The sequence below is a fragment of the Electrona antarctica genome, assembly GCF_951216825.1.
Source record: "Electrona antarctica genome assembly, chromosome: 13".
In the NCBI taxonomy this organism is placed as follows: Eukaryota; Metazoa; Chordata; class Actinopteri; order Myctophiformes; family Myctophidae; genus Electrona; species Electrona antarctica.
In genome coordinates this window covers 9203984-9276072 of record NC_136794.1, presented here as the reverse complement: position 1 = coordinate 9276072, position 72089 = coordinate 9203984, and the positions used below count along the sequence as shown (strand labels likewise).

General features: G+C 43.7%; 2 protein-coding genes across 7 annotated transcripts in view; both read left to right on the top strand.

The window, feature by feature from the left end:
• The window catches only part of LOC306935861 (uncharacterized protein), a 24416-nt gene extending 9254 nt beyond the window's left edge, over positions 1 to 15162 (top strand). For 4 of the 6 annotated variants that reach the window (XM_079519152.1, XM_079519151.1, XM_079519148.1 and 1 more), the window contains 17 exons: positions 305 to 417; positions 1177 to 1501; positions 2504 to 2628; positions 4065 to 4205; positions 4301 to 4334; positions 6131 to 6358; positions 7049 to 7449; positions 7665 to 7792; positions 9087 to 9203; positions 9629 to 9745; positions 10460 to 10555; positions 10675 to 10895; positions 11038 to 11090; positions 11703 to 11746; positions 12718 to 12786; positions 13353 to 13503; positions 13629 to 15162. In XM_079519152.1, coding sequence (XP_079375278.1) covers positions 305 to 417; positions 1177 to 1501; positions 2504 to 2628; positions 4065 to 4205; positions 4301 to 4334; positions 6131 to 6358; positions 7049 to 7449; positions 7665 to 7792; positions 9087 to 9203; positions 9629 to 9745; positions 10460 to 10555; positions 10675 to 10895; positions 11038 to 11090; positions 11703 to 11746; positions 12718 to 12786; positions 13353 to 13503; positions 13629 to 13757 — 2492 coding nt within the window. In that variant the 3' untranslated portion in view covers positions 13758 to 15162. The remainder of the gene's footprint in view (positions 1 to 304; positions 418 to 1176; positions 1502 to 2503; positions 2629 to 4064; positions 4206 to 4300; positions 4335 to 6130; positions 6359 to 7048; positions 7450 to 7664; positions 7793 to 9086; positions 9204 to 9628; positions 9746 to 10459; positions 10556 to 10674; positions 10896 to 11037; positions 11091 to 11702; positions 11747 to 12717; positions 12787 to 13352; positions 13504 to 13628) is intronic. The other 2 variants (XM_079519150.1, XM_079519149.1) reach the window with 2 other exon arrangements.
• A 2738-nt stretch (positions 15163 to 17900) lies between these two features.
• Positions 17901 to 47003, top strand: impg2a (interphotoreceptor matrix proteoglycan 2a). The gene is made up of 22 exons (XM_079518703.1): positions 17901 to 18184; positions 18277 to 18528; positions 21492 to 21658; positions 21883 to 21908; positions 22593 to 22637; positions 23465 to 23517; positions 24906 to 25030; positions 25411 to 25566; positions 27266 to 27324; positions 27461 to 27481; positions 29681 to 29889; positions 31623 to 31669; positions 32871 to 33075; positions 33245 to 33867; positions 33993 to 34208; positions 34510 to 34729; positions 38294 to 38504; positions 41038 to 41226; positions 42873 to 43077; positions 43309 to 43388; positions 44423 to 44496; positions 44648 to 47003. Exons 1-21 carry the CDS (start codon positions 18106 to 18108, stop codon positions 44466 to 44468), a joined length of 3234 nt encoding a protein of 1077 aa, XP_079374829.1. The 5' UTR covers positions 17901 to 18105; the 3' UTR covers positions 44469 to 44496; positions 44648 to 47003.
• Positions 47004 to 72089: the final 25086 nt, after the last annotated feature.

Below are 72089 nucleotides of genomic sequence, written 5' to 3'. Positions count from 1 at the left end.
AAAGTCCTGGAGATGAAACCCCATCTCCACCATCCTTCTTATATGGTTCCTCCCTGCCCCTCATTCAAGGAGCTCTCCTACTTGGGAGAGGTATAGTGACCCTCCTGGCCTCACTCCCAGGGTAAATAAACAAAAGAAATGCTGCACTTTATAGTGCTGTAAAAACTAAATGCGCTGAATTTATTCTGCCCCCCCCCCCCATGGACACCATATGGCCTCATCTGAACTTTTGGGCATTTTGTTTTTCCACCACAGTGTTCGTTGTTTGTGCAGTAGATTAATGATGGTGTGTGTGCTTCTGCAGACTGTGGGCTGATGGTGAATTCGGGGCCAGTACAAGACCCAGTTGGACATGTGCCGGCCGCAGTACACAGCACCAAGTGGAAAGACCCTGGAGACGAGGAATTCCATGGCAAGGTGGGTTCTATGCATGGAAACGGGGGAAACAATGGTAGCTACAGTTCCGATTTAAAATGGTACAGTATTGCAATTTGACTTATCTATTTTTGTTGAGATGAGATGTTGAGATATATTGTGATTCTGTAAGCAGGGCGATATATGGGGATGAAAAGAAAATATTATTGTCATAGTATTACGACACACGACTACAGTATATGCATACATTCTAAGTAAAGCAAAGTTATCTTTTTAATGTAATCAGAACAGTGGTGGTGGTTATAATTTAGCTATTGAAAAATAGCAGATCTACAAGTTCATAGCGCGCCACTCGGTGGCGCGCTATGAACTTGTAGGTCTGCTATTTTTTGAAAAATCGTGAAAATATTTATTTCAGAAAACTTGGAGGATTTAGAATAATTATTTTAAATTTTGAGGTCAGGCCTAAATGGGTTAAACAAAACTGTAACGTCTAGCATTTGTCCATATTAGTAGTAACTAGGGCATTAAGCAACTAGTCGACTAGTTTACTAGTCGACTAGTAAATCCACTAATTTTTCTAGTTTTTTTTCTCGTTTTTTTTACATAATAGGTGGTTAAACAACTAGTCGACTAGTAAACTAGGCAACTAGTCAACTAGTAAAAATGACTAGAAGTGAATGCCCTAGTAGTAACGCTGCTTACTTTTGTCACCCCTAGTCTTACAACCCTGTCCAGCTTGTTCTCACGATGTGTCTTTTAAATCCCTCCCCGCTTCATCCTGCGGCGTCGTCTCAAAAGAAGAGGAAACGGGAGTCTCTGAAGCTCAACTGCAACGGCAGAAACACCCCCAGACGACGCAGCAGGGAGAGTGTGTTACGTCTCTCCTCCGGGGAGGCGAGCGGAGCCGAAGGACCGGCCAACAAACGTCTCTGTCCGGAAGACAGCGGGGGAGGCGACGGCGGCCAGTCTGAGACTCCGGAAAGCGGGTTCGTGCAGATCACCGTAGAAGAGGCAGCGGAGGAAGGCAGTCTACATTCAGTCGGCAGTCCTGGAGGAAGCCTCGGGTTTTGCCCCTCTCCCAGCCATGATGATGATGTGGTCAGAAGTGGTCACTCTGAACCTAGTGAGTGTGTATATAAATCTGTTGACATGTCACTTTAACCCATTTTGGGCGGGAACCCCTTTTGGTGTTAGCATTATGTCATGCTTTAGCTATTGAAAAATAGCAGATCTACAAGCTCGTAGCGCGCCACTGAGTGGCGCGCTACGAGCTTGTAGGTCTGCTATTTTTGAAAAATCGAAGAACCACTGACATAGAAACATAGCTTTTTCAGAAAACTGTCAGGATTTAGAAGACATTTTTAGAATCTGATCTCAGGTCAAAATGGGTTAATCATGCACGTGATTACATTATTGACATTTATATGCTGGTTATGTTTTTCCATCTGCACAAGAAGCATTTGTGCATTCTGTAGTGCTATTTATCCGTTTATTTTATTTTTTTATCATGCACTTTGAACTTTGTGTATTTGATTCAACTGTGCCTTCCTGTTATTGGACTTGTTCTGTGTTCTTTTCTTCTCTATTCACTCTTTCCCTATTCTGACCCTTCCTTGCAAATGTTGAGCTTGCACAAAAAAATATTTATTTTACACCCAGTAATCGTGTGACGTGACAAGGAAGTTTATTCTTATTCTGACATCACTTATAAACACAAATGGCAGCAACCACAACATTGTTCGTTATAGATACAAAAAAAACTCAGTGTTAATTTAACTCTGAGAGTGCATCAGTGGAACCAAATGGTCCCATAAAGGCATGCGTGTAATTCTAAAGTGAGCAAGAGTGTGTGGGCATGCAGTGCACAGGGTTCAGACTTGCTTCCTGCCTTCAGCTCCACCATGTGCCCGTCAAGGCTTACTGTCCTTGGCTCTCATTCGAAGTTCCCGTTAATCCTCAATCATGCAGTGACATATACGAGGATGTCTGTGTGCGAATGCATGCACACGCACGCGTGTGTGTGTGTGTGTGTGTCAGTATGTTATCTTGAGAAGGAGCAATATAGTGCTAGAGTGTGAGAGCCATGCAACAAACTTAAAGTGTGCTTTATTTATCCTTTTTTCAGTTGTGCTGTCCAGTGACGATGAGGAGGGCGGTGCAGACCCAGATATGGTCAGAGCCAAAGAGACTCGGACACAGCTCACACAGGAAGATATGTCAACACAGGAACTACACTCTGACATGGACGAGGTGGGAGGAAGATCAACTTGTGTGCTCCTTTTTCCACCTGTATTGTCCGTCCTAACACAGACAATGTGTAGTTCATAATTATTATGAGCTACACTTTGTCTGTGTTTGGATAAGGATCCTTTTAAATAGGTGAAACATCTAATTGTCACCAGAGTAGGGCTGTACAATATATTGTTATATCAATATTGTGATGAGTCTGGGATTTTGGATATCATGATCAATACTGTTATGTTGTGACAGTATTTTAATCAAAAGACATTCCTACTTTAAACATATAAAAAATAAGCAGATACAAGCTAAGAATGCATCACAGTGCAATGCGTTGTGATGTGTTGTGAGCTTGTTGGCTATATTTTTGGGGGTACATTTTAACCAAGCAAAAGCACACCTACAGGCGACAGGTGCGTAGGAGAGGGTAAAGTGCCCGACAATGAAAAAGAACAAACACCTGCACACTGTCTACAAATGCAGTGAAACAACTTTAATATCATTTCTACGTATAGAGCTTTTATGCTTGCTTATCCTTTGTTTCAATTTCCTAGTGGTTTTGATAACATTAGGCTACATTTTAACAAAATTATATCTTTGCAATATTGATATTTGGTTAAAAAATATTGTGATATTTGATTTGATCCATATCGCTGCTAAAACGGATCATATGTGTGTCAGCAGATTTGTCTACTCCACTAACCTGGCATTTAAAACCAAAGTTCAGTTTGGCATACTTGGCCTGACCCTGTTTCTTGTGCGGTGTGTGTGTGTGTGTATGTGTGTGTGTGCGAGAGAAGACAGACTATTCACCCACTGCACACAAAGTGGAAACCGAGCTACACTTCCTAACCATCTGTCCATTGTACCAAGACATCAGAGACACATACTTCCCACAGATTACAACCACACACGGAGATTTTGAAAACATGACCAATGACAAAAAAACTCCCATATCTGCTGGGCGAAGTACAACAATGTGCAAACACAGCAGCAAGATTTGTGAGTTGCTGTGATAGGAGAAGGATATCAAACGGAACACAACCACCCTAAAGACTAATCATTGTGTATATTCCTGCACTATACCTGCATCCAGTGATCTTGGTACATAGAAATTGATCTATTGAAGATTCTGACTTTCAAATGTACATAAGTTTTGTTTTGATTGTATTGCTGTATTGTTGTATTGTGCTTTCTGCTTTGGCAATGTAAACGTATGTTTATGTAAACGTATGTTTTCTCATGCCAATAAAGCCCATTGAATTGAAATTGTGTGTGTGTGTGTGTGTGTGTGTGTGTGTGTGTGTGTGTGTGTGTGTGTGTGTGTGTGTGTGTGTGTGTGTGTGTGTGTGTGTGTGTGTGTGTGTGTGTGTGTGTGTGTGTGTGTGTGTGTGTGTGTGTGTGTGTGTGTGTGTGTGTGTGTGTGTGTGTGTGTTTGTGTTTTGCAGGTCGTGCGTGTGGTGATCGAAGACCCTAATGTGGTGGTGCCAGTCCTCACAGAGCCCCACATGCCCAGTCCTTACTCCCTACTGCCCTTCTCTGCCTTCCACTGTGGAGGTTGTCGCGCGGAGGCTAATGGAGACATCATGGTAACCCCCAGACATGGCAGTCCTGTGCAGTTGTACTCAAAAGTGTCACCTGTGGTGGTGGTGGTGTGTAACACGTTGTTTTATCCCCTACACAGGCATCAGACCAAAGAATCCTCATACCTTTAAAAGGTAATGTTAATATTATTTCAATCAGAACTGACTAACTCGCACAAGTTCCCTCTAGTCTAGGAGATGTTTTTGAACGTGCCTAAGCTGTCAAGAGTATGCTTGATTTAGCAAGTGACCTGTCTGTAACCTTCAGTGTGGGGCTTTTTAAACTCTGACCCTAGATAACTCCTCAAGTCCTCAGCTCATTCTGTTGTAAAGCTCACTGTCTGCAAACCATCCCCTCACTGAAACGGTACCAACAGCTATGTCAACAAGGAAGTGCGTGTGCAATGCATGCGCTCGGATTAGACCCTCAGGGCCTTAGTTCACCTGTTCCATTTTGAGCCCCTGAAATCTTTCTTTAAGGAGCTTAGTGTGTGACATATGATGTACTGTGTAAATATGAAATGCATGGTTATCTGTGTATGGAACTAAGCTACATGTAATCCCCTACCTTGTAACATCTTGTACTAACATCTTGTACTGACTTTCACTGAATTCACATACCAGTACCTTTTGATTACTTTTTACAATGAGCGCATTAAAATAAGTGTTATGAGCTGAATATCCAAAGCAGGCCCACTTAGTTTTTTTTTTGTTTGTAACACATTTTTTTCAACCAGTGTTAATTGAGTAATCCTGGGCTCTACACTCCCTCTGCCAACCTGGGGAGAGCAACGGACTGACCTCATGCTTCCTTCTATGCATGAGGAGTCCAAACCGCTTCTTTTCACCTGACGGGGGGGAGTTTCCCCGGTTGGACGTGGTGTGTGGCAGGAACACGTTATTCCAACCAGTTCCTTTCCCCTCCAGGTGCCCCGGCTGGCCAGGGGGAGGCAGTTTAGAGGCCAGGATTACTGCATGTTTGTTTTAAAGATGCATACTTTTTCCTCCTTACGGGAACCCATTGAATGTCTTTATGCTAAACTTATAAAGGCTACAGTATACTTAAAAATGTGTCTCTGAGTACAAACCGCTTTGAGTACTGAATGTTGACCCCATTATATACGGTATACACAGTGCTGAAGAACTTTGATTTTGACGCTTGGATCTGATAGTGGAAATAAAACAAAAATAAATGGCAAGCACCTTGAGTTTCTGACCAATCACACACAATGTTCACATTGGTGTCTCTGTGGTGATGTTTGGCTACTTATAAATTCTTGGAGGCGCAGGAACTGCAAAATGAACTTCGACAAGGCAGTGCGTTTGTTCATTTTCTCCGCAATGATGTAATGCTGTTCTTATTAGCACGCCAACCGTCTTTTAGGCAAGACGTATGCTGTAGCTGTAAGCCTGTCCAAAAGTCCTACATTACTAGAAAAGAGAGGAAAAAAAACTCAACCAAATAAGCGTCAGGTTGCTGGATGACAGCAGTTGTACAATTGCAGTCCTCTGCTTGAAAGTACAGTAATCCTAGGCTTCATAATTAGATTTAATTTTTTTAATTGAAAATGCAAACATTTTGAAAATGTAATGATTGAGCTTCAGTTATGTCTGACAACTTGCGTTCATCTAGTGGTAAAAATGCGTGAATTGATTTGAGACCGTTTACAGTGCCATGTCATTATTCTGACGTCCCGTCGGTCGGACTGGCCCCATTATAACTAACCCTATCCCTAACCTCACGTTAACCTAACGGTCGGAATAATGGGATGCCGGAATTTTGAGTGGACCCCTGAAGTTGAGCTAGGCTTTAGACGACGGCGAGACTCTTCAGGTCACAGAGAGAAAAATCATTGTTTGCAGCCTGGGTAGTTAGCCTAGGCTAAATGTTAGCCTAGTTAGCCTAGGCTAAATGTGCCTATTGTCCACAGATGTGAGTGGTGAGGTCGAGGTAATGCTGACCCTGGAGCACGAGGAGCTACTGCAGTACAGTGTGTGGGAGATGCGGGATATGTTCTCCATGGGCCTGGCATATGAAGACGTTGAAGGGCTATCTCCTGCGGCTTTCCTCTTGCTGTATGTGTCAGACACTCTGGCCAGAACCATAGAGAGTGACATGCGAAAGCTGTCCGTAAAACCGCTGGAAACCTTTTCCGCCGGTAAGACTTGCCATAACGGTTACACAGATCAAACACTTTATTTTTTATACATTTTATTCAAAGAGTATGACATCATATACAAGTTTCACAGAAAGAAAATACAACTCTTTTTCTCCCACAACTCCTTTCCCAATCCTCCCAACCCACCCACCATCTTTCCCCACGAGACCAGACATACAAACAACATATATACAGGTATAAAACCAATAAGTTGAGTACATAACTAAGATACACACAACATATATACAGGTATAAAACCAATAAGTTGAGTACATAACTAAGATACACACAACATATATACAGGTATAAAACCAATAAGTTGAGTACATAACTAAGATACACACAACATATATACAGGTATAAAACCAATAAGTTGAGTACATAACTAAGATACACACAACATATATACAGGTATAAAACCAATAAGTTGAGTACATAACTAAGATACACACAACATATATACAGGTATAAAACCAATAGGTTGAGTACATAACTAAGATACAAAGAAAGGGATCACATGGTTATGTTCACAGAAATAATTAATAAACAGATCAAACACTTTTAATTTCACATTTTTGGACTGGTGAGACCTTTCTTTTTTTCTTTTTTTTTTCACCAGTGCAAATGCACTTTTAATGCACATCAGACCCCATTCTAACCAGTCTTCCGTGTGTATATTTTTCTCTTCAGGCAAAGCCAGTCCATTCCTCCTCATGTGCCTGAAAGATCCTCTGGTGAGTTTGAAGGGCACATACATGCGTTCCATCCTGGACATTTTGTGTCTCAACGGGCTGGCACAGCAAAAGGGCCTCACAGACTCTAGCATGGGTTATATAGACAAGTATGAGGACATCGTCACACCTTCCCTTTCGATGGAAGACAGTCTGGAGCTGGTCAGAAGAACAGGTCTAGATCCCCACTTGCTCTGCCTGATAGGAGCCGAGGACATGATGGAGCCTGATGAAGGCGGCATGTCCCTGGACTGGGACGATACCGGGCTAAATATGGAACCGGTGCCAGAACCAGACGCGGTGTCTCGGGACAAGCCAGACGTGGATGAGGAAATTGGACAGAAGGAACAGTCTGCTGAGGTGAGGGGGGTGTGCGTGGGTGTGCGTGGGTGTGCGTGTGTGTGCGTGTGTGTGTGTGTGTGTGTGTGTGTGTGTGTGTGTGTGTGTGTGTGTGTGTGTGTGTGTGTGTGTGTGTGTGTGTGTGTGTGTGAGACCATTCGTAAGAATGTGATCACAGTGTGAATGTTGCTTCAGAAGCATCACCATCTTTCCTGACACAAATTTCCTCCACCCAGGAGAGCAGTGCGGAGCCCACACCCATATACAGTGTGTGCCATCGGAGGACCCGAGGGTCCTACTCTGTGTCCCTCTCCAAACCTGACTCCGGCTGGACTAAATATAAACACCAGGGGCTGTCCCGCAGGCATGTAACCACAATGCTGTCGTCGTTACCCACATTCAGCTATTCACTATGAAAGATGTCTAGCCCAAAAGTATTTATTATGATTATGTAGGGCTTAGTAGGTGGTATAGGTGGTTGAAAACTTTAAATTACCTCTAATGAAAACATTTGACATTTATCGCAATGTCATAGAAGATCACTGGCTTTTTTTGGTGCAACCCCCCCCAACCAAACAAAACAAAGTTACCTGTCAACGTACACAACATGTATAGGGTAGCTGGTACCCTCACAAAATCCTGGCCTCTATACTGCCTCGTCTGATGGAGGGGAAAGGAACTGGTTGGAATAACGTGTTCCTTCCACACGCTACATCCTACTGGGGAAACTCCCCCCTGATAAGAAGAGGCCTGCTCACTCCTCACGCATTGAAGGAAGCTCAGTTCGGGGTTCTCCTCAGGTTGGCAGAGAGAGAGAGTAGTGCCCAGGATTACTGCTTAGGAAATTGGCACCGGGTGAAACATTGCATTACAAAATCGTGGGATTTGTAAAGCTTAATTATGACACATCTACAGTACCAGTTGCACTGAAAAAGAAAATATTATTTTATATTAAATTATAATTGATGACATTCTCCTTGTCACTGCTGGTGACATGGTAAAACTCACAGCGTGGGACAGCTATTACCACAGCTGGTAATACCTGGCTCAGACCAGGATGTTACAATATGAATATAATAGCTTATGAGTCAGAGGCAATAACACAAAAAAACAAAAAAAGACTTGCATGCTACTGTATGTAGCCCAGCCGCCCAGTAAGCCTTTGTATATGCAGGACATGTGAATCTAACCTGACTCCACCAGATGGGGCAGCAGAGAGTACACTGGGTTCCAGCTAGAGGTGGGATCAAGGCAGCACTGTGTATGCCTTGATCCCGCCTCTAGCTGCTGCTGATTGGCCAGGCCGTTTTGTGGCCGGGCATCAAGTCTGCCTGAGAGTTCCCAGATGGGAGCAGGAGGGGGGAACCCAGTGTACTCTCTGCTGCCCCATCTGGCGGAGTCAGGTTAATGTGAATCCGCTCATGCTTGAAATTCTGAAAATGTATCTACACCACAAATTAATTTATTCTTATAACTTCAGCCTTGTTGGGTCACAACTGACTTCATAATGTTTGTCTTTCCCCCTCAGTCTGTGAACCTTTTGTGTGGCCTTTTAACACTGCAGTGCTAATTCAATAGGCAGTGATTTTCATATATGGAGGAATGTCCCCTCCATTAATGGTAGTTGAGCTTGTTTCTCTTCCTTCGCTCCTCCTCAGGTTAATCCAGTTCCCTCCTCCGCCTTCAAAAGGAGGAATCACCGTGACGATGGAGGACCTGCAGTGTCTCGACAGTGGACAGTTCCTCAACGATGTCATCATCGATTTCTACCTCAAGTGAGTGGCGTCATTTCTCCGTAGACTGGAAGCGTGGCTTTCGTCAGGTTGTGGAACAAACGTCACAATTGATCTGAGCATATGGATACTGGGATCTGGGAACCCATCGTTAAAAAAAACGGAGGAATCTGGGTGCAAGAGACTGGATGTCGGCAGTTCACTCTCCTTGTGCGCTCCACTTCCGATCGCATGTGTCTTCGCTTACGTTCCAAACATTCCTAACTCTACACATTGTAGCGGGATTTGCCAACAGATTCAGCTGCGTAGCTCTGAATCCGTCTTGAGATATTAGGATACATTATTGGTAGTAAATTAGAATAATAGTAATGCATATATTGAACAGTTTTTTCCATCAGCAGGAAGTCTCATGTCAGTCAGGTTTTAGAAACCATTTCAAAGGTGGTGGATGTGTGTTTCTGAATCAGATACCTGATCCAGAATGCCTCTGCCGAGGTGGCCGAGCGCTCGCACATCTTCAGCAGTTTCTTCTACAAGCAGCTGACTCGCAGAGACAACGCCAGCGAGGACGGCACCAGTGCCTCGTGAGTAGTCGCCCATCTGTCTTGCCCACATTCGCTGATAAGAGAGAGGAGTGTATTTTGAAGGGGTTCTTATTAACCACACAAACCTCTTCCTGGCATAATGGGTGAATATTCAGCAAAAATAGCAGATCTACAAGCTCAAATCATGTTGCGACACGTGAACCGCTGTGAGCTTGTAGATCGGCTATATTCGCTATTTGACATACAACCAAGTCTATAGGGTTTAAAGACGCAATGACACACACGATGTTTGATTCTGCATATCACGTGATTGACAGCCTGTCAACTGTTGTGTCTGCTATTCAGGTATATAACAAGTGAAGCGCAAGAAATATATATATAGAAAATCAGACCCGTCTGAAGTGAGTACTGTACTGTACTGTACTGTACTGTACTGTACTGTACTGTACTGTACTGTACTGTACTGTACTGTACTGTACTGTACTGTACTGTACTGTACTGTACTGTACTGTACTGTACTGTACTGTACTGTACTGTACAAGCCCTCCTCCCTGTGTCTGTGTGTTAGGCTGTGCAACAGTGACACTTGGTGGTGAACAAAGGCTATATTTTCATGCTCGGGCGCAGGGACAGACCCAGGGACCCAGGGACACACACATAGCTGTCTATAGGAGTGGTTGCACCACTCAATTTTTTTTGTCATAATGTCTTTAGATGGTTAATGTTTTTGCTTTCCACCTGTCCTGCCCTCAGAAGTCAGAGACAGCGGCGTCACCAACGAGTGAAGACCTGGACACGACATGTCGACATCTTCAACAAGGACTTCCTGTTCGTGCCTGTCAATCAGGAGTGAGTGCCATGCGTGAACGCACGCCCATAGCACAGTACAGTACAGTACATTAACACAAACACACTCAGAACTGCACTTAAAACACTTAATTCACAGTCCTCTCTCATTCTTGATTCAGGTCTCATTGGTATTTGGTAGTTATTTGCTTCCCTGGTTTGGAGGCGCCGTGCTATGAAGTCCAGTTGAGCCCAGCCTCGCCTAAAGGAGTGCAGGACACCACGTCTGCCGAGCCCCACGCCGAAGAAGAGACCCACGAGTCTAAAAAGTCCAATGGTGCCACGGAGGCAGCACTGCACGGATCTCTCACAGATCTCACAGAAAACCAAGACACTCAGTCCGGTATGTCTTCAATGCTATCTGCCTTAACCAAACACATGTCTGCTCTGAGATCAATGCAGTTGTTTGTGTTTAGGATTATACATTTTTTGCACAATCAAGCAGCACTGTTGGGCTCATGGCGTGATTATTACTGTTTCCAAAGGTGTTCCTGAAGATCAAGAAGACGCTACCAAAGAGCCACCACCCGGCCCACTGGTAGGATCTCCTGGAATCTTTACTGTCTGTCCACAAATTGAATTATTATTATTCTCGTGGCCACTAGAGCGAGGCACATTTTGACCTGGCAGAGTTCTAGGTTTCTTTTCGATGTGGTACCAAAGAGGCCAGCCGTCTAGAACAGGGCTGGTGTATAATATATGTAATTAATTAGATTATATACACGGTGTATAATTCACCGCATTACCCGCTGCTGTTCATTGGAGCAATGCATCAACACGGCGGCCATATTGGCAGGGGCATGCTGTGGCTCCTAATGCATGTATGCCCCATGTATTGCCACTGAAGCGGGAGGCCTCTCTCCACTATTAAAATCATAACTCACTGAATTATCAACCAATTGTCAGGCAGTTTGGTTTATTGCAAATGTTAAAGACATGTAGTTATGTTTTGATACAGGACACTTGGTTAAATAAATAAAAATGTGGGTTTTCATACCAAAACAGCACATACACAGATATATACTGTAATGGTTATAAAAAACAGAGGAAAGTTTTAGTTTATTTTCTTTCTTTCTTTCTTTCTTTCTTTCTTTCTTTCTTTCTCTTCAATCTGAGGCACATCAATTATTTATTCCGATTTCATTTGTAGAACTGCACAGAGAAGACCTGCAAAAGAAAGAAAGTTTGCAAGAGGTGAGTGCAAGGTTCTGCATAAATCTACAGGGCTGGGTGCACTTTGCTCAGTATGTCTTCCCAATTTGACCGGTGAGAGTTTGAGTTTTGTGTAGCATGCCATGCTAATTAATATCAGCTGCGGACAGAATTTCAATGTGAGGCTTACTGCGGTTGGGTCTACCCCAAAGTTTTAACTGCAGCCTCGGAGCAGACGTGTAAACGTGATTCGTTTTTTGGGGGGTTGGTTCTCTGGTTTTGAATATTTGCCAGTGCTGTTGTTAAAGCTTATACTCTTTGGCATCATTCTCTGAATTATACGGTGTAAAATTCCATGTCCCTCTTCAGTAACCTGTAAAACATTCAGTAGGAAATAATGTAAATAATCTCTAGGTGAAGCTCTATAAGTGGTAAAAAAAGCAACATATACAGTCCAGATTTATTTCATCCATCCATCCATCTTCAACCGCTTATATGTAGTCGGGTCGCGGGGGCAACAGCTCCACCAGAGAGCTCCAGACTTCCCTCTCCAGAGCAACATTAGTAACTTCATTCTCTGGGATCGCAAGGCGGTCCCCGGCAGATATTGAAGATATAAACCCTCCAACTCATCCTTGGTCTGCCCTGGGGGCTTCTTCCAGCGAGGACATCCCTAGGGTGACGCTCGAGAGGCATCCTAACCAGATGCCTGAACCACCTAAGCCGTCTCCTTTCCAAGCGAACAAGTAGCGACTCTACTCAGAGAGTTCCAAATTACTCTGTGCAGTTTAAGTCCCCTGGTGTGGTTTTAATCCTCTCCGTTCAATTGACTCTGAGTTATTAATCCCATAGCCAAATGGTTTCAAAATCATCATGTCTACCGGAGGCATAGAATTATTATTTGTGAGGGCGTGAGATTGGGCGTGGTCCCTTCTCCACCGAGTTACTCCTCCAGTAAAACCGAGTGTCACACTGGACGTCTTGTGAAATAACTGTACTGCATGTCTCTCCAGACCCTGCATTCTCATTATGGACTCCCTTAAAATTTCCCACCATGAGCGAGTCTTCAAACTTGTGCGGGAGTAAGTATGAATATTCTACTAGTGTGTGTGTGTGTGCACATGTGCATGTATGCAAGCATCTATGGGTGTAGTATGTAGGTCTATATAGTGTAAAGATTTGTTGTTTGTCAATGTATTTGCCACTGTTGTCCTGCACTTTTTTGCCATGAAAAAAATATTGTGTAAGTGTTGTTGCTATTTTTGTAACTGGGGCGGCTGTGGCTCAGGAGGTAGAGCAGGTCGTCCAATGATCCATGGGTCGGCGGTTCGAATCCCGGCTCCTCCTGTCTACATGTCGAAGTGTCCTTGGGCAAGACACTGAACCCCAAATTGCTCCTGATGTGCTGGTTGGTACCTTGCATGGCTTCCACCGCAATCGGTGTATGAATGTGTGTGTGAATGGGTGAATGTAATGCTCAATCTATGTAAAGCGCCTTGGATAAAGGCGCTATATAAATGCACCATTTACCATTTACCATTTACCATTTAACTGTTTTTTACTGTTGAGACCGAAGACACATTTCCATACGTGGACAATAAATGAAACTAACTAACTAATAATCCATATGTGTGTGTGTGTGTGTCAGGTACCTGCAGACGGAATGGGAGGTCCGAAGGGGCTCCGTGAGGGACTTTGGTGCCGAGCAGATGAAGAGCTCACACTGCCGCGTCCCCCTGCAGGACAATACCAGCGACTGCGGCCTCTACCTGCTGCAGTATGTCGAGAGCTTTTTAAAGGTGAAGTACTTACTACAAAAAAATCTCCTAAGCTTTCTTTTCAGTTTTCTTGTGCTTGATCAAACATGTTGAATTCATGCTGCACATGTGCTCACGTCACTGTAAAAACACTCTTTTACCTTTAGGACCCTGTGGTTCACTTTGACCTTCCTCTATACCTCCAACGCTGGTTTTCACGGCAGCAGGTGCGACGGAAACGAGACGAGATCAGGGACTTGGTACTTCATCTTAACCGTCGACAGAACCTAACATAATCCTATCATGTTTGTGTAGAAATCACCAATATTACTGCTCATACTGAGCAATAGATATTCAAATGTGAATGGAAATTATTTCCTTTCCTTTGCATTTTTTGTTTTAGTTTTTTAAGCTGTATGACGCATTACCGTTCTTGAAATTAGAAGAGTTTGACTAGCTGTGGTTTGACTTGAGTCATATTTGACATCTTGAGTACCGGTATGTGAATATGAAGGGACATCTCACTGTCAAATATAATTTGACAATGCAAACGCAGTTTTGTTTTAAACATTGTTTTTAACAATATTGCCAAACAATTTGTCTGTCAACAGACGCATCCATATTACGTTTTTAAATGCTTGTGTGCCCCACTGCCTTTAAAGTTTAAACATAATGTAGTACTACAAACATGCCCATACAGTTTTACAGTATTTGATAGTATACAATTGTTGGTCTTAACGATGTCATGAAGTGGAATATATGATTTTCACACATAATATGCAATTAGTTTCTGTCAAACGAAAACACATGATTGCATCAGCAATCCCTCATGAATAATCACGAATCATCGCCAGCTGTTTATCATCATGGAGAGTTGGAGTTTGGCGGCACTCGGTTGTGGATATAATTCCAGATGACAGCGGGCGCATTACAAACTTTCAAGTTTTAACCCATTTTGGGCGGGAACACCTTTTGGTGTTTTAAACATTGTTATAATTTAGCTATTGCAAAATAGCAGATCTACAAGCTCATAGCGCGCCACCGAGTGGCGCGCTATGAACTTGTAGGTCTGCTATTTTTGAAAAAAATTGAAAATATTTATTTCAGAAAACTGGAGGATTTGGAAGATTTTTTTTAAATTTTGAGGTCGGGCCTAAATGGGTTAAACTTATAAACAGTACACCAAAATATGAGGTGAGAAACAGGCAATGCGGTAACAAATATCCTTCATCACGGCATCTCTCTCTATGCATCAACATGTGACTGGCCGAGACACAAAAAAGGTTGTTAAAAAGCCATTTCGTGACATCTTTAATACATTTTCCATTCACAGATTTTATTCAATGATACATCTCTGTATATTGTTCATAATGCGACTATTTTTTTACTAATACAACACAACTAGTATTTACAATGTATGTGGCTGCATATCGTCTAAAATGGCAAGCCACAGCCACCGTTTCCTATTCATGCTCAGTTTTATTAGTTTTTATTTGGGTATTTATTTGTTTCCAATGTTCAGATTTTTTTTATATCCAGTACATTACACAGACAAAATTCATTAAAACTTGTAGAGTGAATTACATTTATGTTGTTCTGGTCTTTTGACAATCATTCACCCCTGTTCATCCCTGAACAATGGTGGGTGGATACTACCGCTATATTATTTTGTTGTATATTTGTGTTACTGTGTCATAGCCCTGAAACATGACGCAACTGAAGCCAGTTTTACGCGATTGCTACATTTACAGAGAGTACACGTGTACATAAACATTCAGATTTCAAATATAAAGTACTCACCACGTGTGCCATGGGTGTTAGAGATTTGCTGGTACAGCGATTAGCATTGCTGCATTCTGCGTTGTTTAATTAAAAGGCCTTTTTATCCGAGCGCCCTGGTTACTTTTCTCAAACGGCGTCCGTTCGGAAAACTCACGGTTGCGCACCGGGAGCGCACTCGCCTATTAGTTTGTATTAGCAGTGCGGTCAGCGTGCCTATACCGAACACACCCAGTGTTTCAGAGTGCCACACTCACGTGATGAGTACATTATATTTGAAATCTGAATGTTTATATACACGTTTGCTTTGCAAATGTAGCGATCGCGTAAAACAGGCTCCAGCTGTGCCATGACGCTCGTGAAGTACGAGCATCATGTGAACCATGGCTAACTGTCCCAGCTCCTCATAAAATGCCAGACTTGCTGAATTCTGTAACGGGGCCACTGATTAAAAGATGGCACCATTTTGCCATATCGCAATCGGTCTCAGCACCTAGGCTCCAATGAGTCCCGGTCCCGGTAACCTTTGCTGCATGTCTCTCCCCGCCTCTCACCCCAATTCCTGTCTATTTACTGTATACCATCAATATAGGCATTAAAAGTGTAAAAATAAATATTCTTAGGCCACTGTAAAGATGCATTTTTAAAAGCCATAGACCCTAAGTTTGCTCTAAAGGATCATGATTTACAGTGCCGACTTTTGAATCCAACATAACAATATATTTAAATATTTCCATATTACAATATTCCCCATATCTACTTCTTTCCTAATGTAATCTGTTGAAGCAGGCAGGTATCGGTAGAATGATCAAGACCTTACAATTACCTTTGATAGTGAACACAGAATGGAGACAGGATGATAATTTACTGGGTTCTAATTTATTTACTTACCTTTTTGTATACAATGGTTACTCTTGACCGTTTCAATTTGTGAGGAAAATGACGTTGATCGATAAACTGCTCTGTTATATAGGAGGTTATGTATAAAAATCACACCCGTGTGAACTGAGTGGTGTAAGGTCTTATATAGACTGATCAACTGTGGTCTGACGTAATTAAATCACACCCGTGTGAACTGGGTGACCATAGCAACCATGCTAATTTTTTGGTACGAACAGACACGTAAACTAACAAAGCCAGTTGTAGGAGTGGTTTACACCACTCAAAAATCTGGTGGGGATGTTATCATGAGCTGTTACTTTGGAAGATTTCAGGGATTTGAGCTTTTTCAGTGCCTCCTCGCCAGACACTGCAGGTTGTGTGATTTTGTCCCAAGTCTGTTACTTTACCCGAGCTGCTGGAAATACCTCCATAATTATTGAGGGATGTTCTTGATCTCTGCTATCTTCATATTGAAGAAATCATTCGATGTATCATTCGTTTTAGCGTATGTATTTGCTGAACAAAGTTGCGTATAGTGTGTATTGAGGTTAAGTTGGTCAAGTGGATGCCGAACTGTAAATAATTGAGTAATTAACCCTTGATAAAGTTGCCCTGTGACTGTACACTAACGGCTAAGCTACACCAGGCTTTTCTCGCTCGTTTACCCTAAACGCGCGGCCCGCCCGCGCGCGTTTTGTGCACGAAAAGCCTGGTGTAGCGTGGCCGTTACTACCCATTCACAACTATAATCAGTTCAAGGAACCGGGAGCTGGGATTAATTAGGCACCTGGGTCAGTTAAGTCAGTGACTCGTGACAGTACACTGAAATCCTTAGTATTCAACAACAGGACAAGTCCTAAAGTGTGAGTCGGGGGGGTCAACTTTAGCCTAAGCCTCTGACTCTCACTGCTGTGAATATACAGTGTAAGAGGGGTTTACGCTGTAGTGCCTCAGATCATCTCCAAGCCACTACGACCTGACGGACAGATATAAACGTTTTGTTTGTCTGTATGTGTGTGTGGTCATGGTCAAGGCGAATAAGGGTGTGTGTGTGTGTGTGTGTGACTGTGTGTGTGTGTGTGTGTGCGCGCGCGTCCGTGCGTAGACATGGGCAACATTACCGCAAAGAAGCACTTTGATGTTGTAAAGTAGCTGTTTGTGATTTAAATATCACAGACATTGCATTACGGTTCTGGAAAACCGTCCAGAAATGTCTCTTGAGCTGTTTGTAAAGGGAAGCAGATGGATCAGATCGAGAGGCCTTATAAGTGAAACCAGATCAGCATACCTTCAAGGTGTTTTGTGAAGAAGACTGGTCCACAGAGACACACGCAGTGACGCATGTTCCTTTTTGTTCTGTGAATTATATATATTTTATTTTCAATCGATACAAGTGCAAGTGACTGCAGCCTGGCTGCGTCCTGCAGCAGCAGCCATGATGACCTCTAAAGACCGGGATTGAGTGACGTGACACTGTTGCTGCACCCTCGATTAGCAACTTGTCTGTGTGGATTAGTGCATCACCGTCGACTCACTGCAGGCGGCCTTTGCCCCGACTCCTGTCCACCTTTTCCACACACTAAGCACGCACCATCATCCCCTCCCTGCCCAGTGTCACACCAGAGTAACTTCTTGGCGATCTGCTCTGAAAGGCTTAAACGGTAAACAGGATTAGAAGCAGAGCGGGGGGGGGGGGTGAAAAAAAATCCTCTCCAAATGCCATCTGCGCGGTGCACAGGTAACTGAGGAGCTGTTCGTTCAGCACCACAGGGATACAGAAGATAAGGAGAGAAAATAATGCAATTATCGTATATATAAAAAACAATATTTCTGTATATCCGGACTACTTTAATGCACCTGTAGAACTCCAAGATATGCGAACGTATGCAAAGGTGTCAACGCCTCTGTCATACATGACCTGAGAGGAAGCGTCCGTCGACGTGACCCCTTTTCTGTGGATTTACAACATATCAAGGATCTAAGATGTCCAGCATGCGGTGGAAATGTGCTTTTTACGCTGCCGTGTTCAGTTTTGCCCTCATATTTTTGGATATAAGGACAGGTATGTATCGTCTGACAAATCAATCAAGCCTGCGTACTCGATTCCTTTCACATGTATTGCAAGGCCAGTGGTCTGATTGTGCTCTACCACAGGTGCGGCGTTTGAAGGCTCTGCCATGGGTTACGCAGACCTCCCAGAGAAACCAAACGGGACCGCTGGCGTGTCACTTCAGGCGTATCCGCACATTGTCCAGCTATCTGACCCCGTGGTCCCCCGTGCGGGCCATGGGGTGGTGATCTCTCGTCGCAAGCGTAACATCCTTTTCCCCAGTGGAGTCAGACTGTGTGCACTGGAGACCGCTCTGCAAGTTGCTGCAAACCATGTGAACTACTTCCACCTCAGAGGTAAGCAGACCAGAACATTTATTATGGTGAGTCAACCAGATATGTTGACGTTGCTCAATGGCCAGGCCATCCAGGTTCAGATAAAGCTATCTCAGGAGAGTCAGGACAGCAGACAATGAGATTAACGGCAAGATAAAGCCCATAAAATATAGAATATATCCACTGCCTTTCTTGTCCCAGCCCATGTCTACCAATGACAAAAAAAAACAAGGTTTATATATTTCCCTGCCTTTCCCATAAACCTTAATTTATATATATACAGGGTTTATCCAGCAATGTTGTTTGTTTTGGTGCCTTGCTCAAGGGCACTGCAGCGGTGGGTACTGCTGGAGGGGTGAGAGTTGTGCATTAATGTTTTCCTTCGGCCACAGGCCTGCTACTACCTAAACTTTAGGCCATCACTGTCCTTTAATGTTTTATTCAATGTGAAAAGTGTGCAGGGCATGACATATATAGTCCAAGACATCTGTGTGTTCACAGTTAGTCAATTAGGCCAGACCAACATGTGGTCCCTGAAGAAGACCTCCTAGGTCGAAACGTTGGATTCTTGTCAATAAATATACAGCATTGTGGCTACGTGTGTGCGGCCTTTTTCTCATTTTTACTTATTTACTGCCTTAGGCCAGCACCTCACCAATACTGGTGTGCGCCCTTTCCTGTTTTGTCTACCATGATGGTAGAAGCCCACGAGACAGAAGTCTGGTAATTACAGTAACACGTGATAAATCCATTTAGACAACTGGGCCAAGGTGATCTCCTACGTTCACACTGGCAGATACAAAATTTACACAGAATACCTGTCGCTTTGTAGCTGAAGTTGAAACCAGCTCAACCTATTTGTAGCTTTTGTAGCAGCTGCAAACGTCGGATGTAACTTATTTGTATGTTGTATCGTTCAATGGCTTCCATTGAAAACAAATTAAAGCCATAGCTTTATAGAGTGTCGCAGTCCCGTGGCTCCGCCCCCTTTCATGACGACGCCAGGTCCAGGAAATGAATCCCAATGCATTTTTCCCATAGACATTTCAAAAAGTATTTATTTAAAGACCTTTTAAGCGTCGTACGAAGCCAACTCGAGTCGTGACAAATCATGACAACAAACACAATATTTTGGACCAAACAAATAATTACAAAGAAGAAAAACAACAAAAAAAGTGTTGTAACCTGCCGTTTTTCTCTACTTTCTAATTCTTTGTTTGGCCCAAAACATTGTGTTTATTGTCATGATTTGTCGCGACAAGAGTTGGCTTTGTCCGCGGCGTAAACGTCTTTAAATAAATACTTTCTGAAAAGTCTGAGGAAAATGAACGGGGATTTCTTTTCCGGGTCTCTCGAGGGGGCGGGACTGCGACGCTCTATAGCCGCCAGTGTGAACGCAGCACAAGGGCCACAGTATATACTTCATGACAGCAGGGAGGAGAGGTGCAAGTGAATTGTTTCTTCAGTTTCTTTCAGTTTCAAAACCAACCGCACTCCCAGGGAGTACTGTAGCGGGTACTGTGCTATTGTGTGAGATTCCATTCTGGATGCTCTTCATCAGTGGCGTGCACAGATAGACACTAGGGGGTGCTAGAGCACCCCCTGCCCTTTTGGCAATGTGCCCTTTTGAAAAAGGGCACATTGCCCTTTTTTTTTTGATTTTTCAAAAATAGCAGATCTACAAGCTCATAGCGCGCCACCGAGTGGCGCGCTACGAGCTTGTAGATCTGCTATTTTTCAATAGCTAAAGCATAACATAATGCTAACACCAAAAGGGGTTCCCGCCCCAAAATGGGTTAAGGCAACCGGCCGGTTCCACGCGCTGCACAAGGTGCCCTTTTTTAACTTGAGCACATGCCCCTCTAAATGTCTGTGCACGCCACTGCTCTTCATGCTACTTAGGCAGTTCATGCTACTTAGTTTGCAGGGTGTGAATGGTCTATATATCTAGTATCTCCATATGGTGTATGAAACGTATCATGAAGGCTGAAGTGAGAGGTAGATGGAGAAAGACTTAAGCTTCAGACTTAAGATCTTTGGATCTTCGAGTCTGTGAGCTTTGATCTTTGATTTGGTTGTGTTGCATGTTCAAAACCAGCTGGTGTGGGGTGCACAAGTGCAAGATCTGTTAGGGTTAAATGGTTTACTTTCTTATGTACATTAGATTTCGCTGACATAGTGGCCACTAATATGTCAGTCAGGCCTCACTCAGTGTTAATGTTGGTTGGTATGGGTTGTGCAGATTATCTGGCTTTGGCACAGTGGGTAATAGGGTGACTCGTCCAAGAGAGATATATATGTCATGCACTTGGCACGGAGATGCATTTGGTCGTCATCTTCCTCTGAAGTGGTGTTTCCAAAATCTTCCTTTTCCTGCCTTTTATTAGATAGTATTATACAGTTTAGGAAATGGGGAATGAACCCGCAACACACTGTCAGGCTAGGTGCCCGGACCGCTACCCTTGCCGTCCGGGCCAAATCTATCCTTAGTTTGATGGCAATGCATACCAACTATCCTTAAACGGTATGCATTTTTGAGTGGTGCAACCACTCCAAGGAACAGCAATGTCCGTGTTCAACCGTGTTTGTGTGTGACTATGTGACTATGAACACCAGTACCAATGAGTACCAAAAGTGGTGCTGTTGTGCCAGAAACAGAGAGAGAGAGATAGTGCTGCACTGTTGCCTGCTAATGAGAGAGAGAGGGGGGGGGGGGGGGATTTGCACCACTCAGTTCACACGGGTGTGATTTTTATTAATGAACTACTGTGCCTACAAGAGTCACCACAAGATGAGAGGAATTTCATGTCACCTATAAGAGCTTTAACATCTCATGGAGGGAATGCTGTTTCAAAGGCTGTTCCTCTCCATAATGGAAAATGTCTGGTGGTGAGAAACATGAATGTTAGCTACAAGTCTGAGCTACAAGTCTCATCTTCAGTATAAGTTGACAGTGCCTCTTCCCGGTCTTGTGTTTTGACCAGTGTGCCAGGAGACGGTGTGGGAGGCTTTCAAGATCTTCTGGGACCGCCTTCCAGAGCAGGAAGAGTACCAACGTTGGATGAGCGAATGCCAGGAGGGTGTGGTTACGGTGCACGATATCGGCAACTTCTTCAGCCAGTCACAGGAGCACCAGGCTCTCATTGACGCTGTAAGTGGATGGATGCGAGAGTAATACAGACTTTAAACAACATACATACATACATACATACATACATACATACATACATACATACATACATACATACATACATACATACATACATACATACATACATACATACATACATACTGTATGTTGTTTAATTATATTACTTGCAGCTTGAATGGCTCATGCTGGCTTCATCCAATTATTTTTCTTTTTCTCTTTTTCAGAGAATGGCATTGCAAGGAATAAGAAGGTAAACAACAACTGCCTTTCCTCAGCTAGTTTAGTTTAGTTTATTTGATCATCTTCACAGTATCAATACAAGAGGGTATGCGCGTGACATCATCATCATACCCGGGAAGCTATGCGGGAACGCCTACTGAGTGGCAAAAAACCCGGACTTTCTGGCGTTTTACAGCCCATATATCCAAACAGAAAAGGCCTATTTGATTGCATACAACGTTAAACTCACTTTGCCACTCACTTTATGCATGCGCATACCCTCTATAATACATCAACATAAGACAACTGTTACATAGTTAATGGTGACTAAAAGGAATAGTCTGAAGCTGAAAGCTTATAAGTGCCTATCCTACGTACTACAAAACATTTTACTTACTCAAAACAGTATCAATAATTGAAAATCCTACGTACAACAAAAAAACAAAACAAAAAACGAAAATCCTACGTACAACAAAATATCATTTTACTCACCCGAAACGGTTTAAATAATCGAAAATCTTGCAATAATCAATCTGAGCCAAAATTATTCAAAATACCAGATTCAAAATACATAAACCAAAAAATCTGTTACTTTCAAATCATCATCTCAATCATGATAGCTGGTGCCTGTGTGTTATAATGTACTGTAACCTAACCTTGTGACATTATTATCCCCAATGCCTCGGTGTCTCTCACCATGATGTCTGTCCTCCAGCGGTGGTGTTGAGCCCCCCACGTCCTACCAGCAGCCCATGTGCGGGTACGTACGTTTGTCAAGGCTCTTCAACCTGACCTGTTCATATGAATTACCATCAAATCCATTCATCATCACACACATTACATTACATCTCTAACTCTTTCATTTGCCTCGTCCCATTCTGTTCTCATCTCTTTCCTTCGTCCGCTTTTGAGTTACAACGTGTATACCTACTAGGCCAGTGGTTCTCAAAGTGGGGTCTGCGGACCCCCAGGGGTCCTGGAGGGAGTTCCAGCCATAGAGTAATAAAAGGATAGAGACCGAACCGGAGCGCTAGCCCCGCCCCCACGCTATTCATTTCAGTGGAAGTTGCTCAGTGGCGTTTTGAAGCACCCGGAAGACTTCCGGAAGTATAATTATAACTCAATGGCTCGAGCGAGCGGAAGTTTAGCCTAGCCTAGCCCGGACCGGGGCTGACGTCCACCTCCATGAAAGTGCTGCAGTTCCTCATTTCGCCAGTAGGTAGTGGCAGCTTCAACGTTGGATAGCCTTACTGGGGGCTTGGTTCTAGCAGGTCCCCAGCTATGATAGATAGTTAGGAAGTTAGGAACCAAATGGACGGTATGGACCCTTATATTATGGGTCTGTAACTCAGAGATTGTACAAATGGAACCAAATGGACACAATTTATGGACATAAATTGGGGTCCCAGCGATAGAAAGTCTGTAGCCTAATCCATGTCGAACCTAGGGGTCCTTTGAGAACCACTGTACTAGACTAGGTGTACCTACTAGATCCCCTATTTCTACAGCACCATTGCACGTAAATTCCCATTGCTCCTCATCTCATTATCAGAGTTGACTAAGAACACAGTTGTTGCCCTTCCACAGCCACAGCACTCCGTCCCCCGAGGACCCTGAAGAGGCCGAGGCACTCGAGGAAGGTCAGTGTCTGTGATGACAGTGTGCTTTCTCATACAGTAGCTGTGCACTGGGATCACTTAATTGTTCTCTTAACAAAATGGAGCTTACAGGTCCAAATTAACACCCAGGGACATCCGTTTACGTTCCATCCTTGCCCTTATGCACAGTACTGTGGTGTGTCTTTGTGTGTAGTTAGAGAAAATTAGCGAAATGTGTGGCAAATTTGCAAAGAAATGCTTACCACTAGCTTTCTTCACAAATGTGTTCATAAAGGTGTCTACTATACACAGACAGCTGCTGAAAGTTGGGGTACCATTATCAACCAATATAAGGCAAAAAGTAGCATTAAGTTGCTGAATCCATTCCAGGCATTAGAATCATCAATGTGGGTGGACACCAGTTTTGGTCCTGGGTGCCATTTTAGCCCATTTTATAATGGGATAAAAGAAAGAAATTTTAATTCTATTGTGCATGTCATGTGCATGTCATCACCTGCACACCAGATTAGAGGAATTCTCAAAAATATGGATTAAAAAAAAATATATATATATATATATATATATATTATTTTTTTTCAACTCGTCTTAACGCCCCTGGCAATCAGTGCATAGTTAGATTCAGCTCGTCTAACGTCCCTGGCACTTAAACTGTTTTAAAGTATAATGAAATTTGGATATTTCTTTTGCCTTATATTGGTTGATAATGGTACCCCAACTTTCAGAAGCTGTCACAAAGTTTCCCAAGGGAGTTGGGTTAGAACAAATGTATATGTGATTGTAGACACCTTTATGAACACATCTGTGAAGAAAGCTAGTGGTAAGCATTTATTTTGCAGATTTGCCACACATTTAGCTAATTTTCCCTTATTAGTGGTGGCAAGTGAGCGTGGCTCCAGGCCCGTTCCTGTTAGAGCTTTGGAGAGTAGTCGAGATGGTGGGGGTGGGGGGATGAGTCTAAGTCTTTAGGCCTGCAACTATCCATATTAGCAATTATTCTCTCAAATAATCAAGAAGCACGTTTTTTTTAAATAATCTTTTGTAGTTTTTACTGGTATTTCAGCGCATAGGAACAAGAATATAATGGATTATTTATAATTACCTACATCGGATATAGTCTGATTTATTCTACTACTTAACCACCTTATTTTATACTTTGCCATACAACATGTTGTGTCACGCAAGCGTTGCGATGCGACACATTGTGAGCTTGTAGATTTTGCCATTTTGACTATTTATTGTACTAATATATTTTTCAATGAAAACAATTAGCTTGATGAACTGTTACACCACCTAAATCAGTGTTAATGAGCGACAGGCATAACATCAGCGGACAAACTTATGTCCTGGCTTCTGCCTCCTACACATTATGACCATCATTATCACCTCTCTATCTCCGCCTGACACTCCAGCCGCCAGTGATGCTGACGAGGAGACAGACACAGCAGCAGAGGTGGAGCCTGACACAGTGGCAGAGGTGGAGGCAGCAGCTGTTATCCCAGAGGTGGAGGTGCTTATTGTCACAGAAGACAGTCCAGTGAGTGCGAACTCAGGCGAACATGCACACAAAATAATCAAAGTTTGATATAAACGTATAGTATTTTACACTAGTTTTTGACATTTTCATGTCAAGGACCCCCAAATTGTCAGTATCTGTACAGTAATTGTAATGTATAGTATCAGGCCCTGATCTGAAAATGTTTTGTGCCAGGGAACCCAGAGAAGATTTTTGGCCACATTTTGCAAGATTTAATATGATTTTAGCATTTTATAATTTCTACGCAGTACGCGCACGCACGCACACGTACTGCACTTAAAAGCAATTGCTTTCCACAAATGCTGTTCTGTGGTAACCTCTTAGCAAAGGTTGAAAGAATGAATGAATGAGTTGTGAACACATCCTCCCTCGGCGTGCAGGTGGACAATGACATTGCCATGGAGCCTCCCACGCCCCCTGTGTTGGAACAGGTTGTGGAGCTGAGCATCCTGCTCACTGGGGAGAGATACAGCGAGCAGCTCAGAGATCCTACCAGCCTCCAGTACCAGACCCTCGACAGACAGTTCATTGAAAAGGTTAGTTTCCATTATCTTTCGGTTACGGTTTGTGCGCTCTCTCTCTCTCTCTCTCTCTCTCTCTCTCTCTCTCCCCCCATGCCTCCCTGTAGGCTTAAGCTTAAATCATACCCCATCCCACGATGGTGTTTCTTGCAAGAAGAGCTGATTTACAAGCTAACGACGCGTCACGACACACTGCGTCGTTAGCTTGTAAATCAGTTCTAAATATGATTTAAATCAGCTCTTGTAAATCACTTTGTGTAAGTCAGAGCTTGTCGGCGAGGCAACGCAGGCAGTGTAAAACGTATGTATAAGATTTGACATGATTCATGACGTGCCGAGGAGGTACGGTACCTCTGCGGGTCTGTCAAGTGTATTTACAATGTTGGGAGGAAGGAAGAAGTTCTTTAGTCTTAAGTCTCTGACCTGCTTTCTAGTCTGTGTTGAGGTTTGAGATGAGAGCAGGTTCTTTATAACAGACACACGACTCACAGACATTATAGCGTTATCGCGTGTGCGTGCGTGCGTGCGTGCGTGCGTGCGTGCGTGCGTGCGTGCAAGCGTGCGTATATATTAACAGTCATGTTCAGGTCAGATTATTTACAATTTGGATGGGGAATGGAGAAGTTTCGTGGCATTCCACAGGCAGTATAGTAGATTCATTGCATTTTTCCCCATGTTTGCACCAAATTTAAGGAGGTCAGAGGAGCTCTGGTGTTGTCCATGGGTGTCTCTTTCTCTAGAGAAGTAGTTTGACAGGTATATGGGCACAGTTCCTAGTATTTTAAGTAGCTTTGTCTTCCACATTGATCCATCACATTGTGACACATTTTTGAGGGGCGTTAGCCCCTCCTATGCACAGCTTTGTGTTTATGTCCGTTTCAACACGGAATGTCGGAATGTGTTTGCAGCACGGAATGTGATGATTTTAATTGGCTGGTGTGGTGTATGATGTGTGATTTTTAGCTTGTAGATTGACTATTTTTGCTACTTTTGAGTGACACTGTCAAACGACAAAGTATAAAATAGGCCATTAATTTTCTGATGACAACACATATATGAAAGAAATATGGATGCCCCGACAGCGACGATTTACAACTTTCTTTCTCGTGCAGTGGAAAAACGCAGGAAAAGGGAGTTTAGGGGAGGATGGGAACTGTGGACTCAGAGTAGATAAGGAGTAGGTCTACAGTACAGGGAGTGAGGAGAGCTGGATAAGCCAGAAGGATGTAGGGGCCCCAGCGGGCTTTGTCTTTATGCACCTTTTGCCAGGTTGGATGCATAAATTGGGTCAGTAAGTCAGCAGGACAATATGCACCAGACAAGAAACACCTGTCTTCAACCTGCTTCCATTTTTGCCAAGCTCTTAATTAGCTAATTCAGCTGCTAATTAGCAAATGTTGTTCTAAATACATATCAGTAGAAATATTGGCTGTGGAGTACGGTCAATAAGTCAGCAGGACAATATGGCGTGCAATATCTTTCATAGAAGGCAGAAGTTGTAAAAGGCACCAGACAAGAAACACCTGTTTTCAACCTGCTTCCATTTTTGCCAAGCTCTTAATTAGCTAATTTAGCTGCTAATTAGCTAATTTTGTTCTAAATAAATATCAGTATAAATATTGGCTGTGGAGTACTACAAAATCAGTGTAGGGTCTCAAGTATAAATCAGGCTTGGTCAGTCTGATGGGTCTTTTCTTTTGTTGTTTGTTAACAGATTGATGATGCGCTAGAGGGACTTCCTGGCTTTAAGAATGTTGCTGTGCTGGACTTCAGGTCAGTTTCTTCTCTCCGAACACAGGTCCTTCCGTTGCAAAGTGAACAGACTTAATTTACAGCAATTAAACAAATACGGCATTGTAGTGTGCTAGATAGATACAACTCACTGAAAGAGTCTCTCTGTTTCTTGCAGGCCTCAAAAGGATTCTCTAAGGTGAGTGATCAAACCAGCACACATATTACAGACGCTGTCTGACTGCACTGTGGGAGGTAGGGGTAGAGTAGTTATTGGGACAGTTCAGTCAGACAACTCTTAGAATATATATTTATTCAGCATAATTGAGCATATAGATGAAGCATAGTTTGGCGTCAGGGCTTTGTCATTCCCTGTAACATTAACATTTTAGTTAAGTTATAAGCCAAATAGAATTACAGGGAATGACAGGAAAAATACCCCTGGGGATCTAGAAACGGAACCTAAAAACCTAAAACTTCATGAGAAGCAGGTTAGCAGCAAGCGAGGCAGGGAGGCAGCAGCAGCAGACGCACGTCCGCACAGCAGTAGAGAAGCCATGAACGAGCAGGTAGGCAGAGAAGTTTAAATGGACGCTCTGATCAGGTGCATGTTCACAGGTGCATGTGACTAGTCACCTGATCAGATAGGCGCCCTCTTGAGTTGTCTGCCTGAACTAGCTACGCCGGCTGCGCATCATTAGTGAAGCGTGTGTGTGTGTGTGTGTGCGTGCGCACATTGTTTACCTGCTGTGGGCATGCGTGTGAAGGTGTGTCAAGGGTGGAGCGTCTTAATGGTCTCAGAACGGTCACTCACCTGATAAGTGAGATCAGGGCTGATTGGACCCAGCAAGCAGCTGCTCTCCCAGAGAGACGATTACCGGGGCATTAAGCCCCCGGGCCGGGCCGGAAGAGAGATGGAGAAAAGGTGAAGGGAAGAGAGATGGACAGAGATAAACATGGAAAGAAATGGGGAAAGAAAAAGAAAAGATGAAGTGGATGGAAGTGAAGGAAGGCTGAGTGAAACACGGAGGGGCGGGGGGATTTGCTCCGTCTATATATAAGCACTATGGTTTCGCTTAAACCCAATACTTTACGAAAATAGTACAAGCTTGTACAAATGCAATGTTTTTCATTTTTTACATTTTTATGAATTCATATATTATAAAGAAGATTTTCACCTATAATGACATGCCCAAACGTGACACACGTGTAGCATTTCGTCTCATCTTGTAGATACTTCATTATTGAAGGCATGAGTCAAAACGGTACCCATATTCTTGCACCGCGGCTAGACGGTTTGATTCTTTTATTTTTAATTTAGATAATTGTGTGCGCCCACATACTCAGTTGTAAAAATTTAAAGTTTATACTGTCTGTGGCCATGATGAGGCTGGACGGCTGCCTTTTCCTTGCTGAGCATGGATCCCTGCAGGGCACAGCAGGGGTAGAGCTGCATGAAGGCTATAGCACACGCAGTGTGTGTTTATATACGGTGCGTGTGTGGCTATACTGGGGGAAAAAAATGGGATCTGCTCCTCAATAGGGCCGATTATAGCCCAACACGCGTGCTCAGCCCTGCGCCAGGACCCAACAAACTAGGTCAGAGTGGAGGGCTCCCAATAGTCAAATGAAGGCTGATAGATGGTTTTTTCCAAGGTCTGGAGTCTCTTGTGGGATCTCTATGTTTATTATTATGATATTGATCACTCTGCTGACTCTGCCATTTTGGACCATAATCACACTGTGCGCTCCAAGCGGGAGTAAATCAGCCGAGCCCATCAGTCATGTGCGAGCGCTCTACAACTCTTTTAACAGGTTGGACGCTAAATCAAAGTAATGCCTGAACAATTTTCATGCTCCAAGAAAACGACTCTGGCCTCCAGGAGACATTATACATCCAGTCACATTTTTTGAATACAGTAGCCGAAATGTAAAGCTTGGACCGACTGGCGCGTCGTCCGTCTAATGTAAAGCAGTTGGACGTTGCATAGACACAACGCGAAGCAATTCAAGAATGGTTTTCTGAGGGTAGATGTCCTACTGTGAATGCATGAACTCTCTGCGTGCATGCGAGCGTGTCACCAACATTATCTCGAGAAGAACCGACCAACAACGTTCGACAACGGGTACTCTGAATAGTAAGCAAGCAGAAAGGGTACAACGGGTGTCGCATAACCGGGTGGGGCATGCGCATTCCCAAATTGCTTCGTTCCCGCCTTATTGGTCGGCCAGTGGCCAACGGGCATCGGCCTAATTATACTCAATGTCTATAACCCTAATAATAATACATGATCGAATGATAAAATTGAAACAAAATGATGAACGTACCTATTCTGAAGTGGGGAGAAATGGACGGCAATGCGATTTTGAGTGTGTGTGTGTGCTGTCCTCTGTCCAGACTGGATGCTGTGGTGGTGAACTATGCAGTCACAATGCTGGTGGACGGAGGCGGGGCGAGCGCTGAGCAGCTCGACTACCTGACCCTGCAGTCTAACCGGGTGGAGAACTCCTACCGCGAGGTGGAGGAGCGCCCCACCGTGGTCTACACCGTCAGCGAGGTCCGGAACTACGTCACCGAAGCTCTGCACAACGAGGCACTAGAGAGCGGTAGGCGCATACACATTCTACAGAGGTGACGTGTTTCTGTCTGTCTGTCTGTCGGCCAACCACAGAGTTAACCTAGAATACCTACACCACCGCATATTTCCAATGGAGAGCTATACATGGTCACAACTGCAACGCATTGTGAGAATGTACTTCACTGTATGTTTCCGAAGATAATTTTGGTCATGGGTTTGGAGGGAAAGAATGACGGGGCCGGGGGACTCTGATAAACAAAGCTCTGTAGCGAACAAAAGCATATGATAAAAAATTAAAAAAAAAATGTTCCCACAGATCAACACACCTACCAGTCCAGTGCTAGGTGCTAAAGCCCCCCCCAAAAGCCCCCCCCCAAACGGTGTATGCCACCGACAGCAATGCAATGTCAGATCTGGCGTATGTCTGCTGGCATTGCATCACAGATATGCACACTAAACCACATGACAAAACAGTCCAGTCTTTTAGCATTCTCATCCGTTTCTTTTTCATATTAGGCACTTTTTCCAAATGTAAGGCACTGGCATAATTGTAAGAGAGCTAAAGCTCAAAAGTGAACAAATAACAGTGTACAGTCATCCATTACAGGAAGGGTGTGTTTTTTCAGTGTTCCGTAAAACCCTCATCACTTTAATGGTCTGTCTAATTGAATTCAGCCATGAGGGACTTTTGCAATTTGAGCTTTTGCCATTTTTTTTGCACTGTATTCAGTCCATTGCCTTTGTCTGGGAGTTTATATTTGAGTTTGTTTTTCACTCACATCTATGATAACCGAGAGGGTACCTCTGTCACAATTCTTTCCCCTTGCTTTCTGTCACTTTCTTTTGCACAAAATCTCCCTGGGAGATCTAAAATCTAAATCACTGCTCCGTTCATTTTAGCCAGGCATTAAAGTAGGTTAGCTAGCTCTCGCTTTCTGGCAGGGGCCCGTTCTGCTGCAAATGGAACAAAGTGGAGGCGATGATAATGACTATACCATTTCCTCCATCTGCGGGATTTATTCTCTCTGACCGTGTTTTTGAGAGAGCAAGTGTCATTAGTTTACTGTGTTAGCAGCCACTCTGAAGATGGATGCCATGTGACACTGACATTAGTTATATAGGCCGGGACATGTGATAGGACGGTTAACCCATTTTGGGCGGGAACCCCTTTTGGTGTTAGCATTATGTTATGCTTTAGCTATTGAAAAATATCAGATCTACAAGCTCATAGCGTGCCACCGAGTGGCGCGCTATGAGCTTGTAGGTCTGCTATCTTTGAAAAATCGAAGAACGACTGACATAGAAACATAGCTTTTTCAGAAAACTGTCAAGATTTAGAAGACATTTATAGAACCGTTCCCAGGTCAAAATAAGTTAAAAACATTCTCATATGGCTTCCTGGCACGTCCGCCTGGGGACTTACAGGCACTGCTTGGCTACAAGCTGCAGCTCTGGTGGTAAATACAGTAATAGTTTTGGCCCTCGGAGGGTGATATTTGGGCCAGGACTGAGTGCTGATTGCTGGGGTTCCACTTAGGTAAATGCACAGTCAGCACGACGACTGTCAGCGCTATAGCCGCAGAGAAGGGGGGGCCTGTGTCTAGCCGATGATAAAGCTGATGGAATGAGACAGTATACTGTGGCCACTGATAACGGGATTTGTTGGATTGGTTTGGTTGGAGCATCCGCCCTTTGATGTATATGCAGTGCAGTATATCTCTTTGTGCTGACGGTTTTGCATCTTCTGTTTGCTTTTTGCAGCTCCAGAGTTTCATGAAACCGTGCACCCCGACGTCAACGAGGCCGCAGTGAGTCTTAAGCCTAATTTATAATACAATATACACATGTTAGCCATCCGTCATACGATTCTCCATTTGTGTCATGGTCCATATGGATCGACTCAACTCACCGAATGGATCAACCCCCAGGGATTTCACTTTCCTCTGTGGAAAAAGATGGACAAAGGTTTTGTTAAAATTGCTCAAAATACATTATCCACACCTTACCAGAGCGCAGGTAGTCGGATGAGGTAAATGTGCGAGGATTAGTTTGGCTCTTGCTATAATAATCCACTGCTATTCTGGGGTCAGGGTTAGAGTAAGCACCACAATGTGGTGAAGCCAAGAAGGGAGACAGCATAATGTGTGCATGGTGAGAGATCAAAAATAACAATTTCGGCATACTGGACACCATAATTTGTCTAGATCCTTTCACATCTTTATTTGTACAGTCTCAAGAGGCTGAGCGCGCTGCATGACAGTAATCAGACATTCTGGGCCCGTTCTGGGTCTGCTATTTCACTTTACAGCTCTGCTCCTAAGTGATTAAATGGAACCATTATATAGATTGGGGGAAAGCTTCACCCGTCAGTAATTGATTTACTGGCAAGAGCAGCGTGCTGCTACTGTGCCACAGAAGCACCTTGGCCATACTGCCCCGTGACCTTTTCAGATGCAGCTCTGTGTTTTTTTTGTATTGTATTTAACCCGTTTAGACCTGAGCTCGATTCTACAAAATGTCTTCTAAATCATGACAGTTTTCTGAAAAACCCACGGTTTCAGTCATCAGTCGTTCTCAAACATTTTCATGTCAAGGACCACCAAATTATATGTAATTGGCCCCGGACCCCAATCTCAAAATATGTAGTTCCAGGGACCCCGCCCAGAAGCAAAGATTTGAGTTAAAAATGTTCACTGAATATGTATTCAAAGATTTGCGCCACATTTCATGATTTTCCAAAAATAGCAGATCTACAAGCTCGTAGCGTGCCACTCGGCACATGTACATGAGCTTGTATATCTGCTATATTTCAACAGCTAAAGCATAACATAATGCTTAAAACACGGTTCCCGCCCAGTATGGGTTAATGTATCCATTTGAGGATGGTGTGAATCATGACAAAGAGGAGGGGGGGAAACTCCTCCTCTGGTGTTTAGAATGTTAGCCCATTTATTGTGGAGTGATGCCAGCAGGGAACTGGTTGATGCTTAAAGTGTGTTTGTGATGCAGGGCGGTGCTGACACTCTGCCTGATGAGACAGAAGCAGAGGTCCTGGAAGTGGAAGCCGGCGATGGGACCATGGATGAACCCCTGTCGGAAATGCCTGAGGGCCAAGTGGTGGCGGCGGCGGGAGCGAATGATGTCATAGTTCTGGAGGAAAGCGTGACAGAGGCTCCTGACTTTGCACTGACCACGTCTGCCCTCGAGGCCGATAGTAAGTGTGGATGTTACACGGTGCGTGACGGCGCCCTGTTTGTTCTTTACGCCAGTGGTCCGTCCCCAAACTTTTTCATGTGAAGGAGGACCCCCAAATTGACACTTATCATGCCTGCGGACCCCCATTTTTTGCCATGATGTAAGCCATGTTGTCTTTCTCATTCTAGGCATCGTGGAGGAGAGCCTGCTGCTGGAGGAAACCCCCGTTGCAGAGGAGCTCCCAGCTGAGCCTACCTCCGCCTCCTCCCCTGAGCAGCCAGAGGACGCCGCACCTCCTGAGGCGCCTCCGGGAATCGAGGCGTCTGGGTCGGCGCCAGAGGACCCGGGCTTGACGATCACAACGGAAGATGACGAACCTGACGCAGAGGAAGATGAAGATGAGGCTGATATTATCCCAGAGGAGGAGGTCATGGCCGAACCTGCAGTAGAAGTAGAACCAGTGCCCGAGGAGGAGGCGGGTGAGATTGTTGTGGACGTGGCCGACGAGGTCCCGGCAGAACTCGAGGCGGAGACCACCGGAGAGGAAGACACGGATGTGGTGGTAGAGCAGCTTGAGGACCCTCAACCTTCTGAACACGAGGAAGATGTAGAGGAAGCGGTCGTGGAGGAACAGGCCCCAGAGATCTCAACCGAGGACCTCACAGAGGATGAGATGTTGTTGGTCGGCGAGATTGTACCGGCACCGGAGTTTCCTGTCGCCAAACCAACTGTTCTGTCTCCAGACAGTATCACTGTCAATATACATGCCCCAGACGGTCAGCCAGTCATGGAGGTCTCCATCGCTGTGGAGGTTAGTATGACACAATGGAACACAATTGCGAGACCACACAATGACACACTTCGGAACAAACTGTAACACTGCAACTGCATGTTTGGTATCGGAGAACAGCTAACGCTCTCTGTTCTATGTTCTAGGAGGTGCCGGCCCCTGAGCTGGAGGAAGGAAGCAGTGGGTTTCCTGCTGGTGTGGTGCACGGCACGGACCTGGCCAGCATCGCCTTGCCTGCGAACCCTGGACGAGCTCTGATGGTGTTCTTCAGCCTGCGGGTGACCAACATGATGTTCTCACATGACCTTTTCAATAAGAGTTCCGCCGAATACAAGTCCTTGGAGCAACGCTTCACAGAGCTGGTAAACTATGGTGATATTACCCTTTTTTGCTTGGCGTTATTCCTAGTATTTGTTTAGCAGAGACATACAGTATACAGTATGAATGTAGTTATTTACATCGGCGAGTTACCTTCTTGGAATGAGTGAGCATATACGATTATGTGATTATGTGTCTTGCACAAGGACACTTGGCTAAAGCAGAGATTTCTTCTGGAACCTTTGCACATACGGAATGCTCACTCTTAACGATCAGGCCACCCTGCCTAGTTTTTTTTTACCGGTTGAGTTTTGGACAACTGACATTATTTCCGTCCTCCCACAGCTCGTCCCCTACTTGCAGTCCAACCTGAGCAACTTCCAGAACCTGGAAATTCTCAACTTCAGGAACGGGAGCATTGTGGTTAACAGCCGGATGAAGTTTGGCAAGCCTGTGCCTCGCGGCGTCACCAGCAGTGTCTATCTGATCCTGGAGGACTTCTGCAACACAGCCTACCAGACCATGAACCTGGCCATCGACAAGTATTCGCTGGACGTGGAGTCAGGTGCGGCTTCTCGCTCGTGGCGTGTGACGCCAACACATCTGTACAGTGTTAACCCATTTAGACCCGAGGCCCATTTAAAAAAAAAGAGGCTTCTAAATCCTAACTATAACCTAAAATCTATGTTTCTATCATTGGTTTTCAAACTATTTGAAGGACCCCAAAAATCTTATGTAATTGGCCGCCGACCCCCATCTGAAAATGTTGTTTCAGGGACCCCCTGAAAACGTTCGCTCTGAGAGAATATACGATTTTTCAAAAATAACAGATCTACAAGCTTGTAGATCTGCTATTTTTCAATAGCTAAAGTATAACATAATGCTTAAAACACCAAAAGGGGTTCTGGCCGTCCTGAATGGGTTAAGACCTGATTCTCCAAATGTCTTCTAAAACAGTTTTATGAATCGCTCGATCTGCTCATATCAAAGACCTCCAAAATGTATTTGGACGCCTACCCCATCTCAAAACGTCTTGTTCCGGCCGGGGATCCACAGAAGTAAAGATTTCAGTTCAAAACGTTTGCTTTAAAACTATAAATATTCAAAGATTTGCACAAATTTTCAAAATTTGTGGTTAATGTGGTTAAAAATGATTGTGACGCTAAAATGACACAGATGCTTTCACGGTTTTAACACAATCGGTGCCGGGATTTCTTTCAAAATAGAAGCTCGGGGTGCCGGGAAGATATGGCCGCTTTTACTCTGTAAGCCCCCCCCCCGCCCCTTCCGTTCCGGAAAAAAAACGGGAGACATATTTTATTATTTTTGCTTGCTTACCTCGCTAAGATTACGATAAAGTCGCTGATGATCGCTCGCTTCATATTTTGGACGGGAGGCATGTTGAAGTCCCAAATGAAGAGCTTAGTATATCCATCTGGTCAAAACCACGGAGAGCTCCTTAGATTACTATACGCGCCGAGCCTTTCTTTGTGAACGGTAAACAGGGAAGTGAACGCGCAAAAGAGCAAGGAGTATGGAGCAGAAGGAGAGGCCAACTCCAAAGAAAAAAGACAAAAATTCAGAATATTTTCCTCTCGTTTGATATCAATGAAAATGCGCTAGGACGTGTGTACACGTGTATTCACGTCCTAGCAACCCGTCGGTTGGATTAGTTATGACGTTCCCACACGTTGTACGGTCTAAATGGGTTAATGAGTTAAACAAAGTGGTGCGAACAAGAGAACACGTACGCCCATGCCAAAAACAGATGATTTAAATCACAACGAGTACGTATGTACTTACGGCTATGTACTGTATATCAATCAGGCTTCACGAAAGCATCAATTGAGGCTATCATCAGATGAGTTGTAATGGGTGTCTGTGCAATCTCACAATATGACATGGCGAACCAATACCGCAGTGAGTCACCCTGGAAGAGGTGTGCGCGTGCGTGCGTCCATGCGTGCGCGCACATGTGTGTGCGTGCGTGCGTGCATGCGTGCGTGCACGCACATGCTTGTGTGTTTGAATAGTTGATGGGGTCTGGGAAAGCAGGTGTTTAATTCCTTTGGGAAACTTCTCAGTAGAAGTGTGTAAAAGCCATGGTCACAGAGACCGGGCCCAGATAATCAGGGGTTCTTGGACAGAAGCCAAGGCAACACAAATCATCAACCATCCTTTGGTCCAGACAGTGAGCATTCTCAGGCAGTTCTGGTGTTAAAAGGTGTGCGTAACATGGCACAGTAAAATCCCCAGTGTTAATTTAGTGTATAAGTGTAACCGTACACTCTCGGAGTTGGGGGAAAAGAGGGGAAAGGCAGTATTTTTTGAATTTGCTGTTACAGCTTCACCCAGCTGATGACGGGTGTTGCTGTGTACTCCTCGGGGACACTTTGACACGTACACATTCGGCGAGCTGAGGGTCAGAAGGTCACCGGTCAAACCGGTGACCTTCTGATTCCCAGAATGTCTATCCACTTAGTCATGGCCACCCCTAATGGCTAATTTAACACTGAGAATTTTACTATGTATGAAAAAGTAAAAAAAAGAAAAAGGATCCTTGTACATTTGTTCTTCTCACCTCACATGAGACACGCTAGTGTGCAGGATGGACATATCTGGCAGTCAGAGGTTTATAGTCACTCATTCATATGTATGCTTATTACATGGCTGCTTGTGTACAAAATCAGTTATATTTTACATAACGTATTGATGTTTAAAAAGTGCTTCTTATATGCTTCTGCATCCGTAGCAATGTATCAGTCTGTTGTTGAGGACAAGCGGCCCCATAGAGTTATTTGTAAACTAGAGGGCGGACTGCCCCGCCCCCAGCTATTAATTTCAATGGACGTTTCTTGCTGGCGTTTGAAACACCCGGAAGAACTCTCTGCTTCCGCATTTTTCTTGAAAAGCGGAATGCTAACCTCCATGAACGCGCCTGAATCGATTCATGAACGAGCGCTTAAACCTCAGCTGCGCGCTCTTTTGCTTGTACTTCGCCCGCCTGCAGTACCAGCTTTAGCCAGTAGGGTAGGGCGGCTTCAACATTCGTCAGCCACGACACAGTTTTCTGCACCACGAAGGGAGGGACCTTCGCCCTATAGTTTTAGACCGCGACGGAGGGCCGCCGGCCCACGCAAACTCGAGCCACGAGAGACGCCACCGAGCGAGCTAAAGCGAGCGAGTTGCTGCGTCGAACGTTGCGAAGTTCGCTTGAGCCGATGAATCATCATCATCGTGGTGCTTACGATTACACCTGTACGTCATAATCTGTCTAAACTAGTCACAGCTAAATCATAATGCTGAATAACATCATGTAAGTACTAACATGTACAATACATACAGTGAGGAGGGGTGTGTGTGCGCGTGCGCACATGCATGTAAATATGTCTGTCTGTGTTTTTAAATGGTGCCAGCTGCTTCAACGACTGACTCTGTATGTATGTGTGTGTAGGCCTATGTATGTTTGTGTGTACAGTATGTCTCCATGTAGCATGATCACCTGCAACTGATTGCAACACAAACCTGCTACTGATTACAACACAAACAGGACGGCACAGCATGGCACTCACACACGTGGCACTTACAAAGGCACGCACAAAAATGCACACAAGTCACTGGCCGGCGCTGCGCGTGTGCGCCACTTATAAATGCACGCACACACATTAGGAAAGCAAAGTGCGAACGATCATGCGTGATGCACAACACAGACAGACGACACATGATGTACATTATAGACTTCCCTGTCTCAGTGTCTGCTTTGGGCGAACCCTGTCAGCCATGACATTGGCCTCCCTGTTATACTCGCAGCGATTACTTCCAACACCTGGGTGTGATTTGCTTCAAGCGACACTGTTTAGCAGCCTATTGAAAAATGAGGGCAAAGGGATTCAGCATTGTTCCTCTAATTAATAGCTCAATGGGAAAAAAAGAACTCATCAACAAAGGCACTTCACACTGGGTGTGATTATTTTGTCACCAATGCAATAGAGATGACATCATGTATAATACTCATGTTATTCATAGACAGATGGGATCAATGATTGTATTTGTCAATTAAAACATGCGGTAATACATTGTATTGCAATTACATACTTAACAAACTTGTGGTCTCCACTCCTGTTTGCAGGTGACCAGGCGGACCCCTGCAAGTTCCAGGCATGTAACGAGTATGCCAAGTGTAAGCCCAACAGGTGGTCGGGCGAGGCAGAGTGTGTGTGCAACGCCGGCTACTTCAGCGTGGACGGCCTGCCTTGTCAGAGCATCTGTGAGCTGAAGACTGACTTCTGCCAGAACGATGGCAAGTGTGACATCATCCCTGGCCAGGGAGCCATCTGCAGGTGGGTTCACGCACGCGTACTGAGCTGACAGGTTGCGTGCACGTGTGGTGTGGTGTGGTGTGGTGTGGTGTGGTGTGGTGTGGTGTGGTGTGGCGTGGTGTGGCGTGGTGTGGTGTGGTGTGGTGTGGTGTGGTGTGGTGTGGTGTGGTGTGGTGTGGTGTGGTGTGGTGTGGCGTGGCGTGCGCGTGGCGTGGCGTGGTGTGGTGTGGTGTGGTGTGGTGTGGTGTGGTGTGGTGTGGCGTGCGTGTGCGCCACACCCACGCCTGTGCAAGCCCTTTGCGGTTAACATTGGCAGGAGAATTTAGTCACAATAAAGTGTACCAAAATGACTAGAAAGTTTATGGGAATGTTGTGGTACTCGTATTTGTAGATGATGGATAGAGCTGGTGGTGACACCATAGGTACAAAAATACTTTCTTTATTGGGCAATCTGACAACGTTTACATCTATTTGATCAGGTCAAGTCTCGTCGTATTTGTACGTTGTACCATGTGACACAACAAACAGCATTATTTTGTACTGTAGTACACTTCAATGAAGTTGAACAAAATGCTAAAACCGATCTCCAAACAGACTTTGACTTGGATCTGGTGTGTGTGTGTGTGTGTGTGGGAGACAGTACACGTGTGAATTCATGTGCCTGTCTGGATATTTCTCCGAATGTTTTCCCATAATGCACGTTGTTGTTGGTGAATGTGTTGCTGTGTGTCAGTGGAGCGTATCGGCGAGAGAATATACAGTTGTTACGGTTCTCCTCAGGCTATCGTATGTGGAGCAGCGTGATTATGAACAGACGCACAAACAGTGCAGTGTTCCAAGTAAGATGAGCGTTGGACCTCTGCTTCACACCCACAACAACATTAAAAACAAACAGGCACAGCCAGATGCTGCTTGCATGGCTTGTTTACCTCACGTTGTCCAACTCAAAGGAGTTAACACTCGCCATGGATACAGGAAATAAACATTTGCACAACATGAACTTCACCTTTCCGTGCATTTAGCTCTCATCCAGGGCAACGATAGATGGAGTTGGTATTATACAGGTAAAATAATACTGCAGGAATTCGCCCTTATTTGCATGGAAGGGCTTTCACTTCTAGTGATTTTTACTAGTTGACTAGTTGCCTAGTTTACTAGTCGGCAAGTTGTTTAACTACCTATTATGTAAAAACCACTCCAAGGAACAGCAATGTCCATGTTAACCTACCTATGTGACTGTGACTATGAGTACCAGTAGGGGCAAAAGTGGCGCTGTTGTGCCAGAAACAGAGAGAGAGAGATAGTGCTGCACTGTTGCCTGCTAATGAGAGACTCAGTTCACACAGGTGTGATTTTTTTAATAATATTTGTACATTTAAAAACTGTGTACATTGGTGACTATAATATAGCATTCTAGCTGATCTTGAGGCCTACAAAAACGGGAAAAAACAAGAAAAAAATACCTTTTTTTTCTTATCAACTAGTCAACTAGTACCAACAAGGTCAACTAGTACCAACAAGGTCGACTAGTGGATTTACTAGTTGACTAGTTGCTTAAAGCCCTTCGGTGAGGAGGAATACGGTCTAGAACAGATCAAGAGCACATCACTAGTGATAGACCGGCTGGGTCAGATCCTTGACCTTTCATCAGCTCTGTGTCTAGCCATCTGGCCATCTTTGCTCTTTTAAATGGAAATTATTGCCATATTAAAGAGCTACGTTATTGTATTTCCGCAGCTGTATAAAATCACACAAATATGTTAAATAACAACATAATTATTCAACATTATATACAAATTAAATCCTCAATAAAACAGATAAGCTGCTATTCCGTCACCATGTTCTCTAAGGAGAACCAATCGCATTCCTCCCATCGTCACATCGTGATGGCCTTATGCATCAGTGTGGATGTACGTAATTGTCCTGAGTTATATTAACCACTTAAACCCTAGTCTATACTGCACTTAGTGAAGTAATTATGGCTCTGTACTTCTCTTAGCTGATCTGCAAGCTCTCAACACATCGCAATGAGTACAACTAAGGACTGAAGCAGGGACGTGCACACATAGACATCAAAGGGGGCTTCAGCCCCTGCCCTTTTTACCCGTCTGTAAAACAACTACCCTCTCCAGAGCACGAATGCAGCATTTAATATGGTGAAAGAAATGCAAATGCCACTCCTGAACGTGAACACAGTATATTTTGCGCTGAGCAAATTTGTTTAGAAATCCATGTCGTACACCACATCTCTATAGCTAAAGAGTGCTGGGTTGCGCCCCGAAAATAGCTGATCTACAAGCTCTCAACGCGTCGCAGTGCGACGCGTTGTGAGCTTGTAGATCTGCTATTTTCGCTATTTTTGTCCAAAAGTGCCCTCTTAACGGGATTCCAGCCCCTGCCCCTCTAACACTCTCTGCACGTCCCAAGTATTTAAAAAGCGTCCACTTGGAGGAGCGTAGCTGGGTATGTCTTTGGTTCGGTGTGTGTGTGTGTGTGTGTGTGTGTGTGTGTGTGTGTGTGTGTTGTTCTGACAGTTTGTCCTTTGTGGTTGTAGGTGTCGCGTCGGAGAGAACTGGTGGTACAGAGGAGAGCACTGTGAGGAGTACGTATCGGAGCCTCTGGTGGTCGGCATCGCCATCGCCTCCGTCGCCGGCTTCTTGCTGGTGGCCTCCGGAGTCATCTTCTTCCTGGCCAGGACGCTGCGGGATCAGTATGAAAAGGACGAGGACGAAGACCCCATACGGTGAGAACACAACTATCAATTATTTTCTACGAGATTATTCTAATCTACCGATTACTTTTTGGAATATTGGAATATTTATTTAGAGTCAACATGAAAATATTCGAATAGCTAAATTCAAAATGTTATAGTCAACTACACTGAGCATTATTTTATACAATTGTGAAAATAGCCGATTCACAAGCTATCGCAATGACTTATCGCTCTTGCGTTCCATTGTGAATCTAAAATTGTACTAAAATTTAACACACTGTTAATGATATAGTTCAGATCAAGCCAAAATGATATATTGCATTCTTCTCATCCATATTTGTAATAAATCTGAAATTGCCAACGCGGCAAAATGTAAGTGTGTTTTAAGTAAGAGGTGTGTTCAGGAGTTTAATTTTTAAGTCAAGAGACTTTGTCCGACAGTTGCACTTGCAAGTAGGGATGTCCGATATTATCAGCAGATCGGACAATATCAGTTCTTTATGCATGCTATTTTATGAGGTCTGAACTACATACTATATTGGTATTATAGCTATTTCGGTATTAGTTGATATCGGAATTGGAAATTATGAGTTGGACAATATTGGAAATTGGATATCGTCAAAAAAAGCCAATATCGAAGATTCCTAGCTGCACGTCTAAATAACAAACCTGAGATCAATAAATCATTTTTTTTCTCCCTCTGCTGACAAATTATTGAATAAGCACTGTGTAATGGTAAAGTGTCATTTTCATTGCCGTAATCAACGGTAATATTTGTGAGTTCACTGGTGTCTCTGCAGTTTCTCTGCTCCCCTCAGACAGCTTTAGATTAAAGCCATGGAGTCTGGTCTATTTTCTTAGGAAACGGGGAGGCAGCATTAACCGAGACACATCCTGTGACTGCACGCTTGGATAGTCAGCCAAAATAGCCACAGCACCATCTCCTACCCACATAATATCTCAAAAGACTTAACCCACCCACACCCGAACCCACTGTCTCACTCATACTCTTTCTTCTCCTCTCCCTCTTGTCCTAATATGCTCCTGCTCTCTTTCAGCATGCATGCGCGCGCACACATACACACACACACACACACACACACACACACACACAGTTTGGCCGCTAACTTAGACTAGAATGAAGACTCATTTTGTAACTTCATCATTGATCACAACATTTTTGTTCATTGAGGTTTGGCCTTATTATAGATGGAAATGTGGCTTTTTACTGTGTGTTAACTTGTCTCTGTATCTGACATTGAGTGGCCCCTGAGCCACTTTAAGTTGAGTAGCCCTGGACTAGTGTGTTTCTGTCTGTGTCTGGCTGGGCTCCGAGAACAACCTATCACGGAGAAGAGTTACGTTTAGAGACGGCGCCAAGTAACCATCGTATATTACGTTGCTCTATCTCTAAACACCTACAATAGATTTCCTGACATCAAGACTTAAGCAGAGGGAATATTCTGAGTTTGATAAAGGAAAGCATGCGCTAAATGCCTTCTGTCCGACTGTGGATACCCTAATGGTCTATCTTGAATCTTCCCCTCCCGCTTCTTTAATTTTGCCGAATTTCTTGGCCGTCAATTATACCAATTGTTTGCTAGATGTAGCTACACCGCTCTGTTCTTCCACTCTCACTCAATGTTCCAAATCTGGTTGGTGTTCCTCCTGTGTAGACGAGCTGAAAGTGACCCGTCTCTGGAGAGGGCAACCAAGTACAACCCCATGTACGAGAGTGAAGCCACCACGGGATATAGCCACTACTACCGGCGTTACCCCGAGGCCCCCGTCTACAGCAGTGCCAGCGGCGAGGCCACCTCCACTGACTTCGGCAGTGAAGAGATACGACACATCTATGAGAACACTGAGCTGACAAAGGAGGTACGTCGTGGATGTGCGTGTTTGTTTGTGCACTAATATTTGCATGCTGATTGCCGCACATCTGGAATGGAGGTCATGTCCTCCTGACCAGCCCAATATTCCACATTTAGCCAAGCTTTCATCGTATGCCAACATTCCTGTGAATGAAAGTGTCTAGTTTTAATGGATACTTTGTATTTTTTTCTCTGATGTGACATTCTCTCTCCTGGTTTATTTCACGTGGCTCTGCAGGAAATCCAAGACCGGATTCGCATCGTTGAGCTGTACGCTAAGGACCGGCAGTTTGCAGACTTTGTGCGGCAGCATCAAGCGTGAGTCTTCCTCTTCTTCTTTGTGGGACGTGGGTTTGGACGTGGGTACGTATGGTAACCGCAACAACATATACTAAATGAGGCTATGTAAAATAAATGTGAGTTTGAGTGACGGGAGAGACTGTAATTAGTAACGAATTGGAGGTAGGGTTAGGGGTTAACAGAAAAGTACCAATCCCAAGGCAGTGGGAAGACAGATATCTGATTCCTTAAACCATATTCAAGGCCCGAGTGTGACGGGAGCGCTTACAATACACAGATACTCCACTCTTGTCTGCCCACAGCCTGGCATTAACTGTACCGTGTGTCAGCATAATCAGTTGTGACTCATTACGTGTTGCCTAGCAGAAGATGTCCCAGCATGAACTAGTTGGGCTTATTTCTGCATAGTCTAAAGCAACTAAATGATGGAGAGTTGGTAACCAAAGGTACGCTCATTTTACGCTCTCAAGAGTTAAATTATTGTTAAACATCTACATTCTCTAATTATGTAGACTTTTTTTGGAGTGGTGCAACCACTCCAAGGAACAGCAATGTCCGTGTTAACCTACCTATGTGTCCGTTCACCTACCTCTAACAGAGAGAGAGAGATAGTGCTGCACTGTTGCCTGCTAATGAGAGACAGAGAGGGGGGGGGGGTTTGCACCACTCAGTTCACACGGGTGTGATTTTTTTTTAAATTAAGTAATGCAGAAAAAAGGCTATTTTGATCAACGTTTGCCTGTTATCTCTCCTATGATACCACATCAATACAGCATGGGATTGTGGACAAAATCCTATCCAACGACAACAAACTATTCTGTAGTTTTGGGCTAAATCTCGTCAAATGGTGGTCCGTGGCTCAAATGCCCAATAAATGATGGATGGACCTTGATAAGTTGATATGAAAATGGTTGAAAATCACTGGTCTAAAGTGATCAAATGTAGTATTGTGGCGTTGTGGCATTAGATTGATTTGCATGCCACAGCGATGCCAAATCTCTTCTGTCTGTGTTGATAGATTTAATAGATTAATTTGTATGTGTCTGTTACAGTGTCCTGGATACTCGCAATGAGGGCCCCTCAACATCGCAGACATGAAACTGAGTTTTAGTCTGTGTGCAGCAAGGTAATACTTCCTTCTAGTAGCTATGGTGATCTTATGTTATGGATGTGTATGTCACAGCCCAGGGTATTCTGCAAAAAGTTATAACACCTGTCATATATTTATATCAAGCTGTTCTCAATATACTGACTCCTCTCTCTCTCCCCCTGAACAGAAACATGCCTTTATATGACAAAACTGCAGCTTCCTGTCAAGACTTTCCTGGCCAACCCCATTGCAGGCAAAGCTTGCACTGCAATGTTGAAGAAGATGGACATGGTCATTTTAGCAAGGGTTACCTATTTAGCCCCCCATTTGCCTCCATGAATATTCCTGTCGCCCGAGCCGATGCCCTTCATCCTGTCTGCCACCATGTGGGCTCTCATCCTGTCCCGTTGCTTCCTCCTTCCCTGTGCCTTCTCTTGTCTGGGTGAGCTGTGCTAAAATGAGTGTGATGTTAAGGGACATCTTTTGCTGCTCATCCACTGGGACTTTACTCTTTAGGAAGGAGCAGACTCTCCTCACATTCATTACTTGAAATGTTGACAAATCACAATGCTGTCTCTCTAAAACTATATTAGGCGTGATACTTTCACAACATATCTGTTCATTCTAAGAAGCAAGAAGATAGAACATAATATTTGCGATATATGTGTTGTTTCCATTTATGTAGTGTCCACTCTAGTGCTCCATGCCTAATGCTTTGCTCGCTCATTTTCACAAATAACTGATTTCCGAACAATAAGTGCTTGTGTCACTATGTGTCAACTGTCATGTTTATCGCTTAGAAATCTGTTGTTTTGTTTGAGTGACACAGTTGGACCAAGTCTCTTGTAGGACATCTTTGCATCTTCACATGGCATCTCGACCAACCTGCTAACACTGGCACACTGCTGCTTTTACTTGTAGTCAATGGTGCTATATTCAGTTACATTGCTGGTTAAAAAAATACAGTAGGTCTAGCTAGCGCAATGACATTTTACAAAGCTTTATGGACACCATTTCTATCATGTTTAGGTACATTAGTGTGCTGCACTATGGTGGCCAAATAACATTTTACATTGTATGATTATACGCAGTATAAGTATCAATGTACATGCAACTGTTCATAGGCAGAAGAATGACAGGGTGGCTTTACACCTGATGTTCTACTATAAAACAACCCCTCTGCTTTGCTGAGGTTCATTCCGTTAAAAACAAAGATGAAGGTTTCAGGGCTGGGTGCTCCTACGAACACAATTGGCTGCATTCTCGCCGAGTGGGAAGCTAGCAGGAGAGAACGATCACTGTTGCTGCACTAGCGACCTGTACGCGTTGGTCTGTTCAGCCTGTTCAGCTGGGCGTGGAACTGGAAGGTATAGCGTTACGTCCTTCTGACGAAACTCCTCACTGTCAGGTGAAGAGAAGCGTCTGGCGATCTATCAAAAGAGACGTGCTCATCTGTGCACACGTAGGAGTTGGCGGCGAGAGAATTGGCAGAGACTAACATTTGGGAGAACGTGGAAAATCAACTAAAGCAGCTGATGGAAAAAAAGCATGTTTGCAAATTATTGATGAGGCAGACACGAGAGAGCAAGAATACAGGGTGGCTGTGGGAGAAGGAAAGAGCACGAGCCGTGTTTAGAACAGAGATCCAGATATGAGTGAAAACACATTTAGCATGGAAAAGTCTGAGGGCGAGCAGGCCAGTGATTTTTAGATGTAATGCAATCGAAAACATTTTAAATGGAACGGAAAATCTGAAAATGTAAACTGATTAACAAGTGGTGTTTGGATGAGCAACCCTCAAGCATGTCCTTTCAAACCGAACAAAAACATCAACGAAAACCTTTGGTATTACCTGCAACTCAAACAATGCACTTGAACTACTTATTTGGCCACCACCCTGCTTCTCAACCTGAAAGCTTTTGACAGTGTCATTCCAATGTTTTCTTTGGTATATTCACTTGAATACCTCTGTGGGACTTGTTGCGCTTGACCCCGTTCATCTCTTGAGCGGGTCCTCGCAGCTGCAGCTTATTATGAGTCGTAGGTTTCCGTTTTGCCGTCTGCCAGTGTGACTATGGGCGTTCCTAGCAGGTCAGAAGCAGACATAGAGTTTGCACTAGATTCTTGTTTACACGCTTCTCATCCCTCGTGTTCATCTTTTATGGCTCTCTACGCAAGGGAAATGCAGAAGTCACTCTGGCTGGAGCAGAGTTCTTTTGACAGTGTCATGCCTTTGCAATCTGTGTATTTGGTTTTATTTTTATATGCATTCTTTTTCATGCCCACATTCATCTTTTTGTCATTCTCCACCTGTCAGCTGGACAAATAGCTAATTGTTACATACTGTCATGTAAATACTGTTGGTTGACTTGTAAACTCTTTCATCTTAGAGAGAATTGTAGTTTCCATATATATAAAGATTTATTTTTTACTGATGTCCTGTTTTGTTATTATAACAGTGTTATAATAACATACAGCTGTCCATTATTCTGACTAAATAAAGAGTTGACACTATAAAATAATAAAATATGTTTTATATGAAATGTCTTGTTGCCATTTGCCAAGAATGCTTGGGGTGAAAGTGGGAAAATGTGTAGTGGATTTCTCTGAGCAAGTGGTATTTAGGCCAGGAGTTTAGCGATTTGAACCTAATCCAAAAAGCAGATTAGCTTTAACAAGAATGGATTAGGCTAGCTTGTGACCAAGACAGTTTCTAAAGGTGTCTACCACTAATCAGCCTGCGTCACACATCACACTGTAGAATCCTGAACCCCATAACATCTCTCTCGTTCACTCGCTCCCTTTCTCTCTCGTTGACTGTCCTTCACTCCCTGGAGTTGGTGCTGCTATCTGTGCATCATGGATCGTGTGTGACCTGCTCAGTAGTATCCACCTGTTTCCAGTGTCCCATGAGCCTTTGTGTGAAATGTTGGCATCAGATAGTCCATCCTTATTGGACAGTAGACAGTAGAGGTTCACAAATCCTAAATGGTCTCCTAAAATGTATTAATTAATTTCTTTGCCTCTAGTAGATTATTTTATTTATTTTTACTCTGCAGTAGATTGAGACACAAATCATTTGACTTACACATTTGGCTATTACTGAAAAATAAACAAATCAATATAAATTCCACAAATCTCTGGATGTCTGTCTTTCAGTTTGTATTGATTTAAAAAAAAGAAAAACTGGTGTTTATTGAACATTATGGCAGATGAAAGTAATTTTCAGTAAATGCCAAAGGTCTGAGCTCTGAAATTATTTTTATTTCACGAGGAGGAGAGGACACTGGAGCAGCACGGACGTATAAGTCTTTTATTAGGTGCTAGTATACAAGAAAACGTTTCGACCCTGCGGTCTTCATCAGAGAGTCAGGCTTGAGGCGCGTTGGTATAGATTCCCTTTGTTCTAAAGTCCAGGCTTGAGGCGCGTTGGTAGATTCCCTTTGATTTTTATTTCATGTTCCAATCTGCTACAGAAGCTGGTGAATATCTTTTCTAGGATTTATAGAAGGCGTTTTTAGAATCGGGCCGCAGGTCTAAATCAAAAGAATTGAAAACATATCTGGGAAGGCAATGTGTGGAGGTATACCTCCTTGGCTTACTGGCATTCTGCACAAGACATTTGGCGCTGTCCAGCAGTTTGCCAGATTTGCCCGAGACGGACAGACTCAAAGACGCTTTTCTAGATCATGGCTTGCCTCCTACAGAGCCACACTGTAAAAAATGTGTTTAACCCATTTTGGGCGGGAACCCCTTTTGGTGTTAGCATTATGTTATGCTTTAGCTGTTGAAAAATAGCAGACCTACAAGCTCGTAGCGTGCCACTCGGTGGCGCGCTATGAGCTTGTAGATCTGCTATTTTTTGAAAAATCGAAGAACGACTGACATAGAAACATAGCTTTTTCAGATTTAGAAGACATTTTTAGAATCTGATCTCAGGTCAAAATGTGTTTAATAGCCTACTCCTGGACATCCTCATCACATGTGAAATGAGGTCCCTTGGAAGTTTGTTCATGTAGAACCATCTGACTCCTGCTCCAGACCCTGCCTACTATGCCAACCTCCTGTCCGCACAAGTTATGCCCATGTCTCTCAAGCCAGACAACACTTCCACAATCTTTGAATGCTACAAAGTCCATAACGCTGCCTCACAAATGTTGCAATGGGATGCCGTCATATTATTTGTCCGTTCCTAATGTTTTAAAATAGGTTTAACATCATATTTTTGAATTTCTGCAAAGCAGCAAGCATACTGTAGGCTTTGACAAATTTAGCGTCCAGTAGGACTTAGGTTAGCTCTGGTCCATAGCCTTCTACTGCTTCTACGATTCTGCCCTGCAGTATAAGGCTATGGGACTTTCGGTTTTAAATCTCAAATCGAAATCAGACCAGCCTCTCCTCTTTAGCGTATTTTAAAAGAACGTTTTTGCTACTCACCAAAACAAAGGCGGGTTGTGTCATTAGAAAGCCTACTTTCCTTAGTGGACGCACTCTGAGCCCCCCACCACACGTATAAACGGTACTTTTTGGCCAGGAAGGGATTTTTTTTCACCGGAGGAAAAACATTCTCTATGAGGCAGTTCTCTGGGCAATATCGGTAGATAACTAAAAGAATTTTTGTTCCGGTGGAAACAAAATCCCTTTTTGGCCAAAAAGTACCGTTTAAACGTGTGGTGGGGGGCTCAGAGTGCGTCCACTAATGAAAGTAGGCTTTCTATTGACACACCCGTCTTTGTATTGGTGAGTAGGTAAAACGTTCGTGAGATTTCCACTAAAGAGGAGAGGCTGGTCTGATTTCGATTTGAGATTTAAAACCGAAAGTCCCATAGCCTTATACTGCAGGGCAGAATCGTAGAAGCAGTAGAAGCCTATGGACCAGAGTTAGACTTAGGTAGGCTATTTACACGACTGCGTTTTCAGCACGTCTGATGTATGGTACTGTTAGTACTAAGGTGAAAATGTATATGAGCCAACAGTCTGTCTAGATTATGTCTGTGTACTCCTTATCTGAACAATATCCAGAAAACGGCTTCTAACAGCATGTGTTGAGGACCTCCCCGAAACCTGGCAAAGACGTCGAGTGACTCACCTTGATGCATCACTGTAAATCCAAATTACATAACGGCTGTAGACATTTGTCCCTTCCCTCTCAATCATTGTTCCTTTCTCATTCTTCAAAAAAGATAGAGCCCACACACCAAAGACGGTAAAGATTAGGGATGCAAATGATCTATTAATTCATTAATTGACATCTCAGAATCTTAATTTCTCTTAATATATATACAGAAAAAATACAAAAGGCAGAATATATTCATTAATCACAATATTCACAATATTCATTTGACCATTTGAGGAGGAAGAATTTCTTCGAAAAAGTGTACAGTATTTCTTAAAATGTTCCACGTTTTTATGTGGACACGCCCACCGGTTCATTAAGTATGCCTGGTTTGCTGGTGGGTGGTGATCCACCTGAACTGAAGCCGCACCCACAGCTGTTTTTGAGGGGCGCTAGCTAGCGCATCAAGCATCCTGCTTTTGGTTACTGTCCACAAATGATGATGTACGATGATAAGAGCGCCCCTCACTTCACAGGGGTGTGATTTTTAAATTGTGAATTAAGTGTCTGGGTTAAAGTTTGAAGGAACAGATTCGCAATCACTTTGAACATAATTTTAAAAATCACAGTTTTCCAGTTTTTCATGTATTATGAGGTGACAGTACTTCATTAGACCCCTTGGTGTGGTTGTTATGTGCAATGATGTCTTCCCTTTGTATTTAGGGTTTCTTCCTGGAGGCTGAAACCTTGACAGTCATATGTGCCAATGAAAAGAAACAGTGATATAGTGACATCACTCCTATTTATCATACAGCTGTGGGTCCGGCTTCAGTTCAGGTGGATCACCACCCACCAGGCAAACCAGGCATACTTAATGAACCGGTGGGCATGTCCACATAAAAACGGCATTTTAACAAATACTGTACACGTTTTCGAAGAAATTCTTCCTCCTTACATAATAATTATAACCTGATGATCATGTTTTAGGGTAGAAAGAAAATCACGGCACTCCATCTTTAATGAAAAGTGGGAAACAGAAGGTAACATCATTATATCAAACGATGACTGGTCTGAGATATGTAAATTCCAATGGAAATGAAATGTACATGTACTAATTCACATGTATGGAGGGAATCTGGGTGCAGTGTCTTGTTCGTTTCTTTATAGTACTGTAAATTATATCTATAATGTGATGATGTGATATATTGTCAGAATCAGCTTTTGTTGTGTTTGTTTATGTGCTAAAAGAGTGACTTTGAGAGCTGTTTCCCCGTTACAATGGAAGTCATTGAGAGCCTATTTTTATTTCTTAATTTGCTATTAAACTGCACAACGGAGCAAAATAATTAATAGAATGGAGCTGGTTTGATCATAACAAGGTAAGAAAACAACCCAACAACCCATATTTGCCTGAAAATGAATGTTTGAAATGTTTCATATTTTTAGAAATATAGTCTTTTCAAATTTGAGAAAACTATAATGGCACTTTCAACTAGAAACTCCATTCACACTTTTTTAAATTCAGCTATACTGTGCACACACATGCTGGAACGTTTTACTTTGAAATGTTTTGTAGTTTATGAATTATTTAACTTTAAGAGCCAATGCATTGTGCAATAGCACAAACTTTGGCACGCTACTACGTACTACGGCCACACGTTTATTCTACCTATGAGGGCGGATTCTGGCATTTGCGGATTTCTGCAAAAACAGCTCCATTCGTATTGAAATGCATTGGCAGAATTCGCCTTCATAGGTAGAATTAAAGTGCTGTTTTTTTTTGAGGGGCGTTATGTCCAGCTTTGTGGGTTGGTGGCTGTGCACACACAAACATTGTATGCCATTGACAATGAATGGCCAGCTTTGAGTGTTTGTTTGTGTAAAGACATACATTGTGTAAACACAAACACTGAAGACGATGGTGAGGACGCAAATTGTGATTGGCCGGAATGAGATGATGTATGATGATGTATGTATGGTGATAAGAGTGCCCCTCACTTCACACAGGTGTGATTTTTGTATGATAAAGGGGGAGGGGTTAGGGGAGGGAATGATATTGTGATGTCACTATATCACTGTTTTTTGAGGGACGCTAGCCCCTCCTATATACAGCTTTTCGTCCCGTCACGTCTCACATTTTTGCCATTGACAATGACAGGAGAATTTACGTCACATATGTGCCTGAAATATGACGTAAATTTGTGGAAACAAACATTAAATGCCATTGACAATGAAGGGAAAATGTACGTCATATGTAGACGAGCAAATCGGCTAACCAGTCACCTAAATTCAGTTGTCATCTTTCATGATCATGGTGAAAAGATAAGATTTTTAAACATTGTATCATGGTTAAAAGATAATAACATAATTTGACAAATTAATTCATGAAGTATATTCATTTTTTATTGGATGATGTACGACAACGACAAGAGCGCCCCTCACTTCACGGGGTGTGATTTTTCCATTGGCACGTTTGACTGTCAAGGTTTCAGCCTCCAGGAAGAAACCCTAAATACAAAGTACAGAATACATCATTCATTGCACATAACAACCACATACGGATGAAGCTGACCTGTAGTGCCAATTATGGGATTCAACTGGGCTCTGTTAGTGTTAATGATTGTTTCCCCTTGTGTCTGTTCTTTGTGTAGCCACTAGAGGGCTGTGTCTCTGTTTGCCAACAATTTCCCACATGCTGTCATGTTGACCATAACCTCACACTTAAAGCATTGTTTTCAAGAGTTTAACATTTTAGAAATAGTAGCGTGTGTGTGTGTGTGTGAGTGTGAGTGTGAGTGTGAGTGTGAGTGTGTGTGTGTGTGTGTGTGTGTGTGTGTGTGTGTGTGTGTGAGAGAGAGTTTGCGTATGTAGGCCTACATGAAAACACTGTTCATATAATGTTTTCTTGTAAATTTGAACACAATATTTTAACATTTTAGAATTCGTTGTGTATACGATATCTATATCGATCTCTCTCCAAGAAAATGGAATGGATGTTAGCGTAAGAACAAACTGCGTGAAGCGCCATGAATAAGAAGTTAATTGCTCTCATGTGCTGTAATGGCCTGTTCTACCATACTTACCAATAAGACGCTCTGAGTGAGCGCGCATCTGCCTGGGTGACGGCAGAGTGCAGGGTGAGCGCTGGCGCTTTGGCAGGGGGGTCAGATCAACATATGGAATGAATTCTGTACTGGCCGTATATGGAGCGTGTCTTGAGTATACAGGTTTTGAAAAGGTCAGATCAACATATGGAATGTCAGAACAGGTCAGCTCCATCTATGGAGATCTAAGGGTGGCAGCGGGGGAAGTGTCTTGAGTGTACAGGGTTTGATGAGGTCTGGCCATATATGGAGTGTAGACTCTTGAGTGTAAAGGCTTTGATGAGATCAGATCAACATAATTATGGAATGTCAGAACAGGTCAGCTCCATATATGGAGTGGCAGCGGGGGCAGTGTCTTGAGTGTACAGGGTTTGATGAGGGCCCAGGTAGGGTAGCCTGTTGAGAACTCTAGTTTTCGCCAGCTGCCGGGCGCGGCTGCACTAATAACTTTAAGGCGGGCCCGTCTAGAGTTTGAATGGACAGGTATCAGTCAAAAGGGAGACATCGAAGAGGAAGGATGGGTGGGGAAGGATCAACATATGGAATGTCAGAACAGGTCAGCTCCATATATGGAAATCTAAGGGTTTGAGGTTTGAGGTCAGATGTAGAGTTGCTGGCCAGCTCCATATATGCAGATCTCGGTGATGATCCAGTCTTCTCCATGTTTGGCTATCCAGGGTTTGATGTCGTGATCTTCATATATGGAGACGGCCATATATGGTGGTGTGACGTGTCACGAGGCGTGATATCACGAGGCGTGACCATATATGGAGACGTGATGTCACGATCGAGCATGACGGTGTGACCAACCGAACGAACCGAACGAAATGCATGTTTTCATAGTAAACTGCGGCCAACCACTTGGATGGTTTTGAAATTAGAAGAGTGGTAATAGGTATTTTTTGGGTCTCTCTCGTGGTCTCTTTGTAAATGTGTGGTGTAGCCTAATTATCAGGCTACTGATGAGCCTGCAAACGTGCCGTTGGATAACTCAATAAGTCTGCAGTTCATATAGGCTACCAGGTGTCAGCTTTGGCACTTGTTCAGTGTCAAATAAAAGCGTGCTGATTTATGAGCAGATGACAGTGAGCCTTAACCTTAATCTTCACCACTTGTTTATGGAACAGTTAGTCTATCTGTCCATACAGTGTGCTATGCAATGTGAAATCGAAATGTACCAGGACGTCTTTCTACTATCGTTGCACTTCTTATTGTTGTTTACTCTGTGGAGTTGTTTTTGTAAAAGATGGTTGGTGGTTGGACTTGGAGGTAGATCCAGAAAGGCTGTGATAGCCTAAAATAGTCTAGCCTAGGCTATTGTGCTCAGTTTGTACTCACCCAATAATTAATTACCTTACCTCGCACCAATCGCACCTGTCACCAAAGGAAGTTTTCATAGTTCAGTCCTGCAGTTTGCCTGAACTTGGAGAATATTTTTCGACACAGCCCATTCTGACAGAAAGTTTCATTAATATGAAACTTGAGGACATGCATAGCTGATCCCGAATTGCAGCAATAGGCTAAGGCTATATGCACACAGAACAATACTTCTGGGCCCCTTCCCTATACTTCCTTCACAGGTGTTACCGATGATACTAATTAAGGCTCTGTTCCATATTGTACAGTGGTTCTCAAACTTTTTAATTTCAAGGACCCCCATAGTAACTCTGAGTGTACAAATGTACAGTGTGTACATTTATACACTCAGAGTTACACACCAGTATGGGGCCATTTGGAACCCACTCAAAGACACTTTTGAGACCCACTGGTGTATAGTAGCAGAGTGTTTCCAGTAAGCCAACATGCACAATAGCAGCACCCTAACTCTTTTGTTTGTTTGACCAGAATGGAACAGAGCCTTAATTAGTATCATCGGTAACACCTGTGAAGTGAAGGAAGGGGCCAACTTAAGTTCTTTCCAAAATGGCGTACTGTGTGCCATAGAGCCTATTAAATATATTGGGTGAGTAGCGTACATACTGTAGGCATGCAGCACTACAACTGTTAATGCCGCTGTGATCTACCACAGGAGGGCAAAGCAGTGATATGGCTGCATGTGTATATGCAATACATAATCAAAGCATTCTATGGCTGGTAGCAGGCAAGTCAAATTCACAATTCAACTATATAGTTTAAAAATCACACCCGTGTGAACTAAGTGGTGCAACTCCGTGTGGGGGTCCCCGGGGGGAGTTCCAGACCCACAGGAACGCACCCAGGGTGCCGGCCCGATTCCGGCGAGCCGCCCCGCGTCTGAAACGGATGGCACCAAAATAATAGGTTTTTTACTAAACTATATCTCTTAATGTGCTGCAATGGGCTGCAACTCTGAGCTCTCTCCAAACTGTTGGCCCTGCTATTTTGTAGGGCTCCATGCAGGTTTAGTGTGACTGTGAACTGTGAAACAGCCTAGGCCTACTGTGAACAGTAGGCCTAGGCATAAACCTGACGGCTTTCGAAGAAGAAATGGAATCGATCTGCTCAACTCTGACTATTATATTCCATGAACACTTGAACAGACATCCACCTCCCTCGCTATAGCTCCTCCACAGTGAAAAACCTCCTCCACTGAACTTCTCCTTTAGTTCTTTTCCCTTGCTGCAGTTTCTCCTCCTCCTGGCTACCCTAGAAGTATTTACCTGCCTCCTCAGTCTGATGTGGCCTTGTTAATGTCTCCACTGTGTGTTACTGTTTGATGCGAGAGGGCGGAGAGAATTCAGAAACGCACGTGGCTGGATTACTACTCTCTTTTTGGCGCACGTGCCTCACCAGCAGCTAGTGTATCGCTGTTGCTGCTGCTGCTGCTGCAGCATATTAAAAGGTGAGAGTGAGTTCATTGTTTGATAGGACTGTGTGTGCAGGTTGTCTTCTGCAAGTCATCGTGCCAGGAGCCATGGGTGCACTTTATACACTGAACCACTCAGAGTCAGGGCACATATTAGAGGAGAATAAGAAAAGTCTATTCCATGCAAAACAAGATGCTATGGCATGGTTTCTCGCTTTCTCCAGGCACTTAGGTTTGAAAACCAGGCAAATAGGTTTTCGAACAGTTAAGCCTCTGTCCACCAAATTGGGGGTTTTTTTCCCAGCTGAAAAGGCAAGGCGTTCTGCTAAAAACGCTTCCAAATGCCCAGTTTTGAACAAAAATATTTCAACTCACCAGACGTGAATGTGCAGCATAATAGACATGCACGCGGAACAATTTTCAAAAACGCTCCCAGACTCCCAAACTCTTGGAATCCCTGGCCATTAAACAATCTGCCCCTCCTGTTAAACAGAAACGCAGTGCAGTTGCCAGAGATATGGGACAATTGAAAGAATAAATTACCGTGGGCACATCCATGTGCGTCAGAAAAACTTAAAAATAACGTAACTTTACGTCTTGGCACAGAGGGTTTTACTGCTTAAAATGTTCCTGGCACAGAAGTCACAGCCTACTGTACGTGTAATTAATTAAGTAATAAGTATTTTAATAATAAGTAGTTTTTTTTGGTTACACCTCTTGTACTTTGAAGTTGAAGTTCACCACTGTTATCATTATAGTTGTGGTATGGATTCTGCCATCCACGTGAATGACAAAGTACCCAGCTTTACTGTTCCGTTATCCATTTACATTGGGCTAATACAGTACAGTATATCTTGATCAATGCTAACGGCTACAGAGCTTGGCCTTGTGGTTATGTTACAGACAGAGACAGTACAGTATATGCACGTCGTAGCAGTGTGAGCTGAGCTGTGATTGGCCTACTTTTGTAGGGACAGAGATACAATGACATTCAGACAAATCCTGTCTGCAAGCACCCTCAGTGCCTATGGCGTCTGAGTTGATGTACTAGGTCACAGAGAGGAAGACGAGATAAGACGCATGGTGTACTGTAAACTCATTTGCTTTTTTCATTTTGTACATGTATAGTATAGAGAGTATGCACATGCTTAAAGTGAATGGCACATCGAGTGGCAAATCGAGTGGCAAAGCAACATGCAAAGTGAGTTTAACATTGTTTAATGTTGTTTAATGCAATCAGATATAATAGGACTGCTCTGTTTGGATGTATGGGCTGTCAAGGCCAGAAAGTCGTTTTTTGCCACTCAGTAGGCCTTCCTGCATAACTTCCTGGTTTGATGATGATGTCACGCGCATACCCTCTATATTACAAAGTACTAGTACACTAGAGCCATACATTTACAAATTACATTTATACATTATTTGTACAGCATCTATGCATGTGGTGGTGGTGGTGGGGATATTGTTAATAGCTTGCTGCAGCGATGCACATCCTTCGAGCTCTCTCCTGAACCACCAGAATCATTGTCCCTGCGCTAATTCAATGTTTTGGCCATTAAAAACGATTTATTGCACGTTATGATGGTTAAATTCCCATCACTCGGTCCGGGTCCGTTGCCAAGGGCTTCTCCCTGTCACTGTGAGGGCCCGGTGGTTGATGAGGTAACCTTCTCCGTCCATGATTTATACCCCACAGATGTTCTCGGTGAACGCTCCTTCTGGTGGTGGGTTTTGGGGGAGGGGGGGGATGAACGCTTTGATACCTGGGGCTCTCCAGCACAGTCTGCAAGGCAAACCACAGACAGTTCTATGGCAATTGGAATTAAAAGAGATTTCCCATTCTGCACTCCCACACCCCCCACCCGCATTAACCATTAAGAGCATCGATCTTTTTTGGGATACCTCAGTGATCATGGTATATTCATAAAAAGCAAGTTTGTTTGAGTTATGTTATACCACAAACCCAGCTTGTATTGTCATCAAGCAGTGCAGGGCATCCACGGTTCAGATGACTGCTCGGAGTAACAAAATTAATGTTGTCTTGGCGTGCGCTGTTCATTGGGAAAGTTGGTTGTCTGTCTTTGCCTTTTCTTTTGCCAGGTACAGTACAGTACATGGACATTAAAGAATTTGCTTGCATGCAGACAGATTTGTAAGATTAGAGCTGTAAATATTTCATAGCAATGCTGTAGGATGGGGTGGACAGTCAGCGATAACACTTCTTATCGTCAGTGCCTTTAATCATGGATAGATTCAGAGCAGGTTCTTTGGCAGCAGCCGTAAGCACGCAGTTATTTATCTGTGAGGGTCAGTCAGATGTTTGGCACCGTGGATTTGCCTGTTTTGGTGATTGCTTGTTTTGTTGTGGAAACTCCTTCGACAGGGAGTTATGTCTCTCTAGAAAAAAAAAGAGAAACAAATAATCGAATCTAATAATAATAATAATTTTCCATTTCACTACATGAACCCTAGCATCTCTGGCATGTAATGGGCATGTCTAAATATGATCAACAGCTTGTAGGCAAACATTCAGCAAAAGATATAAGGCGGAGGCTTATGCTTATGCTTATAGATCAGCTATTTCCGGTGAAGAGATTTGGTGTAGAGGGGGAAAAAAGAAGGGTCCAAATAAATATCCCTGGGGGACCCCAGTCAGTTATTATTAAGTATATCGAGTTGAAGTTGTTAATGTAGGGGTTAACAAAGGGCATTCGTCCCGGCAGACGTTAGTGTGATCGTTTGTACCACATCTCATTATTTATTACTGTCTTGGAGCTGTTAAGTCAAGTGTGTGTGAAAAACATGATCTCAGCTAACCGCCGCCAAGTCTACCGCCAGTACGACTCCCTGCAGTGGTGTTCAGAGAGAAACAGTTATTCACATGACTGGCTGTTTCTTTGGAACCCCCTCAATTCCATCAACACTCAAGCTAAACTGTTGATAGGACAAGGCAGGTATGGGCTCTTCCTAGATTAGAATGAAGCCTCTCACATATCCCCACATCCACTCGCTCTTAGGTCAACACACTGACTGATCTCGTTCATATTGTTCTTCAAAGGCTGCGTATAGCAGCCTTCAGCGTTGGAAGTTTCTTCCTCTATGACACAAATAATGAATAATGAATACCGTAATGCATTCTTTCCCCCATGATGAATGCACGGTCCTTTCAGGACATATTTTAATTGTGCTGCTTTTATGACATTGCCATAATTGTGGCTTGTGGCTTGTGTTTTTGTTTTTATAATGTAACTGTTCCATGGAGACTGTTAATGTTATTGTGTTACTAGTGATTGGGGATGATTGTTATCTCTCATGGGAATGAGATAAAGGCAAATTGTTCCCAGTATTCTCAAAAATTAAGTCAACGTCAAAGAAAGAATCCTGGTGGAGCCTGCATGTTATTGTGCATACTACGCAGTAAAATCTTCAGTGTCAATTTAACTCTGAGAGAGTAAAGGCAGAACGGTAAGGGAAAAGTTGCAAAATGCTAGAAGACTTGGCAGTATAGCTAGCAGTCTCAGAATTGTATGAACCTGGGTGCTCCGGTTGCACAGTGAAGCTAAGCTGAAGCCCACAAATGTGGCTGATAAAAAAGGCATATAAATCAAGATACCGGTTGTCACGGGACAACCCGTGCCCTATATACAAATACACATGAAACTGCTTAATATGAAAGGACTAATGTTTTAACCTTGCGTATTGAAATTGTAATCACTGATGTATTGTCTCTCCTGAACTGCTGGTGGAAATTCCCTTGATTAGGAATAGGCCAAGTGCTGTGCAGGAGAGGGGTGTTTCTTCTTATGCTTTGAGTAATTGTCATTGAGTTTTCATGCTTATTTATATTTGTTTAATTGTAATACATCTTTAGTATGTTTAAGTTACTTTTATACAATGGATTATTTATGGAGGTATTTGTGTATAAGAAATGTTGTTAATTGATTCTGTGTCCTGTGGTAGGATCCACTCCTATTTAAGGGAGGCTGCAGGGACAGGCTAGTCAGTTGGTTGTGGGCTTTAACCTTAGAGTATGGCTTTAACACAGGTAACATTCCTGAGGGGAAGAGAGTTCTCATCCTGTTTGGTTTTGTTCAGTTGTCTTTGCCTAAGTATTTATTTCGTTGGTCTATTTTTGCCCAGTATTTAGTTTTGAACTTGAATCTGAATTGTTGTCTTTGCACTGAAGAAACCTGTCTGGAGGTTGGTGGAGGAGTTTGGGGAGAATAAAAACCCTTAAACTACAATTTCTGTCTGTTCTTGGAGCCTTGGTCGTTCGGGCAACTTCACACCGGTATTGCTCACTAGTCACTATTTCACTAGTCAGAAGAATACTGTGGACTATACTGTACTACTACGACTCATTCACACAGCACCTTCAAAGCACCTCAAATAGGACTATTATTATACATACTTAATACTTTACCTACTTGTTATTCTTAATTATTTCTTTTGTTATTTTTTTGCTACAATGTTGAGGAACCAAAACCCAAATAACTGCCATTGTGTTATAATATGAGAAAAAACAAATCAACCTCCAGGCCAACCTCCTGCTACTGATTACCCCGGTGGGCTTACAGTAGTGTTAGAATGTTGACTGTGGTACAGTACAGTCATCTCTACTCAGTCTCGACAGCTTCCAGAAGCTCCTTCTACGCACGCACGCACGCACACACACACACGCACACAATCGCACGTCGCACACACACACACACACACACACACACACGCGCGTGCGCGCGCGCGCGCACACACACACACGCACACACACAAGCTTTCTACCCGTATAAATCAATGTTTGCTCCAGGCTAGCTCCCTGTCTCAATCCCTAACGCCTTTGTGTTCTGTGCAGCGCACGTGCTGCCTGCCTGTTGACATGCCGCCGGGAATGGCCAGGCAGCATGTGTGCACAAAAACAATGATGTGTGGAAAAGGAAGCGCCCTGGGAGACGGGGCAGACAGAGACAGTGTCCAGACACACAGGCCAGAGGGGCCCCTGCAAGGCCCGAGGAGGCCCTCTGCTCATGAGAGAGTGAGACTGAGAGACCGGTTGGAATGTATAACTGAACCAGAGCCAGGTCTACAGGTTCTGGCTGCAAACAGCAGACAGTAGTAGGTCTTCCTAATAAAGCCCCTGTTTATGATCTTCCTTATAAACACCAATGACAGAGTTTTTTTCCCCTTCCTTTTTAATTTTTCATCATTTCTTCTGCCGTTAATTGTCATCAGTATCATGTTCATAGTCACTGGCAGCAGTTGTTGTCGTCATCATCATCATCATACAATCGCAGATAATGACATACTGAACAGTGAGGATGCCAGTATGGACATTTTGGCACCATTCAAACGTGCTGATAACGGATGATTTCGCCGATTCAATACATGATACCAGTCGAATGGGGTGGGATGAGGACTCATCATAATCATTATCATCACCACTAAAAGACCACAAGGGGTGTTTTAACATTATCCAAGTTGCTTTTTTGCTACAAGCACTCATTTGGTCACCCACAAGTCACCGATTCCTATTGGTCACACCACAATGTCTGCACTTATACAACTTTTCCTTAGAACTTCTTGTAGTTCAATAACCACATGGTTAAACTGAGACCTCTCAACGTTGACCCTCCACCCATATTTGTTGCTCTTCTCTATTGGGAAATAAAGGATGGGCTGTGTAAAACATCTGTATGACGGTCTGGACCTTACTTTGTACATGCAAAGATGCATATTAGACAGTCAGCCTTTTATTTAAGTCATAGAACAGATCTGAGAATGGGCTACCCGCTGTGTCTTGCGTAACGGATGAGGAGCAGACGCTTTTGGGTCTGTCTGTCAGTCTCTTGTCTCTCTCTTCCTCCTGGGATCAGCTGATCTTCAAGGCCTCAGAGCAACAATAAAATCTTTGGGGCCTTCTGTGGAAGATAGTTAAAGGGCAGATGAAAAGAATTAGCACTGCTCAGCCCAGCAATGCACACTGACGGGACTTATTTCTAGTTCTACTTGTCTTTTTTTTTATAATTGACTGAGAACACAGTGTTATTTAAATTGGCAAGTAGTAGTTGCAGAGTATATAGACAAGGCTTACATCACCCGCATTCACAATTGCTGAGTAATGTAATGCTGCAACGGAGCTGAAGGTCTCAGGACATACGACAGAAGAAGAAGTAATGTAGAAACATTTTCGTTACAAACGCAAGCCAAAAAACATATGTCCTCCTGACTGATACAAAAATGATGGACGAGGCGCCGTGGAGTTCCTTCCAACATACATTATTTTTCAGGATACACTACATTGCCAACTTGTCAGTAAATTGCACAAATGGTAAATTTATATAGTGCCTTTATCCAAGGCGCTTTACATTCGCTATTACATTCACCCATTCATACACCGATTGCAGCAGAAGCCATGCAAGGTACCAACCAGCGCATCGGGAGCAATTTGGGGTTCAGTGTCTTGCCCAAGGACACTTCGACATGTAGACAGGAGGAGCCTGGATTCGAACCGCCGACCCATGGATCATTGGACGTCCTGCTCTACCTCCTGAGCCACAGTCACCCTACCACACAAACCACACTGTACAACCTAGTGAAGCAACAAATGATTTCACAATCGTGTGAGGTAAACTTAAGTGAAGGTTATGTGGCCCGGATGACTAGGGCAGTGGTCCGGGCACCAGCATGTTGTAGGTTCGATTCCCGATCCTGACGACCTTTGCTGCGTGTCACTCCCACTCTCTCTCTTCCCATTTCCTGTCAGACTACTGCAGGAGGCAGGAAAAGCAAAAAAATCTTAAAAATTAGAAACTCAAGTTTGATGAATTAATTATTGTAGTGTGTTTGCCATCACAGATTGTTTATAAGCCAGCTATTACATTTTCTCAACAATTTTAAAATTGTCTTCTTCTTTCTTCTAATTCCCATCAGGGGTTGCCACGGCTATTTTCGGTGACCATGGTATTATCACAGCCACGTCATATTGTCCCTAGGGGTTATACAGCATCTGACCAATCAGTGCAGCCACCTTGCGCTGAACTGATACTGTGAGCAATCTCGCTGCTTAAGGAACATGGATGAAAAACTCTGCCGCCAAATACTTGCTTGCTTCGGATAGTGTAGTGGAAGTCACGGCGGAGGAAACAAAGGAGTTTATGTGCGGGTGCAAACTTAAGGAACCAAACCAAGAGTGGAAATTTAAAACGGTGACCTTCGATGATTCACAGAATGGCTGTGTACCAACAAAGACGAGGCATGCCAGCAACACACCTTCCATCATGTTCTGAGCCAGCGCTCTCCCCATACTTGGAAACTATTTTGTCCATTGGGGCAGTTACTTGTTGACAATCAAATGCAATTTTCTTATTGCCTTTTCAATAAACAAGGCTGTGGGGTATGTGAAAAACTAATTAGCACCTCCTGCAAGCGGCATCACCCTTGCCCTCGGTTGGATAATCTTGGGCAATGACGAATAGCCTGGCTAATAAACCAGACTCAAATCACACTGTCGTGTGGTATTTGAGTCTGGAGATGCTGTGTATGGATCTTGTTTCCCGGAGGGCAGGTTCAAACATTTTCTCTTTGACGCAATTGGTCAGAGCTACTGTCAGTCAAAGGTCTCAAGCGCTGAACGTCACTGTACCAAAGCCCGCCCATATTGCATACCGTGTCCCGATTGGCCACACCAGTTCTCTGGTGTAGGAAATGGGCGTACAATTGAGCCTCTCCAGACCGTAATCCGCCGGCAGGCTTTTTTTTTTTGCCAACGGCTGATTCGGTCTGGCTTATTAGCCAGGCTAAATGACGAATGCCTGGGTGATCATCTTAAATACCATTTGACAGTGACTGAGCTGATAGAAGTTGAAAGATTGGAGCTGAATTTCCTCAAGGAGAAAAGGAAGGGGAATGGTTTCATGGTTAAGCCGCCCTGCTGTTTCTACTATTCTATTCATCATGTTTCCTCATTGTTTTTGCTTGGGTATTTTGCTTGAGGTAGTTCTTGCTATACTACAGTATGTGGCTGACAGGGATGGTGTTGTTTTAGTTACATGTGGCCCTGCTGAAAAGACCGCAGTTGACAGTGATGGTGTTGTTTTTAGATACATGCTCCCCACTGAAGGGACCGCAGCTTAACCAAACACAGGAAACAGCATGCCGGGATCTACTAATTTCCGCTGCAATGGATGTTTTAACTTTTAAGTCATCTATTATGCTCCTTTTTAAACATCTACATTTTTGTCTGTTTTCTCTTTGGTTCCCAGTTGTTGTCTCCGCCAGGCCGAAAGCGTGACCGAGACTATGTTTTGCACCCTGTCCGTAAGTCTGTCCGTCCGTCCGTCTCTGTGTGTGTGTGTGTGTGTGTGTGTGTGTGTGTGTGTGTGTGTGTGTGTGTGTGTGTGTGTGTGTGTGTGCACACACCGAGAGATGTCGGAAACCGGCTCCGGTTTCCGACATCTCTCGGTGTGTGCACACACACACACACACACACACACACACACACACACACACACACACACACACACACACACACAGAGACGGACGGACGGACGGACTTACGGACAGGGTGCAAAACATAGTCTCGGTCACGCTTTCGGCCTATTATAATAAATATGAGGACAGTACTACCCATACAAAGCCTGAAATTACTGTACTGTACTGTACTGTACTGTACTGTACTGTACTGTACTGTACTGTACTGTACTGTACTGTACTGTACTGTACTGTACTGTTGTCCGTAGTACTGTACTGTACTTTGTAATACTGTACTGTTGTTCGTAGTACTGTACTGTACTGTACTGTACTGTACTGTACTGTACTGTACTGTACTGTACTGTACTGTTGTTCGTAGTACTGTACTGTTGTGAGCGTGTGTGTGTGTGTGTGTGTGTGTGTGTGTGTGTGTGTGTGTGTGTGTGTGTGTGTGTGTGTGTGCTCTACTGACACACTTTAGGTGTTGCAGCACTTGAAGCACGGACACATACGTACACATACACGTACGCACAAATGTAATACATGTACGCACACATACACACATAGCTCCGCATAGGACCACTCAAAAACTAAATCCACGTTTTCTTTAGATGTGTAGTGTGTGTAATCTTTCTTCTTAGCCATTGCTAATCCACCGTTAATTTATGTCGCAGCAGTAGTTCATTATCTTTGGCCTGGAGTTTTCCAGGATATCAAGTTCAATACGCTTTTTACACTATATGACAACTCAACCAAATTTGAACTATTAACCAAAACGTTACGTTACCAAAACATTAGCCTGGGGTCCACCTATGCTTTCTATGGCATAGGCAGCTCCCGGCAGGATCCGCCGGGACAATCTAGACACAGCTGCTAGACATGAGACTAATTAATTAGAGCAACAGAGAGAGAGAGGAGTGTGTGTATGTGTGTATGTGTGTGCGTGTGCGCGTCAATTTAACAGGTGCAGACGATCAGAAATCAGCAGAGAGTGATCGACGTTTGCGCTACTCTATGCCGAATTGAAGTGGACTCGGCCCCAGACTTTTTTTTCCTCCCTGGAAATAAAAACGTCTGGGTTTCCGTGGCTACCAAAACATTAACGTTAATATCAACAATATGATTTATTTCCCCCGACTTCTTTTGTTGTTTTGTAGCGCCTACTTCCTTACTAAAGTCACATGATGCAAGGCCTGCAGGCTCCCATTGGCCAGAGGAGAAAAGTAGGTGTGGTAAGGTAGGTATGACCTATACCTTAGCTGGCAGAGACCTGTGCTCCGAGGAGCACCTTTTCTAGTTTATTCTGTCTGACCTGTATCTCCCCCTACCTCTCATGGTGTTTCTAGTGTCCTCATCTCATCCCCAGCTGTCATGTAGGTCATTTTCTGCATGAAAACATTCTCAACACTTAGCACAATCCTCCCTTGTGGCAATGGAGTTTACTTGGGATGGTGCTGTAGGTTACTGGCCTCTTGTCCTCGCATGTTTGAGACAGGATATGCCAGTGGCAGTGTGTCATCTCTCCACATCTGTAGCTATATAGGCAAGGGCTTATTGATGAGCTCAGCCTAAGATAACAAATGTGATTGATTAGACGAGAGATCTGGCAGGACTGCAGGGGTTGACAGTGGATCAGACTTGGACCCTTGTGTGTCCAAATAAATTACTATTGGTGTAGTCTGATGCATTCTAATTTGATGCAAAGAAGCAAATAAATGGATAAAAAAAGTATGGGGAATTGTAACTGACACATATTTCAATAGGTCAGGCCCGTCAGGGTAGATTTATTGCACAGTAAAATCATGCATTTATCAGGAATCAAAACGTGTATTTTTGAACATAGGCTGTTTGCCTAAAATAACCACTTGGCTGTAAAGTGACTTGCGAGAAGCATCCATCTTTTTGTCAGAGCTTAAACAGATCAGAGCGCTCTGTGTTCTTTTCAGGAAGCAATGAGGTCCTTCAGCCAATCGCTGATCTCTGCAAAGCTGATATTGGTTGGTTTCCAGCCAATACTGAGCGTCGTTTCTGACAGACATATGGAAACCAGATGGTCTTTAGCCCAAACAGATCTTCCAAGTCCCAAAACGGCATGTGTAATCAAAAGTTTTGGGCTTACACACCAACCTGTGAGCTGAAGACAAATACAGCTTTCTTGTACGTTTTTGTGTATGCATGTTAATTTGTGTATGCACGTGCATCGTGTCCTCATGCAGTGACCTCTGCTCACTGATTGCTGTAGAGAAGGTGTTGTTTGTTGATATGCTTTTGTATCTTGCATCTAGTTGGAACAATCCCCAGATGCATTTGTCTTAGACATAAGATGCTGCAAGTACATGGCAAACATGTACTGTAGCATTGTGTTCTCTAAGTCTAAGTTCAAAGCCCAAACCACACCAAAGGGTCGGGTTGGGACAAAACATTTTTTAAGGTAAACCACACCAATGCAACTCATTGAGTTGCAATGAGTTGCAATGGTGTGGTCAACCTTAAAAAACGTTTCGTCCTGACCCGACCCTTTGGTGTGGTTTGGGCTTAAGTCTCTAAGCCTGTGTTTATGCATACATACAAACAACACAAGCATATGTGCACTGTACTGTTGATTTTGGTGTTTTAAACATTATGTTATAATTTAGCTATTGAAAAATAGCAGATCTACAAGCTCATAGCTACGAGCTTGTACAGTAGGTCTGCTATTTTTTTTAAATCGTGAAAATGTGGCGCAAATTTGGAATATATATTATTTTCAGAACAAACTTTTTTTTTTTCAGAAAGACATTTTGTAGAATCGAGCTCAGGTCTAAAAGGGTTAAGCAATGTTGTAAAATAGGCCTCTCCAATACAAGGGAGTAGGGTGGATGGGGGTTGGGAGTAGGGTGGATGGGGGTTGCTGGCGGCATTTGGAATCAGGGGCAGTTTTTCCAAACTGTCCGTCTATAATATGTCTGCTGGTCACCTGCTCACAATTAGACCTGGATGTCTTTGCTGCTCTCTCCCCTGACGGCCCCTGCAATCACTGCCTGCACTGGGGCCTCTCTCACTGGTCTTGGAAACACATACACACCAAGGAAAGGAAGGCATTGAAGCTGTACAGAAACAGTCTGTCATTTCATATACACTAACATTTGATATATATAATGAATAATATTAATCTATTCTCTGTATTGATGAGTTCAATGTAAAGCAGTAACTATTGCATTTATGAGATCTGCCGGCATAGACCTATCTTTTTTAAGTGAATAATAAGAATAAACTTTATTCATATAGCACCTTTCATGACATAAAATGCAGCGCAACGTGTTTTACAGAGCAGCAAAAAAAGAATGTGTCACTATATAGGGTCTAGCGACACGTTCAATTTAAAAAAGGATAGCTCTATGCCAGCAGAGTCAATTCACTGCGCTTCCTGTAGCTTGGTTTGATTAGCTTTGGCCTGTTTGCTCGGTCTTACACAAGAATCTCAACAAACCACAAATTGATTCACTGTTTTGTCTTGGTGATTTTGATAAAATTACCAGCAATTGCCTGGAACAAAGGGCAATTACATGGAATGTGATTTCAGTCGACAGCTCGAATGCTTTGGAACCAAAACGAGTACAAAACAGAGGCATAGACCCACGTTTTGGCAGCTAACGGGATAGAGAATTTTGGAATCTGTTCAACACCAGCGATGGAACTGAGGTCCACAGTTCAACCCAAATGTCTGGCGAACACTGCAGCAGGTGCTACCTGAGGCTGGCTGTTTCAGGGTCCTCATTTCAATGGCTGGAAACTATTTTAATGTGAAACACAGGGATGGATTAGAGAGAGGGAGAGAGGGAGAGAGAGAAGCAAGAAGGTAGAAGGTCCCTATTCTCCACTCCAGGCCCAATTAGACGGCGCACTGTTTTTGTCAGGGATCTTTCAGCGGTTGTTCTGTGAATCATAGTTTATTACACAAGTACATCCTCTCACCAGAGTCCGGACTGTGGAAAGTACTGTCCCCAAAGAGACAGATAGACAAAGCAATATGGGGAGAGACAGACAGACAGAGATGGAAAAGTGTTTTTTTTTTTTAAGGGTTCACGGTTTACTCACTTTTAATTTGAAATGCCTAATATGTTTCCCCTTTTTGGTAATAGTGTGAGGTGTTATGCAATAATTGCTCCCGGTAAATTACTGCTTAGAGGCTCATTTGTATCAAATTAAGTGCAATCAGGCGCTAGCGTGGTCATTACAAGCCTGGCTCTGATGGCTGCCATGGAGAATATCTCCCACATGTTGCACACGATGTCAGGTTATGTACAGTTCACCAACAGAATCTCTCACATCCCCTCCGCTGGGACGAGTCTCTCGGGTATGCATGCGTTGCATTCACATTCCCGCCGTTCATTGGAGGGAGCAGATGCAGGGCTGAGGGTGAGAGTCTGCGTCCCTGTGGTATGTCAGTAACGTGAGGTCAGGGCTGCATGAGCGCAGGCCATCTCTGATGGCGTTCACCTGTGTCACCCCCTGCCCCCCCCTTACACACACACACACACACACACACACACACACACACACACACACACACACACACACACACACACAACCTCTAAATCAGGGGTCTTCAACATTTTTCAGGCCAAGGAGAGATGAAGCAGGAACTCCCAAATACATATTGTATCAAATTGTGTTGCAGATGGATAACCTCATAATATTTGTTTGACAGACCTGTCATCATTGTCGTGTAATTGTCTCCACCAGGCCGAAGCCATGGGGAGAGTATGTTTTGCACTCCGTCCGTGTGTCCGTCCGTCTGTCTGCGTACAGCTAATCTCCGGCACCTTTGGCCCACACACACTCCCTGGATGCCACCGAAGAACCTCTGCCCCAATTTTTCCACAATGGCCTGTTATTGCAAACACATTTCTTTATATTACTCGTACACATTTTATCCATACATCACGCAACTCTGTATACACTATCTCTATAGTCATGTGATCAACACGGACCTGTCCACTTCCCCATATTCCATCCCCATTGGCTAAGATTGCCTTCCAAAGTTTGCAGGATTGGTCCGTTTTGAACAAAATGCCTCAAGTCATGAACGAGTGCAATTTGAGGGAAATTTTCCCTTAAAGGTATATTCAGTGATTTGACTTAATTCAAATATCACTTATTTTTTCTTTTTTTCTGGATAATCCTCCCTACTATAGAGTGTGCTGACCATATAAGGAGTTCCTCCCTGTCCCCAGTGAGCCCCTGGGGTCAAAAAACCCTAGTTTCAGTTTTGGTGGCGGGTGGCAAAGCCTTCATCCAATCAGGATGAGAGGGGCCTTCCTCCAATCATGATCGAGTGGGGGCGGGCCTTGGTGCACATGCTGTTGGCCTGTTGCACTTCCCCCTACTGTAGAGCGTGCATGTGCGCATTTTGTTACCGGGGCGGACTGGGTGGTTTTCCAAATCACCCAAATCACTGAATGCTCCTTTAAGGCAGATGATGAAATGCCACTTGAATCAGCCTTGGTGGCCCATTCGTGTAACCTATAACTGCAGTTACTGCACTGATTTTGTATGCACAATTGCACACTCCCTAGAGGCCAAGGAAAAACCTTTGACATGCATTTTTCGCATCTGCTCTTTATAGCGCCACCAAGAGTCCGACTTATGTAAAACACATTTCTTCTGATTGTATCCACATCTCACGCAAATCGGTACACATGATCTCTATAGTCATCATGTGATCTCTATATGTGATCATGACGGGTCTGTTTGTTTTCTCATATTCCTGATTGGCTAACATTAAGGCTTCCAAACGTTTCAGGAATGGCCCGTTTTATACAAAATCCTGCAAAACATTAACACAGCGTCCAATTGTGGTGAAACTGTGCGTGCATACTGCATATTCCCACTAGGCTGCCACTTGACATTTTTCCTGGTGGAGACCTGTGCCCAGAGGAGCACTTTTTCTAGTTGTTGCTCTTTTCTTTTGCTTTGTTTACTTATCTTTTCTATTAATGCTGGATTCATGTTCATGTCTAGTTTCAGGCATCTTAAACCGTCCATACTTAGTAGTAAACGAATAGTGAACTTGACCTTTCATTCTGTACATTCTGTACCAAATACTTTTTAAATTGTATGTTTGTTTATTACTCAATATTTTTTTCTTATATTTTTGAATCTCACCCTTGACAAATACCCCACATTATAAAAGACTAAAACTAAAGGTAATAAATGATCTGAAAAAGCGCAAATATTTCACATCAAACCATTAATCAAACAAATCACTACAACAATGAATTGAATAAAAACAAGATAAAAAAAATAATTATAACTGCCAGGTACAACAAGCGGTGTCTCCGTTGTGCATCTTTTCCCCTTAGGTTATTATTATTTTTTGTTATTATTATTATTTTTGTTATTATATTTTTTTCTCTGTCACAACCTCCCGGCCGTTGTTTTAGTTAGTTTCCGACGTTCTTTTGTTGGTTCATTCACTGTGTCTTGTTATGGCTTTCCTGCAGCTCCAGTTAGCGCATAACATTACCCTCTGTTGCCGCGGTCGGCGACTCAGTTATTCTCATACCAGTTGGCCGTGCGCTCCCCCTCGCCCCTCTACCCCCTTCCTCTGGCCCCCCACCGGAGGGGCATGTGGTGGGAAATAAAATTTGCTCGGTGTTGGCATTGCCTTGGGGGGGTAATCATTTACTGATCTGTCCATATCGGGTCGCACGTGTGGCGTGGATTGCCACTCGCTCTGCATTGCGGCGTTCAGAGTATGGGTTGGAGTTCAGAGTATGGGTTTTTATGCCGTTCAGACTCCCATTGGCTTAGGAGGCAGCCAATCATGACTAGGTCCCTACTAGAAGCACAAGCGATGACTAGGTCCCTAAAAGAAGCACGATTGTAAGCTAAAAGTATGCGGTAAAAAGATGGTACCAATTTTCTGCAGGCAGTTCCTTATAGTTTTTAGTGAATGGATGGTACTGTGGCTTTGATATGTGAAACTTTCTGGTATGGCAAGACTGATCGGCCGGGCCAAAATATCAGCCATATTGACTTTTTTGATCGGTATTAGCCATTTACAGCCAATGTAGCCTAGTTCTCAAAAATCTACATGTATCTCTAAATACAGATACAGTATAGCCTACAGGCTTACAATGTAAAGTATCGTAATGCAATGTGTTGTAAGCCTGTAGATCAGCTATGTTTGAAAAAGGCTAGCTGAAATTAAAACATTTTCCACACCTTTTGTGCATACAGTATCTGTACTCATTTCGGAGATATAATTAACAATAGATGCAAGAAAATGCAAACAGGAAGGTTTGTTGTGTATAGGTCCTTATAATAACCTCAAACAGGAAGGTGTGTTGTGTATAGGTCCTTATAATAACCTCGCTTCACCAGACAGGAAAGCCTGGTATTCGAGGAACATTGAGCTATGGGAATCACACAGGTGAATGAAATCATGATTCATTCATTTAATATTTATATGGACCCGGGAGCAGTATGGGTTGGCGCCCCAGCCTGTGTCTTCCGTGAGGAAGAAGCCCAACAAACCCACGGTGAGGCCTTTAGGAGGGCCATTCGGGCCTCAAGCGGAGCCTGCGGCACCACCAAGGGCAAGGTGGAGCCTGCGGAACTGTTGCGGCTCGAGAATCCACCATTCCTGAATAAAGTGCCTGGTGCTGGGAGTCTGGTGCAACGCACAGGGCCTGACCTGGTGAGAGCAGGAGTGGACCTGGTGAGACGTAGGAGGGGCCCGGACAGGAGTCAACCCACAGAGCCTAGTCCTTCCACGCGCCAGAATGGTACCTCCCAGTCCCGGCAGAGTAGTTCAGGAGGAACGGATTGTGTGGCCCTGGTTTTTCCCTAATGGGACTGATCGAGGGTAGCTACTGGGACGTAAGTCGGGACTTGATCACCCCGGCTGGGTCACCTGAGTGAGGGGTATGATGTTGCGAGACCCGAAACCCCGATGACCTTGGGATACATCACTGAGGATACGTCCCAGGTGCATCCATGTATGTATGTATTTTGTTTAGTTGGACCATTACAGGAAGTAATTAAGATTGGACTTTTAGATTTTATATAATTATAAGCCTATCCTATATTAAAATTGGCTAACCAGCCCTAACCATATAGGATTTCCCAATGCAGCTACCTATGTATGGAGCCAGAAAAGTCTCAAAAGTCTCACAGTCACGATCACAGATTTGTAACTCACAAGTTCAGATTTGCAACTCACATGAGTGAACTC

What these genes read in the sequence shown, in the direction of transcription:
- impg2a (XM_079518703.1), top strand. Translation starts at nt 18,106, where the DNA reads ATGTCCAGCATGCGGTGGAAATGTGCTTTTTACGCTGCCGTGTTCAGT. An exon ending in CCTCAAAAGGATTCTCTAAG is followed by an intron (nt 27,482 to 29,680) that starts GTGAGTGATCAA and finishes TCCTCTGTCCAG; the next exon opens with ACTGGATGCTGTGGTGGTGA. An exon ending in TTTGTGCGGCAGCATCAAGC is followed by an intron (nt 43,389 to 44,422) that starts GTGAGTCTTCCT and finishes TGTCTGTTACAG; the next exon opens with TGTCCTGGATACTCGCAATG.